The 58921-nt window shown below is 41.9% G+C and overlaps 3 protein-coding genes and 1 long non-coding RNA gene across 4 annotated transcripts; 1 reads left to right on the forward strand and 3 right to left on the reverse strand.

Annotated features, from left to right (window-relative positions):
- Positions 1–17332: 17332 nt before the first annotated feature.
- LOC112197709 (leucine aminopeptidase 2, chloroplastic) lies at positions 17333–20394 on the reverse strand. Its single transcript, XM_040518731.1, is given in 9 exon segments — positions 17333–17464; positions 18044–18136; positions 18251–18370; positions 18755–18826; positions 18962–19057; positions 19185–19311; positions 19543–19560; positions 19562–19833; positions 20197–20394. Coding segments are annotated over 9 exon segments (1128 nt in total).
- A 2370-nt stretch (positions 20395–22764) lies between these two features.
- LOC121052671 lies at positions 22765–26532 on the forward strand. Its single transcript, XR_005809762.1, has 2 exons — positions 22765–23149; positions 25888–26532. It is a non-coding gene; the product is annotated as an uncharacterized LOC121052671 (long non-coding RNA).
- A 250-nt stretch (positions 26533–26782) lies between these two features.
- On the reverse strand, positions 26783–29078 carry LOC112197708 (pentatricopeptide repeat-containing protein At1g60770). Its single transcript, XM_024338505.2, has 2 exons — positions 28700–29078; positions 26783–28239 (listed from the first exon to the last, which is right to left on the reverse strand). The coding sequence occupies exons 1-2, from the start codon at positions 28925–28927 to the stop codon at positions 26995–26997; spliced, it is 1473 nt and encodes a 490-aa protein (XP_024194273.1). The 5' UTR covers positions 28928–29078; the 3' UTR covers positions 26783–26994.
- Positions 29079–43989: 14911 nt separating this feature from the next.
- Positions 43990–45793, reverse strand: LOC112199166 (protein FAR1-RELATED SEQUENCE 5-like). The gene is made up of 2 exons (XM_024340222.1): positions 44116–45793; positions 43990–44045 (listed from the first exon to the last, which is right to left on the reverse strand). Exons 1-2 carry the CDS (start codon positions 45791–45793, stop codon positions 43990–43992), a joined length of 1734 nt encoding a protein of 577 aa, XP_024195990.1.
- Positions 45794–58921: the final 13128 nt, after the last annotated feature.

Here is a 58921-nt window from a genome sequence, read left to right on the forward strand (position 1 = left end):
GCCGACTCTCAAAACGGTAGAGAAAGTGAACTGAGAGAGAGAGAGACCACCCCCAACTCTCAAGCCGACGATCTAGATCCAAAGGGATCAAGATCTAGGCAAGAGAGAAGGGGGAGGGGTGATGGTGTTTTCAGATCTGTTTTCTCTCTCTAGATTTTAGAGAGAGAGGCTCTCGTTTTGAAAGAAATAGAATGAACCTTAACAAAAGAGTTGGATTAATATTTTATTTTAATGCTTTCACAACTTCACAGTAAAATATATAAAAAAATTTAATCCATAAATATTTTGAAAAAAAAAAAAAATGCATTTCTAAGCAAAACATAACCACTATCAATCCTCCTAAAAAAAAAATAACCACTATCAATCAATATAACTCTAATTATATACAGAAAAAAAAGAAAAAAAAATTTTAGAAAAAGGAAGAAGAAGAGAATCGGCAATCAACAATCTCCAAAGCACATGCATGTAATTAACAATACATGTAAAATAGACTAGAAAGAGGGTGTTTTATTAATTTCTTTTATGTTTGTGGGCCAACAAACACATTTTTTTTTTACTAATACTACATGTAGAAGTCTTGTATTACTCTAGAGTAGGGACTTTAATTGCTCTTCAACGGGGGCAATGTTGCTGAAACGATTTCATTATGGTAAATACTATAAAGCAAATCAAACAAAACCAAGAAAATGAGTGGGTGCAGCTGCCCTCATTGGGCCTCAACTACGTCCGCCACTACGTGTGGTGCATGGTTGGGCGGCATGGCAGCTTGGTGTGGTTGCGCGTCGTCTTAAGGGGTGGAGGTTTGATTGACGACATGATTAGTGGAACCAGGATTTGAAAATGGGGTGGGCTAATTTTAAGTACATAAAAATTTTGCGAACTTTTATTTTTTATTATTTTTTTTTAGGTTTGAAACCCAGTGGGAGGCTCATCCCCACGCCTTTATTTTTATCATTCAAAACATACAAAGAAGGAGACATAAAACCAATACCCCGTAAATTAAAAATTACAATCACAAATCCAAAATTAACAGAATCGTACTCTCCGATGCCCACTCACTTCAAACTCAGCAATCACATAATCATTATTAATACTATCGGCAAACCCCTTTTCAATGTAGAGAACCATCAAATCATCAAGAAACTCAATTTCTATCTTATTTCGAAGTTTGTTTTTTATGATATATGTTCAAAATGAAAATGCTCTCTCTGTTGTTGCTGTAGAAACTGACAGAGTCAACACAAGACAAATCAACCTATAAATCATAGGAAAGATTGATGACTTTTTGGATTCAACTAACCGCCTACACAAATCAGACACAGAAGTTGTCTTGGCAAATCTTGGATCCCTTTGAATATCTGTTAGAAAATACCCCCATTCTATATCTAGAGCAAGCATATCATATGATGTAAAATCTTGAGGATAAAACTTCAAAGCAAGATTGCAAACATCTTCATATTTGAATGAGCAAAAATTATCACGTGGATCAAATGTAGCACTAAAAACAAGGAGTTCCAACAAATTATTTGTAAATCTACTATCTAGCACTGCCAACTGAAAGTCTATTACATCATTTAGTGTATTGTCCCGATAATAATGCTCATTTGTAATATTTTGTTCACAAGCCCTTGTACCTTTTTGTTAAGGAGCATATATATCCGGCATAATAATATTTTGCTCACAATAAAATGATTCAACCCTCATAATCAAATCATCCCAACCATATTCTCTCATATCTTGAAGTTTTGATTTTGTTATTAAAAGAAAATTTAGAGCATTCAAGATGTCTATGGCTTTTTTTTTTCCAATGCCTGACAAAGAAAGTCAGTAATCTTCATGATATCATACATCCAAAGCAAGCAAAACACAAACTCAAAACACTACATAGCCTTACCTACACTCTTTACTTCTCCATGTACTTTATTTAGTCCATTACCAACCAAATCTGCAAGAGTTGTTTTAGTAGCTCCAAATAATTTAATCAAACTTGAAATAAAGTGAAGATGTGAACTGCAAGGAGTAGCCCATGCCCATTGCAAAGTGCAAGTCTAATTAGCCCTTCTACTTGTTTGAAGTACACTAGTAGCCACTAAATCTCCAATTTCTTCTTCACTAATAGCTCTTAATGCTGAATGCCGTTTTGCAGAAGAATCAACAAAATTTACAGTCAAATTTAGAGTAGAAAATAATTCCCAAATATCATACATCCCTTTAACTGCGGCATTTAAAGTCAATTGTAAGTGATGAGCAAAGCAATGCACATTGTTTTAGTGGTGTCGAGAGCAGTCTGGTCCAACTGAACACGGGGCATAATGATCTGCTACTATTGCTATCGGTCTTGCCTATCTGCAAAACAGACGAAGGTCAGAGGGAAGACCGGGTGTGCTGGCCTTCAATGCTCCGATGCCTAAGTCAGTATCGAATAAGATAGTGATAATGGAAAGTGATAGTAAACAGTTACCTCTTTAGGTTGTTGGAGATGACCTTAATGTAGGAGATTTGTGGGAGCTTGGTTCCGTTTCTTTAGGTGTGGGATACTCGGGATCCCGATATCGCCCGATGGGTATCAGAACCCTCAGCTACGGAGCTTGCCTCGCTGGTATATTAGCGATACGAGTCTTGTGCTCCCGATACTTGTGCCTAAGAGATATGTATATACCAACAAGTCCCCCGAGTCCCTGGTCAAGAGTTCTCTTGGGTGGAGAGTTTGTCGTTAGTGAAAGTATCGGAAGTACAAGCCTAGTTTATGTCACGTGGCTTCCGTACAACCATTACCCCCCCCCCCCCCCCAGTCCCCCAAGTCCCCACGGAAGAGGAGTCTTGGCTAGGGTGATTGAGTTGTGTTGGCATTCGGTGTGGTGTCTTTATCGCGAATCGACGGTAGGGTGGCATGCTTCTTTTAGCGCATAGGCTATGCCCTGGTGACACGTGTGGTGAGCTTATTTGTTTTTGTGTGCGGGAAGACTGGTGTACTGGGATCCGTAAAGTGTAATAATGGCGGAGTTGTGAGTAGCAGAGGCGATGGCACACAACTTCAGTAACGCCCAGGGATGTTGCACACGTGGTGAGATCTAGGGTTGTTGTCCTTGCACGTCCAAATGTCTCGATGTTCTCGAGGTCCTTATATAAGGACAGATGAGAGATGTGGAGATGGTTACTGTGCTTGCGTTCGTGTTGGAGCTTGAGAGAAGGACTGGGTGAGGTTGGGGTCGTAGTGGTGTAGAGAGCTTTTAACTGGGCGTGGAGTGGTTGTCTTCGTCTCTGTATTTTGATCGGAGGAGTGAACAGGTACGCCGTCTCTTGACTTTTCTGGGTTTATCGGAGGGTACTAGTGTGTGTGGGTCTTGTGAGGGGTCATATTCCTGGAGAGGATTTACCGGCGGGTTCTGGGTTGCGTTAGGTTTTGGGTCGAGTGGAGTCTCATTTTGTTGCTCTGGGTAGGGCTTGAAGATTTGAAATTTTGTGGGAGTACGGAGGAAGGCAATACAAAAAGGAAACGACCGGTCGGCTATCTATATCGCTTGGAGTATGGCCCGTGAGAACCGCAGTCGCGCTAGGCGAGATGGTTCCTCTCTTGGAGGGGAAGGAACCTCCCGTGGTAGTGTGGGTGCTTCTCGTGACGGGGGAGAAGGTGCTGCTCGCAATAGTGGTGGGGGTGGTTCCCACGGGGGCGCCGCTGGTGATCCTCGGGGAGTTGGCAAGGGCGATGCTAGAGGAGGTGGTGGGGGAGCTCCGTGAGAGAGTATCGGGGGGAGTGCCCGAGGAAGTGGCGAGGGTTCGTCTCTCAGAGTTCCAGGTAGGGTTGAGCGACCAGTGGTGCCGGATGTACCCGATGTAGAAGATGTCAAGGTGTTGGAGATCCCGCATATGCCCCGTGGGCGATTGCACATTGGCGATACGCCGATTGATCTGCCAGGTCCGAGTATGACGAAGGAGCAGATTGCAGAAATGAGGACCACTTGGGCAATTCCGGACAACGTCCTGTTGCGCCCGTTGAGGGATGTTGAAACTTTTAGTCATCCCGATTGGGGGTGGTCTAGCTTTTATGAGTATCAACTCAAGTGTGGGTTGACGTTCCCGTTACTGGAGGAATTACAATATCTGCTGTCTTGCTTGAATATATCGGTAGGGTAGCTATCGCCCAATCCGTTGAGGCAGATAATGGGAGTATTGCTACTCTGGAAACTGAGCAAGTTGTTGTGTCCCATTATCGGTGAGTTCAATTCCATGTTCAAAATGCACTAGTGATAGTGGGTGAGTGAATTTCAGGGCGCGCGGCCGCTCCATTATCGAAGACTTGCCATCGAACATTTATACACATTGGCGGGGGAGGCTGTGCTTAGTGGGCGGCCGGTGGCAGAATCCGGATATGGTGCACCGGGCCCTGAGCAGGTTCCAACCCATCTGTGAGTATCGTGATTGTCTTTTTGGTGTATTTTCTTGTGTTTGGTGTACACTAATAGCGTTTCTGTGTATCGTAGTGAGGCAGGAGGTGAATCTGACCAAGCTGGAGTGGAAGCATGTGGCGAGGGTGATGGGTGCGTTTTCGAAGGGGTCAAGGGAGTTCTATTATTTGTGTAAGCTTCCGATATACGAGAGATTCAAGTTGGGGAGGTTTCCGGGTGAGGGGTTCTCCTTCTGCTTGGTGTCTATCGTATGTTGTGTGGTATCCCTATTGATTGTTTGTTTATTTCACAGTGGATATGCCTAGTGAAGCATTGAGCAAGAGCGACTACCCATATGCTGATGTTGACCCTGATACCATTATTCAGGGATTGCTACGAGAATTGCAGACGGCGAGGCGAGTGGATGTTGACCTGCCGGATAAAGTCTGTGTGACCGATCATCGGGTGAGTATGTCACTGCCTGATGAGATATATCTGAGGTTTCCCGATGTCGTTCTAGAGTATCTCAATTAGCGGGCCAAGAAGGAGGCTGGAGCCGAGGGGCATGAGGTTCGCGGTGCTTAGGAGCCTACTCGAGATTCCCAGGAGCAGCCTATGTAGGCGTGCGAGGTAGGCGAGCTGCCCCAAGTGTGCTTTGGCGAGCGTCAGTCCCCCGAGACTCGGGAAGTGATGAGGCAGTCCCCTCGGGTCTCGGTAGGGGGGGGAGGATCCTGGTGACTTGACTCGGGCCTTGGAGCACACGGTGGAGGTGGAGATCTCTGTCGAGGAGCTGCTAGAGGAGGTGGAGCAGCGCTAAAGCGATACCAGTGCTCGTGCTCGTCTGGTGTAGGATATTGTTTTGGGGCAGCTGGAAACAGTTTTTGGTGATGAAATTGGCGATCCTATCTCGCGGGAAGTCATCACTGTGGATAGTGGAGAGGAGGAGGTGACCAGCTAAGCCGTAGGAGAGACAGGTCTGACCGTCGAGGTACCTGAGGTGCAACCAGAGTCTGGAGAGGGTATAACTTAGGTTGGTCAGGTTATCGAGACGGGGACCCAAGATGGCGAGGGGGATGAAGTCCAAGAGTCGGAGACCTGTGCTCGTACAGATGGGTTCGGGTTGAGGAAGAGGACGGCCTTGCAGCTTCGTCTCGGGAGTCCCCCGGTTGGTGTTGCTATCGACACTCGTGGTGGTAAGAGATCTCGGGTTGATAATATATCGCGCTCGAGATCTACGAGTGGGGGTTCACGGGGTTCTCGCAATGAGGTACATTGGGCGAGATCGGAATTACTGATGGTGCCATCCTTCATATGGTTGCCGACCTACGGAACTGTCATCGCGACCGCAGCCTCGTGAGTAGGCAAGATCCACGCTTAGGGTACCGGGAGGCTCAGGAGAGGCTGATGAGGGTATGTATCATTGTTGGTTTGCCTCTACTCCTTATTGCTATTACGCGAGTGTATTGACATTGGTGTGATGCAGGCTGTGAACATGAATTATCATGCCTCGGGCCAGTTGGTGGCTCATTTTGATCGAGAGATAGCCCGGCTACATGGGGAGCTGAATGCATAGAGGGAGCAGGCCCGTGGGCTACAAAGTGCGTTGGACCAACGTCAAGTGGAACGCGAGGATATGAGGCGAACGATCGACGATGGGATCACGAGAAGGATGGGGTTGGAGCGAGCACTAGTGGTGGAGGAGGCCCGCTGCCAAGAGGCTGAGGATGCTATCACTACATTGAGGGAGTCAAACCTAGATCTTACCGGGAAGCTGCAACGGGTGGAAGATGGGCTGAGGTTGGTGGAGCAAGTTAGGGCCCTGGTGGCTGATGCTGAAGAGCATCTGCAAGACTTAGAAAGGCAGGTTCGAGAACGTGATGTTGAGTTGGAGCTTCGGGCGGCTGCCTTTGAGAGTTTGGCTCCTTATCCCCATCATGTGGTGGATTTGGAGGGGCAGGTTGGAAATCTGCAAATGGAGGTTAATCGTCTACGGGATGTTGAGCTTGAAGCAGGTGAGAGGGAGGCAGAGATGGAGCGGCTCAAGAAGGAGTTAGCCGAGCAACAGTCTCGGTCGAGTAGCTTTGCCGAAGAATGCATTTGTCTGCTCGCTGCTGCAGTGACACATCGAGACAAGCTCCGCAAGGCTAGTCAGGATGGGGCAGACAAGGCGATGGACCTCTATCTCTGGTCAAGCCATTTCCAAGAGAAGATGAATAAGGCCTTCTCGGATGGGGTCTTGCACTCGATTAAAGATGGTATCGCTGTGGGGTAGATTGACCAAGAGAAGATGGTGCGTGACATGCAGGTCAAGAAAGCAGCGAGATCGCAGGCTAGTCCAGCTAGTGGTGGTCGGAGTTCTGGGATCGTGATTCGGGAGCAGGCTGTGCCGGAGCGTGCATCGGGACAAGCGGGCGCTCGCGAGGCAGAGGTTACTATTAGAGGACAGGAGGTTCGTGGCCAAGAGGGCGAGGTGGAAGACGAGAATGTTGGGGAGCGAGACATGGTGGAGGAGCGAGATCGAAGAGAAGAGCAGGCAAGTAGTGCCGAGGGCGAGACCTAGTTGCCCCCCGTTTTGTTTTTGTTAGCGATAAGTGGTTATTTCCTTGTAAATGCATTGAATTTTGCTATGATATTTTCACCGAGTGGTCTGACTTTTGGAATGCCAGATTAGTATTGGGACACGCAAAGTTTATGGGGAATTGATAGTGTTGGGCGATAGTCCCCGTGCGTTGAATATATTTATTTCTTTGTCGATTGGTTGCCTTGTCATTAATGCAGGTCATTAAGGTGACGCGACGATTGGTCGTCCAGAGTCAGTTCGTTGCTGTTGCATCCCCCTATAAATAGGCAGATAAGGAAATGGGTTGATCATATTTTCAACATGGCATTTTCTCTGTTTATCATTGTGCTCCTGCTTCTGAAATCTTTCGTTCCCTTTAGGCACTATGTGCTTCCAGATTTCTGGGCTTTATAGCCAAATCTCATCTTGGGTTATGGCTTTATAGCCTAATCTCACAAGGACTAGGCTTCATCACCCGCTTGGGGATTACTCAATCTCTGCCCCTGCGAAACTGAAAAGACGTCCAAGTGAGAAACCCAAGGACTAAGATCACTGGAGGGGCGGCGACTGCAACGATGGAGATCGGGAGGCGATATGGCGGAGAGTGGTGTGGTCCAACTGCCCCTCAGTCTTTCGCATGAAATCCAGCCAGCCTATCAATCCTCCAATTCAGTGATCTTCTTTTGAAGCTCCTCCAATTCCAGAGAATCAGACTTGATTGGAGCCATCCTGTAATGGACTCGGGAGGACAAGCGAGGATAGTTGCATGTATATCGCATTTGTTTGAATATGTAATACGTTGTCGTGTATCACATTTGTATGGAGTATCGATTGCTGTATTGCTATTGGCCGTAAAGCCTTTTCTAATAAACTCTTTTTGGAGCATCTATCGCCTTTCATTATTGTGGCGCCTTTATTTCTTAGCTTTTTTATTGTGTATCACTTATCGCGGTGGAGTGCAAGTGTAGGCGCCATACCTCAAGGCAACACAATATTGGTTCTGGAGGCGAGAGCGAATGGCGAGGCGTTGTCATTAAGTAATTTCGTTTGGCGCGGTATCGCATTGGCTTTGGCCGTGGCCGCCTTACATCACTTATCGTTGTAGTGTTTAAGGGGATCATGAATCACGATGTGTCGTATGGTAACAACTGTGTTCGTGGCGATGCATCGCCCATCATTCATTCGGTTTCATGGAGAAGTATAGCGCAACATTTATGCATTCATTTGTGGAGGTGTATCGTGTATCATTCATTCATTGGATCGCTACTGGCAGTGTAAGGGTTCGCGAGGGACAACATTTTGCTCTGTCTGCGGGACCGGATGTGAGCAATATCGCATTAACATTCATTGATTGGCATATCGCATAACATTCATTCATTCATTCATTGGCGTATCGCGTATAATTCATTCATTGGATCGCTACTGGCAGCGCAAGGGTTCGCGAGGGACAACATTTTGTTGTGTCAGCGGGACCGGCCGTGAGCGATATCGTATTAACATTCATTGATTGGTGTATTCATTCATTCATTGGCGTATCGCGTATCATTCTTTCATTGGATCGCTATTGGCAGTGTAAGGGTTCGCGAGGGACAACATTTTGCTGTGTCAGTGGGACCAGCCGTGAGCGATATCGCATTAACATTCATTGATTGACGTATCGCGTAACATTTATTCATTCATTCATTGGCGTATCACGTAACATTCATTCATTGGATTGCTACTGGTAGCACAAGGGTTCGCGAGGGATAGCATTTTGCTGTGTTAGCGGGACGGCCGTGAGCGATATCACGTTAACATTCCTTGATCAACGTATCACTTAGGCAGTAAATTGGGATTGCTGTATAGCGTGCCCTTGCCTGCTGTGTTGTGGTGGCCATCGTAAGGCCTATGGCTAGAATAACGGGAGAGACGTGATCGACCATAGGTCGAAAGGCGATAGACATTAATATTCTACTAATACGTTCGGTAGGTGTGGCGATGAGGAGCGTTGTATTCATTACGAGAGCAGTCAAGAGATGTAATATCATAGCATATAATACTGCGCAAAGGTAGCTGCAAAATACGTTTGATTAAGAAAGGTAAAATGAGATAATATTGACGCTTACAAGCATGGAGGGGTGTGATAGTGCTACGGAGGCAAGCTTGGAACCCTATTTGGGGTAGTATCGGAGATGCTGGGCGTTCCACCGATGTGGGAGGGTGATATAATCTGCTCCCCTCAAGTAGAAGGTAGCCGGTCCGACGGCCTTGGTGATTTCGTACGGTCCTTCCCAGGTGGCTTTGACCCCTGTTGGGGTTGGCATCTTTTCCTTCATCACCCAGTCCCCCATAGAGAGGAGGCGGGGTAGGACCCTGGCGTTATAATAGCGGGCAATGCGCTGCTTGTTGTTGATGTTTCACAAATGGGCTCTCTCGCGTCGTTCCTCTAAGAGGTCCGAGTCAAGGTTCAACCCCTCCGAGTTGGTGAGCGGGTCAAAGCATGCGACTCTCTCACTACGCACCTCCTGCTCGACAAGGATCACAGCCTTGGTGCAAATTGATAAGCAGAAAGGGGATTCTCCATTGGCCTTTGTTAGGGTTGTTCTTTTCGCCCATAGCACCTCGAGGAGTTTTTCGGCCCATAAGCCCTTGGCATCGTCGATCCTCTTTTTCAAGTTTTGCTTGATTATCTTATTGATAGCTTCGACTTGGCTATTTTTCTGTGGGCGAGCGGGGGAGGCGTATCGGATCTGCGTGCCATACTGACCAATGAAGTCCCTGAGAGTATCGTTATCGAACTGGGCACCGTTATAGGTGATGATGGTCTCGAGGATTCCGAATCGGCATTATATGTTCCTCTATAGGAAGTTGATGACTTTGGCATCCATGATCGTGGCTAAAGCCTCGACCTCGACCCACTTGGTGTTGTAATCCACTGCGACGATGGAAAACTTGAGCTGTCCTGGTGCTGTGAAGTCCAGACCCTACTGGTAGTATGCCCAAAGGGCGATGATGATCGAGAGCGGTACCGATGGTGCAAGAGAGGAGTTGGCGAACTAGTGGCATTTAAGGCAGGCGCTAGCGATGCATTTCGCGTCTTGTTCAATGGTGGGCCAATAGTACCCTGTAAGCAGTGCCTTAAATGCCAAGTTCCTCATGCCTGCGTGATTGCCGCAAATTCTTCTATGCAGCGATAGTAAGACTTGTTGTCCCTCCTCGAGGGAGATGCATATTAGCAGGGGAAAAGATCTGCCCTTTCTATATAGTTTACCTTCTCGTACTATGTACAGCGTTGCTCTTCTGCGGAGCCTGGTGGCAATAACCTTGTCCTGGGGCTCGATACCCCTGGAGAGGTAGTCGATAAATGGGTCCATCCATTAAGGTGGACGCTCGCTCTCGGTCAGGAATATCTCCGAAAATGGCTTATCGAAGCTTGGTTTGTCTAGAATTTCTAACTTGAGGTTTCCCATATCGGTGTCTGGGGGCGATGTCGCCAACCTCGCGACAGGGTTTGCCTTGCTGTTCTGTGCCCGAGGGATCAGGGCGATTGTTTGGTAGGTGAGGCATGTCGAACTAGCCGAGTTCAATGGACCATTTTACCAGTCGTCCTGAAGATTATGGTTTATGGAGAACTTGTTTCAGGGGTTGGTTGGTCAAGACATGTATCGTGTGTGCTTGGGAAATATTGCCTTAGTCGCCTGGCTGCCGTGAGGAGCGCGAGGGTGAACTTCTCGATATCAGAGTACCTGGACTCAGCATCGTTGAACCCTTTTCAGGTGTAATAGACTGGTAGCTCACTGCTATCTTCTCGCTTGACCATGGCGGCGCTGATCCCTATGATTGACATGACGAGGTAGATATACAGGACTTCTCCTGGGATAGGTTTCGAAAGGGTGGGTACTGACGCCAAATAGTCTTGGACACCCTAGAAAGCCTTGTCGCGTTCTGGTCCCCAATTGATTGTTTCGGTATGATGAGTTTTGAGGATCTTGAAGAATGGGGCGCACTTATCGGTTAAGCGCGATATGAACCGGGCGAGAGTGACAACCTTCCCTGGGAGGGACTGGACCTCATTCCTAGTTTTTGGTGGTGGCATATCGAGGATTTCCTGTACCTTCTCGGGGTGGGCTTCGATACCCTTCTCGCTGACTACCAAACCCAGGAACTTGCCTCCCAGTACGCCAAACACACACTTGTCCAGGTTGAGTCGCATGCCATATTGGAGTAAGATGTCGAAGACAATACCTAGGTTTTTAATGTGATCTTCAATGGTGACGCTTTTGACTAGCATGTCATCCACATATACCTCCATGATCTTACTGATATGATCTGCGAACATGGCGTTAACTAGTCACTGGTATGTGGCCCCGGCGTTCTTTAGACCAAATGGCATTACCTTGTAACAATATAAGCCCTTATTTGTGGTGAAAGATGTGTGTTCCTGATTAGAGGGATCCATGGCGATCTGATTGTAGCCCGAGAAGGCGTCCATACAACTGAGGAGCTTGTGGCCTGCAGTGGAGTCGACTAGCTGATCGATTCGTGGGAGGGGGAAACTGTCCTTGGGGCAAGCCTTGTTCAAGTTGGTGTAATCGACACACATGCGCCATTTTCCGTTGGGCTTCTTTACCATTACAACATTGGAGAGCCATGATTGGTAGGAGAATTCCCGGACAAACCCGATGTCCTGGAGTTTCCTGATCTCGGCCTGGATAGCCTTGTATTTTTCTTCCGTGAAGGCCCTTCGTTTTTGGCGGATTGGGGAAACGTCTAGGGAGATGGTGAGTTTGTGGGTCAATAGCTCTAGCGACATTCCTGGCATGTCGGCGTACGACCATGTAAACACCTCCTGGCGGGACTTGAGGAAGGCGATGAGCTCTGCTTGGAATTGTGGGTCCGTTTTAGATCCAATCTTAACTTTTCTTTTTTGGTGTGCATCGAAAATGGAGACCGATATCAAGTCTTCCAAAGCATCCGGTCTCTGATATTTGAGTTTGCGCTTATCGTCCTTCTTTTTGCTGCGTGTATAGCGATCATCTGGGGTTTCAGGATGTTCCCTTGGATCATCGGGCTTGTCGGATGGGGAGGGTAGGTATGAAGTTAGAAGTACCTCTCGCCTGGCGTGTCCCCTTCCGACAGTCAAGGAGTTGAGTTGTCTCGCAAGCTCTTGATCGCCTCTGATGGTGAGGATGCCACCCGAGGTAGGTACCTTCATCATTAGCATGTGCCCTGCCACAAAGCATTGGAGGCCCCATATGGCGTCGCATCCCAGTATGGCGTTGTAGGAGGTGGGGCAGTCGACAATGATGAAGTGTGCCGTCATGGTGGCGATGGTACTGCGGCCGCCCAGTGTGATCCGCAAGTTATCTGATCCCAAGGGCTGTGTAATTTGTCCTGCGAAGCTGATTAGGGGTTCATAGTCTGGGGTGAGTTCCTTCCGATCTCGGTTGAGGCCTTCGTAGCAGCTTTCAAACATGACGCTCACTGCTGCGCTGCTATCGACCAAAACCCTGTGGTATCGATAGTGGTCGATGACCATGGTGATTAGAAGTGGGTCGTTGTGGTGCTTTTGGATGGTATCCTCGCTGCGATTGAAGGCTATCGAGTTCCATTCGACCTGGGGGCTGTGGCAGCCATGGCTGAGTCTTAATATCTCCTGGCCCCTAGGGCACTCGCTCTTTTGCGCATGGTGGGTCTCGGGTGTTCGTGGGGCGCCCCCGTGTATCGTTAGGATCTGGCAGTAGACCTCAATGGCATTAGCGCCAGTGGCGGGAGTGCGATATTGCGAGAGTTGGCCACTCTCAATAAGGTGCTCAATGGCATTTTTCAGTGCCCAACAGATATTGGTGGGGTGGCCAGATTCCTCATGATACGTGCAGTATTTGCCGTTATCTCACGGTTTTGCTTAGCCAGGTTTGCACCGTGGTGGGCGTGGCATGATGTCCTTGTGATTGTTCCAGATGTCCTCATAGGAGGCAGTGAGGGTGGTATAAATCTCGTATCGGGGTGCCACAGATCGCAGGTCATTCCCGTGTTTGGTGCCTCCGTATGGTGCGTCGCGATGTCGATTCCTGGAGTTGTACTTTGGCTTCTCGGGGCTCTTGCAGTATTGCTTGTCCCTCATATTGCTATTGCCTTGTCCTTCCCGTGGGGCCCTATCGCTTGACTAGGCAGGTTTGTCTCGGTTGGTGTCTTTGTTCCTAGTATCAGGATTGCTCTCTTGGGGTATGGTGACCGGGTGAGCATTGGCGTTGGTGTCGCGGCCGAAGGTATCATACTCTGCCTGAGCAAAAGCAGTAGCGGCATCGAGGAGGTCATCATATGTTGCAAGGGGATTGGTGTTGATTTGCAGCAAGAAGCCAAGAAGTATCCAGGCTAGAATGCTTGGTTGAATGCCGATGCCGCTAAGGTTGGGTCGAGGGAACGACACTGAGTGGCTTGCTTCTTCCAGCGGCGAACAAAGTCTAGCAATAGCTCGTTTGGTCGTTGCTTGAGCTGAAATAGGTCAGGTGTAGTGCGATACCCGCCGCTGCATAAGATGAATCTTCGTAGGAACTTGTCCCCCAATTCTTGGAAACTATCAATGGAGTTGGCGGGTAGGTTGAGGAACCAGCGCAAGGCTTCGTCCGACAAAGTTTCCTCAAACGCATGGCAGGCCATGGCGTCTGTGTATCGGGTTCCTTGTAGTACGTATAGATTGGAAGACCTCTAAATGGTGGTATGGGTCCTGGGTCCTATTATACTTTTCGATCTTGAAGGGCTTAGCCTTTGGTGGGGGCTCCTCAGCTTGTATGCCTGCGGTGAAGGGTCCTGTCTTTCCCTGAAAACCAGCCGTGATCGGTTGCCAGCCGGCTCTGCTTTCGGCGCTTTCCACTCGTGCCTGTAAGGAGGCGATGGCTTCGCTCATTTAGAGCAACAGCCGAGTATTGGGATTGGGTAGAGGTATGTTGGTAGTCGTTGTAGTGATGGCATCTGAGGTCCTCGCTGCGCCGGCGGCTGCCTGGAAAGAGAGGGGAGTTCAGGTAGACCACCTGAGGGTCTGTGTTGGTGTTGCCATGTGTGGGGCCAGCGGGACTTCCCGATGTGGGGTTTCGGGGCATGGAGGTGCCAGCGAGGTCGGTGGCGGGGTCTGCAGTGAGCACCTGTCCTGGTGTGGGGACACCACCAATGGTCGGTATCGGGGTTTCCTGCGTGTGGGCCCTGTCCAGGGTGTCGTCATGCGCGACCCCCAGCTGGAGTGCCTCTCGTAGGGTCCGATTTTTGTTGGTTATATTTTTGACTTCCTGGGGGGCTGCCAAGGCCACTGCACGCTCGGCCTCTACTTGTGCACGCGTCTCCATGAGGTCGCGCATCACTATCTATAGCGCAGTAGTTGGATCAGTAGTCATGACCAATCGAGTCTCGGTGTTCGGGCTCTAAAACTCAAGAGTACGTTGGACCTCAAGGGTCATTGTCTCGCTATGCGGATCGTCGCTGCTGGTATCGTGATTACTAGTAGCCATCGATGTGTTGTCCTGCCAACAAGGGCGGGGGGAGTCCTTCTAGCGCCAAATGTTTCAGTGGTCTCGAGAGCAGTCTAGTCCAAATAAACACGGGGTATAATGATCTGCTACTATCGCTATCGATCTCGCCTATCTTCAAAACAGACGAAGGTCAGAGGGAAGACCGGGTGTGCCAGCCTTCAACGCTCCAATGCCTAAGTCAGTATCGAATAAGATAGTGATAATGGAAAGTGATAGTAAACAGTTACCTCTTTAGGTTGTTGGAGATGACCTTAATGTAGGAGGTTTGTGGGAGCTTGGTTCGGTTTCTTTCGGTGTGGGACGCTCGGGATCTCGATCTCGCCCGATGGGTATCGGAACCCTCGGTTACGGTGCTTGCCTCGTTGGTATATTAGCGATACGAGTCTAATGCTTCCTATACTTGTGCCTAGGAGGTATGTATATACCAACATACATAATATGCATATGGACATTCTTCACGACACAAAACTTGTAAACCATTAAATTCACCCAGCTGCATGTTGTTAGCACCATCTTATCCTTGGCCACACATATTTTCTACTTGAAGATCATATTGAGCAAGTACTTTGGAAATCTCATCTTTTAGAGTTTGTGAACAAGTGTCTACAACACTAATAACTTTTGAAAAACTGTTCTCTAATAAACTCATCACAATCAACAAATCGAAGAATGATAGCCATTTGTTTTCTATTAAATACATCAACCTCTTCATCAACAAGGATACAAAACTTGGCATCTCCCACTTCCTCCCGAATCTTCATTCTAACTTTATTACCAAAAATATTTGCAATTTGCTTTTGAATAAATGGAGAAATATACTTAGCATTCCCAGGTGCATTTTGTAAGACTTTGTGCACTTCTATATTTGGAATGGAAGACCTTCAAAAGATTGGTACAAGTGTCTACACTAGAAGACAAAAACTGAACAACCGAACCTGTAAGGATTCTGGCAGCATTTTTAGCCAAACCACGGTGAACTAAGCTCTAAAAACTAGATCCAAAGTTTATGATTACACCTTGGTCCAAAGTTTATGGGTTTTTTAGTCATTTTATGTGAAAATTAAAAAATAGATCCACATTTTATGCTTACACGTACCTTTGTCCATTACATCTCACCATTGATTCTTTTTTTATCTCCACCCTTCATTTAAATTGTCTTGGGCTATAAATAACCCATTCTCTCTTTCAAAACCATGCATACCCTTGCCTCTCTCATTGAGTAACATCAAAAGCTCTATTTTCTCTAGTTTTTAGGTTAGTTTTTCATAGCCTGTACATAGTTTTTTGAGTTAATTTGTGTGAGAAATAGGTGTGTAGGCACTTGAGTTTCACCAAAACCAAAGTTACTACACACAATCTAGATCAATCATAGCACTTGCTTTCACGGGAAATGTTAAGTTGCTTGAATTTCTTACTCTAAACTTAATGCATGAGACGTGAGTTTAATTCCTCTAAGGGGGTGTTATGCTTGCGGTTCATAGCCCACTTTGTGTTTTAATTAATGAAATATAAATGGACTAAGGTTGTGTAATTTAACTTAGCTTTACCAAAGTTTGTTGAATTGCATAATTAGTTGGTTTCTTGGTAGCTTTACCAAAGCACAAGGGAGAAATTTGTCAAAGCATGCATTAAATTTGGGTTAGATTTTGTGCATGAGTAAGGTTAGGTTGATGCCTAAGTCTCTACCCTGCTCATTGATTTAGTCTCTACACTTGTATTAGTTTAGTTTAATTTTTGTGGAACCACTACTAGAATTATGGCCTCAGACATCGGCCAAAAATCGATGAGAAAAAGAATTCCAACCGATGTCTTAGTGGGTGATGAGAAAGGTCCGGAAAATCCAGACATCGGTTATCATTATAAACATCGGTTCTTCATTATAAATCGATGTAAATACGTTTAAATGATGATAATTTTATATGTTTATATATTGTTAAACCCTCATCTTTTTGCCTTTAATGCTTATAGAAATATAGATCCTACAGCCCAACTATGCATTTTGACATCATTATTTATTTAAAAACGATGACTGATATTGTTTCACACATCAGTTCCCATGAACGTTTCTTGTTGTTCATGATTTAGACGCGTAATTTGCCTCATATCCCACGATTTCATATTCAATATACACAGTTTAATATTGTATGAACCGATCTATTTACTTACATTAACATCAGATTCTAGAGAAAAAACGATGTTAATTATCTTATACTACATCGATTCTGGTAAAACAACGATGTCTAATGCCTTATAATATATCGAATCTCTAAAAAAAACGATGTCTGTAGATTTTCGTAACATCTCTTCATCGATGGCAATACTTATATTGGACATCGATCTCTATCTAAAGCACGATATGCACTAGCTTGTGGCACATCGATTTTAGCAAAATAATTCAATTTCCTGTGGTTAATGGGATATCGATTTTGATTTTGAAACTGATGTATTTCTCTTAGTGGACATCAGTTTTTATAGTTATAACTGATTTAAACTTTATACATAGACATCACTTTGGAATGAGAGGATTGATGTCCACAAAATATGCAGCTGCTGCTATAAAATGCAATATGCACAGTTGACAAAAGTGATTTGAATATTGAGGTATTTTGTCCAAAATCATCATCCTTGACAGTTCACAAAATAGGCCAAATAAAACCCCAATTAACCTACTAATTACATGGAATTTGTTCAAAGTGGTCACTTATTGCAATGTGACCTTCAAACATTTGTTATAGTAATACCGGCAGATTTCCATCAACTTTTGCAGAGCCATCTTTCTAATAATAGGTATCTGTAAATGAAACAACTAATATTACCAACTTTTTCCAATATGATTGCAAACATAAATTATACAGATGGAAAATCTGTCAGTTTAGTTATCAAACCTAAACAGGGGATGTAACGCCATTGATAGGGTCAGAAAACTCTTCTACAAGTTCATCTGCAACCAGCCCATAAATGTTGTTGACATTTTGGCCTCTGGCTACAGCCCCCTCAAAAACAGATACCGTCTTATTCTGCAACAATCAAACAATTCAAAGTTTGATGGATGAAGTCATTCATTACTAACAAAGTAATATGTATAACATTAACTCCATCCTATCATAAATGGATAAATATCATAAGGATAGTAAACTAGTCATACATACATATATATTTAGAATCTATAATAACAATGAGATCGATCATGAGGGAAACAATTCAACGACAGATATTCACAATAACAATCTAGATAATTTCGCATGTAACAAGTCAACAACAATTGTCATCTTCAAAATCATGTAAAATTACTTTTACAGGTCTTGAGAACTAGCCTTTTGGTATAACCTTGATTTGAAGTAGTTAAATCATTATACTGAACGCAACGCTCTCAACTAAACTAATGAGATATCTTCCAGAAAACAAGAAATTAGGTCTATATCCAAATACTAATAAAATAAATAAACAAATAAATAAAATTAAAAAAGTTTAATGCGATTCATGCATATAACCCAAAACACAACATCAAAATCTTACATTTAAAAAAGCAATTCAGAAACCATGGAGAGAGAGAGAGAGATACAAGGAGTGATAAGAAAGACAAATACTATACTCACTATTTTAAACTGAAGGTTTTTACCAATCCATTCAACAGAGGCAGCAAAGCTTTCCCGATCACCAAGTAAAGCTAGTGTCTCTAAAGCATCAATCTGTGACAACAAAATGACAGACGCATTGCACAACAGTTTAAGAATACAAACATTAAAAAGAAGATCGCAGTAGTACAAAAAGAAATAATTTAAAATAAGAATTTGTTGTATTACCAAAGTTAGGGCATATCCACCGAGGCTATCTTCACCCCCACAAGAATGAGGCCTTAATTCATCAAGTGGGAAAGCATGGTCCATGTACCCATTAAATGCATGATAAAACATTTCCCTGACCTACAATGAAAAGTACACATTGCCAAGTTATTTAAGAACGATGTTGTAATAAGAAAACAACAACTTTACAAGAAATACAAAACTATATAGATACGTAAGTAAATATAGATTAAAGCTACTTTGCTTAATGTACTTGCAGCCTACACTCCAAACTTCTTCATTCTCCAAAAGAGAGTTTCAAGAAGAAAAGTCTCCTAAAATCTCTATGTTTGACATTAAACACCAACACAACATGAACTCTGAGACAATACCATCTTGTTTCCATAACACCTAAAACTCTTTCCTTGGTGATAAAGCTTAATCTATAGAGGCTATAACCAACCAATAGTAAAATCTAAACTGTATAGAAAATCAGAAGTCTGATTTTGACATAAGATCCAGAACATGCGGAATCCCATATGCATATACTAATGCATCTGCCAAAGTCAGTCTGCCTTCAACATCTGTGTTATTGACCTGCAAGCAGGAATAGAAGCAAACAAAAATTTTTAGCTAGTTTACAAAAACATGGCTCCTCTACTTGTAGTACTACTACTGTCAACCTATCATCAATAATATGATGTGCATTTCTGACCACCACATAAACTGTACCTCAATGGTCTTTCCATTAGAAGCTGTGACAATGTCCCCAGGCCTCATACCTGTTCCACTTATCATATTCTCACAAGCTGCGACAATGAAATGAACCTGCACAACGAGACCCATTATTATCACTAATTTAATCTTGAAAATTGGAAAGTGAGTAAAAACATGTTGCAAGTAGGTCAGGTATGCACTTCTACCACGACAAAACACAAGAAAATTGATGATTCACCTCTACACCAGAAGGTTTGATTTGACCAATGGCTTTTGCTGCACCTAATACAGCTGTTGAACCTCCCATATCAACCTTCATAAGCTCAATTGAACAGCCAGGTCCTGTCTTGATGTTGTAGCCACCACTGATAACATAAAAGATAGGAAAATAAAGACCAAGTGCCAGAAAAATAATAGACAAATAAGAGAAGCATTGAACTTTTATTTAAAAAAATACCAACCACTTATAGGACTTCACAACATTTACAGGCATCTACTGTATACTAACAATGCTATTCTTCTATTCCAAGAGTTATGACTTATAAGGACTAGGGTCTAGGGTAAAAAATACATTGTTGTAAGTAATCTGTAATCACCTGTCAAAAGTCAGACCTGTCAAAAGCAGATTGTCCAAGCCCAAACAAGCCAACCCTCTTCGAGCCAAGACCAGGAAGCCTAATAACCGTAGACTGGCCAGACTTTCCTGTGAAGTCCTCCTTAGTCGAGACCTCAACCAACACCCCACCCAAACAAGAATCTAGCTTCTTCAACATCGGATTTTCGAATTTCGAGTTCTGATCTTTCCTCAAGTCCTTCTTTGTAACACCAATCGCAAGCAGGTCCCCTTTCCATTCCGTTACATCAATCTCTTTCGTCGCGAAAGTGAGCTTCATAAATCATAATCAAATCAATACATCACACAACGAAATCCAGTTATAATCAAATCAAATCTCTCACATATTATGTATAGCTTCAATTCCACAAAAGTCAATCACATAAACACTAAAATCGAATCACCGCATCAAAATAGATCGATCCTTTACATAGATAAAGCTCAAGATCAATCAAACAACTAATAAGAACAATCATGAACAGCTACAAAATAGTTCTAGATCAAAAAAGTTGAGTTAGCTACATATGCTGATTCAAGTTCACGTTTTTCACTAAACTACTCAAGAACATAAACTTAAATTTCCAGTCTTTTCTAGTTTTCATCAGTTAAAAAGAGTTGAGTTAGTAATACCACTGACCTGAACAGACCTGTCACCAAAAACAAGGCCATGAATTGAGCTCCAAACAAGAGCCACCACTAGGGTCATCACGTCGCCGCCGATACCGGACCCCAATCGTCGTTGACCACACATCACCCACCACCACAAACACAAAGCTCGCATGCCCAATTCCATGAAGAAGATCAACACCCGAGCCTGTATTCCCACCGTCTCCATCCCCAAACCTAGAGGGTCAACAACCCTACTGCCAGATCCGAATCCCCGACCGCCGCCACACACCCAGTCACCACCATCTTCCGCTCACCCAGTCTCCGTGCAGCCACCGTCATCAAATAAAAACTAAACAGATCCAAATCCCAACGCCCCAGTCTCCGATCTCCATCCCAATCACCTTCGACAGCAACCTGTCCGGTCACACTAGACGCACACCGGCAAGGCCAGAGGCCTGCGCTAATCTACCAGTAAAAACAAGAAGCCCAAACAGAAACGAAGCAAAAAGAGGTTGAGAACTGACCCAAGACGCGAACTCTCCGTCAGCAGAGAAGAGAAAGCATCTGAGTTGAATCGAAATTGCGCTCGGACAGAACGAAACTCGCACGAATGACCTCGCCATTGAATTGAAAGCATCTGAGTTGAATGACCTCACACGAGAGAGGAAGATGAACGATTGGAAAGAGCCAAATTGAAATACCCAAAAAGAATAAGCCCATAAGCCCTGGATCTAGATCAACACAGTGGCCACCAAGTGCTCAATTTGTTGAGTTAGATCGAGAACGGAGAGAAAGAGAAAAAGGATTGCGGTGGAGATCGAACAGAGTTTAAGGGAAAAGACCAAATTCCGGAGCTTGTTCATCATAGAGAGAGAGTGAGAGTTCAGGGGGGCGGGGGAGTGGGAGGTGGAAGAGTAGGGTTTGGAAGGAGTGAGAGTTAGTCATTACGGTTCGAAAGTTTCAGAGAGTGAAAAAAATTCAAGTGTTGGAGGAATGGAGGGAATGAAAATTTAGTCCCCCCGCGTTTCTAAAATTTTTAACTTAGTCCCTCCGCAAATTTTTCAAAATTTTTGAACGAGACTTTACACATCGGTTAATTTAACGACCGATGTTTATAATCACAATAGAAATCAATATTTCATAAACCGATGTTAGGATGTATTTTTTACATCGTGTGCAATTCCGACCGATTTAATAGTGGTGATGTCTGATGGCATAATTCTAGTAGTGAACTTGGTTTATTTTCAAACTAAAATTAACCAAGCCGTTCACTACCATAATTGTTAATATCATCTTTGCAATCTTTATCTTCCAAAGGGCTAAGGTTGTGAAGTTGTAAAAAGGTAGACTTACATGTGTTCTCTAGGCTTATTTTCACGGTGATCTAGCTAGGGTAGAGTTACTCAATCTCTTGGCATGGGTACGATACTCTCACTTTCCCTTTACTAAAACTTGACCTTCTATACTGAAGAGCAGGGCACATCATCCATAAGTTTGCATACATATTCACATTCAACAATGCAACCCTCATAAGTTGTGCCCTTGAATTTCTCTTTGTAGGGCTCATACTAATATGAGTCTTCATCCTTATCCAAACATGATTCATTGAATATAATATGAGATCGGAACAAATTCCTACACGTATGGAACTCCTCTAAAGTTGCCATAGGCATAAGAGGGTACTCTAGAGGTAATATGGTCCTTCAAGTCTCATTAGCTGCCACCCAAGAATTCTCCTCAATCGTGGAAACCTCTTGACTTAGTTCGAGCTTCTCTGACTTTTTATTTAAAACTACTAGAATGTGCTCCATATGTAACTTGATATTCTCAACAGATTTTTCGATGTTTTGATTTTTGAACATGAGCATCTGCTTCTTCTGCTTAAATTCATTTTTTGCTTATAAATATCCATTTTTTGTTCAACATAGAAGTTTTTAATTCTTGCACATAAGATTGAACGATTAGAGTAAAAGATGTAATTACAGCTTCAAGAAAGTTACGAGGAGGTGTATGTTTGGGGTTGATAAGCTTGGTATGAATAAGCTTAAACACATTGAAATGTTCTTTTTGCACGTTAAGAAAGTGGTTCCACTCAAGAAAGGATTGTTATCCCATGTCGGATTATATGGAGGTGCATAATAATAATAATTCCAAATTCCTTGGCTATCTTGAAATCATCCAAACATGTTATTTTGATCAAAATATCCATAATATCGCATGGTTGGACATGTCTCCTATATTTTTTGGCAAAAGCTGGAAAGTACGTACTCCTACTAGTCATGCGTTTTCTTGGGCCTAAGCTTGGGTTATTTAGACCTGCTCTCTGGCCGTCAAGGAGACTCTCACTTATCATTTTTTGGGGTGCGCTTGGCTGGCCTAAGACTTGGACATTCTTTTGCGTTTGGGTTGATCTATGGTCTTCATTTACCAATCTATTCGGATCATGACTTCTACATGAGTTGATAACTATCTGGAATGTGATTGATGTATTTTCAAACGGCTTATGGATGAGGAATATGCTCCTACTTGTTTGCTAGGAAGTGGCTTTCTGTTGGTACCACAATTGTGTGATTGGCTAATGAGATGAACCCCATTCTAAGCAAAAGCAACTCATTACAAACCTATTGTGAGCTTGCTAATTAATGATTTTTCCCTAGAACACACGAAGTTCTTTGTTCTTAAGTAGTGTTCTAAAAATCGACCGCCCAGACCGCCTAAGCGGCGCCTAGGCCCTAGGCAGCTGATCTCCGCCGTGATTAATGCCCAATCAGTGGAGGTGGGCAGTTGGGGTTTGGGTCGCTGTTTAGGTGGCCTAGGCGGTCAACTAGGCGGCTGGGAGATAGGGGTTTGGGCGATCTTTTAGGCGGTCGACTGGGCAGCTAGGTGGTCTAAGCGGACTGGCCTCGGCTGTTGGTTTTGCTTTGGATTCATTTCGGCACAGACGGTGGTCCGATCTATCCCTGACTCTCTCTTGAATGGAGGTCCGATCTAGCTATCCCTGCTTCTCTATCCTTGACTCTCTCCTCGACGGACTCTCTCTCTCTCTCTCTCTGTTCTGATAGAGACAATGACGACAGTCTGTTCAATATTCTCTAATTGCATTCTGCATTTCGTTTCTTGTTGGGTTTGCCAGAAATTGAAATTCATTAAAAAAGATCAAAAATTTCTTGTTCTTAATCATCTGTTTCAATTGAATTGTGTTTTGAATTGCTTAAATGTCATATAATGTGCGTCAGTTTTTTGGGTGTTCCAACATTTCACAGAAGCCCAACAGTTAGTTTTCTTTTCTGGGGGTTTCCGAGCAGGTCTGGGTTTATTGTTTATGGTGCTAAAACAAACCTATCACTAATGCTTGTTTCTTAATTGTACTGATGATTGTTTTGCTATTATATCATATAAATCAATAATATTGTAGTAGCGATGGTTGTTGCAATTCCAGACTTAGAATATTGTTGAATTATATGTGAATTTGGATCATTTATGTTTTTTGTTAACTTAATTTCAGTTGGGTTTTGCTTGATATAATATTGTTTATGGAGCTCTTTTGCTATTTTATACTTCTATTGTTGATATGAGACTATGGATTGGCCCTGTGTTGCTGTTGTATCAATCTAAAATAGGTAAGTAATATAGAGAAAAATACATGTTATATAATTAATTATATGCCATAAAAATAAATTAAAAATTAACAATTAAAAAATTCAAAATCGCCTAGGCACCCCCATAGCCGCTTAGGTGCTAGTCCTTGGCCACCACCCAACTAGCGCCTAGTGATTTTTCGAACCTTATTTCTAAGTTCACTTATTTTAGCAAGCCCACAATAGACTTATAATGAGTTGCTTTCGCTTAGAGTAAAGTTCCAGATTTTCTTGCTAGCTATCTTGTTGTAAGTAAATGCAGACTCTAGCCGTCGACTATTGATTCATAATGATATTGATTTCTATTTCGAAAAACATGATAACCTGCCGTAGGTAGATGGCTAAGACGCTAACTTTGATATCCATTATTAGAAGTTTAGAACTACAATTACCCACTTTTTTCAACTTGGTATTAGAACAATAGCTATCAACTACTCATGGAATTAATCTCCATTTGAATATGCTACCTCAAATGCAGAAGAAATGTACTTAAATATCAATTGTTGCCTAATGGTATGTTCTAGTCCGGGATTTATTTATTTGATTTAGCTGTGATCAACTATATAAAATAACATAAACTTTCGACCAAGTATAATGAAATAGAGACTCGACTTCGACACTTTATTAGCTCCTCTAGTGGTGAAAGGAACGCGCCTCACGCGCGGCGAAAAAAACAGAGGGAGTACGAGTGGTGCCTCTCCCGGCCGAACGCCGCCGGCGCTCCTGCCGTAGCGTTCCGGTCCGGGAGAGGATGATCGGTGCAGTTTTATGCCGGAGGCTTGGCCTAGGGAGGGATGGCGGCTGGATCTCGGACAGAGAAGACCGATCGGTTTTCTTTCTTCTTGGTTCGGGGGTCAAGGTGGCTCGGCGTGGTGCGATTTACCGGCTGATTCTGGTGTCACGGCAGAGGATGGTGGCTTGGAGTTGCTTGGCGATGGCGGGGCTGAGGTTGGAGGCTTGGCGAAGGCTGGGGTGTCGATCTCATGGCAGAGGCGGGCCTGGAGGGGATCTGATCTCTCTGGGGTTTCTGCTTCTGTTGGCGTCCAGGTACTGGGGTGGCCCGCTTTGTGGTGCGACGACGTTGTGGTGGTGGGATTCACTGCGGCGGCGGGGCAGTGCAGAGGGGCGGGACGGCGGAGCGCGCGGGCACTGGACTCGACCTTGGTGGATTGCGGCGTCGGATCCTTGTGGGGAGTGGCTTTTGGGCCGAGCCTTTGGGCTAGGGTTTTTGTTTAGTCTGTTTAGTTCACTGGTTTTGCTGTTAGTCTTTAGTTTGTTAGTTGTTGGATCTGCTCGTCAGATCTCAAATAAGTCCATGCTTTTTAGAGTTATGGTAGTCGTCGTGGTTTCCGGCAATCGGATCGATTTGGGTTGCTGGCTCGTCGTCAGGATCCAGTCCTACCTGGTCTTTGTGCTAGGTTTTCATTATCAGCCTGTGTTGAGGAGAAAGGGTGATCCTGGGATAGCCCGCCCAATAGTGTTCTATTGGTTAGTACCTATTCTAGTTAGTGCTACTTATTTTGGTCCGATTGGCGTGAGCAGCGGCTCAATTCGATTGTGGTTGTTGGATCCATTGACGCGTCCTTTTCTCTTTGTCGGAGTGAGGATATGTGATGTTAGTCTGAGTGTTAGTCATTTGGTGTAAACCCTGATGGGTGCTGTGTTTTGCAGTAGTCTTTAATGAATGAAGTTAATTTCCGATAAAAAAAAAAAAAGTATAATGAAATAGCAAGTTGATTTGGGCTAATGTTTCGTATAAATTATCGGAACACTTAGCAAATTTAACATACTAGCGTCGTACCCGTGCTAATGCCTGGAGTAATATAGTAGAAATATTATGTTTTTTGTTCTCAAATTTTAACAACTAAAAAGAATAAAAGTCGGAACGAAATGAAATACAATTTCAGACCCTTTTTCTTTTTCTTTTCTGATTTCCATTTATTTGATTTGGTAATTTACCATAATGACCTTTTAGATGTTTTTTATGTGAATAAAATTTATTTTATTCAAAGGGGATATATATGACAATTCAAAATTCGGTGAAACCTTTGAACCAAAATTTTGGCTTCTCTTTATAATAGGTGGAGGAGATGTACCAAAAAACCTCATACTCCAAGGTGTACGAATCTCCATAATGTCATCTAGAAAGGCTTCAGTCACTAGAGCAGGAGGGTCATTCAGGATACAGAGACCTTGAGAGTCTTGGATACTGTTTTTTGCCAACAGATCTGCGACCAGATTTCATCATCGATGCACATGCTACATATGGATGGTGGTAAAAACGACTGAAAAGACATCTTCCTGTTGCCGCAGGTTAACCAAGACTTCAGAATGTGACTCCACCTGAAGATTAAAAATGTTTCGGAAACTACCCCAAGGCTTCAGCATGTAAAACATCCCCTAGCACCACTATTAAGCATAAAACCACTATGCCAAGATCCAGCACTATCTCTAATGGCACCACTTGCACCAGTTAGTCTAGTACTAGATCTTGATCCATCAAACATTCAATTTAAAATGACCAGAAGGTGGCTCATGCCAAGAGAGATGCTCAGTTTGCACACATTTCTAAGCACAGAATTAGCATTAGCACGATTCCATTCATTAGCAAAACTGAAGATGATGTCAGTTATATTGTAAGGATAGGTAAAGGAGACGTCAAATACAAAAGACATTACAATTCAACTGCTTCATAAAGTAAGCTTTTTGCTGCAAGTTTGTTAGAATCCGGCTATTTCAAGGCATACTTAAAGTATTTAGAAAGCTTGAGCTGAGAGCAAGAGCTTGCCATACCTGCTTAGCTTTAACACAGTCACAAAACAAATGGAGCATAGACTTATTGATACATAACAGAATTTACAGAAGGGGTCACCAGCAGTATTTCTTCTAAAATGTTGCTCATTAGTCAGGAGCTTACCATGCACAAAAAGACCACAAGAAAACCTTGAGCTTAGGGGAGATAGGAAAAAACCCATGTTTTTAATCGTAAATGAAATCTTACTTGTAATTTAGAAAGATAATTATGCATTTTTCTTTGGCTAATAATGCAGAAAAGAGAAGCTAACCTTAGTACTTGAAAGGTACATTTTATTATCAGAACAAATAAAAACCCCAAGTACAGACAGCATTGAAATGGGCTTTTCCAGAAACTCAAAATTCTGAAACAAAAATTGGGAGACAAACAAAACTCATTCCACACAAATGGCCTCGAGCAACTTCTTGCTGGCTTCACTAACCTCCACATTCTCCATTTTCAATCGATGACGCATGGCTGGAGTCGACTTTCCAGCAGCGGCATAAGTTCTAATTAATGATTCGAACACCTCAGCCCCTAAGGACTCCATAGCCTTCTTCAAAATCTCCAGAAAACCTTCTGCACCTTCAACATCCTTAGTTTGTTCAAAGTGCTCCATCAAGGTTTTGATGGTCTCATGTGATGGTATCCACTTCCGACCATCCCCTTTACCAATCGATATTGCATTGGCAACAGACTCAACTGCCAAGTCATATTCTGCATTCTTTAAATAATAGTCCACAAAGATCTCCCAGGTTTTTGCATTAGGCTTGGCTCCTCTCCTACGAGCCTGTTCCTTGAGCTCCTTAGCCTTCTCTAGCATACCCTCCTTAGCATAAGCTCCAATCAGAACATTTGCTACCCGAATATCATAGGTTGAACACCGAGATTCCCATTCCCTGAAACATTTCTCTGCACCTGGTAGATCTCTCAAGTTAACCAACACCTGGATCATATTCAGATAACTTATGTTTGCAGTTTTAGGGAAAGCAAGCCTCAAGGAACGCCATACCCTATGTACTTCAAGCAGGTTCCCGGTTCGACCATACAATGTAATAAGGAATTGGAAAGCTGAAAGATCTCGGTGGGAATTCTTTTTCTCCAATTCACTAAGTGCATTTTCTGCCTTCTCAGGCATGCCGGCATCAACATAGATGGAAGCTAAGTTGCTATACGTTGTCCAATCGCTGGCAACTCGTCCATCCCTCTTCATCTCATCAATAACCCTTTCCACCCCAGAAATATCATCGACAGCAGCTAGCGCCCGCATCCAGACATTGTAAGAATATGAATCGAGCATGACATTGCAACCCTTCATTTCTTGTATAATGGCTGGGATCTTTTCTGGCTTCGCAGTCTTTGAGTAAAGCGTCATAAGGCTGTTATAAGGCATAGAAGTCAAAGGAAGGTTAAGTTCCTTCATCTTCTCCAGTAGAGCTTCAGCCTCTTCAGTCATCAATTCCTTACAGTAACAGTTGAGCAGGGCCCCGTAACTGAGATGATTTTTGGACGATTCAGGAAGATTCTTGAAATAATCTTCTGCAGCAGGAATTCCTCGAGCTTTGGCAACAAGATCGAGATGTATAGCCTGATCACTAACGGTCTTGTTCATTCCCCTTTTAGCCATAGTTTCAGAGAGCTGTAGTAGGAAACAACTTAGCATCTATGTCTTGCAGTTCATATTGAAGCACATAAAACAAATACACATAACAACAAGTAAATACAAATATGCAACACGATCAGCTTCATCCTATCCAATATCCACTCCTTCCGCCATATCCTATCCACTTACATTTCTAATATGGAGCTGTGAATCAAATTCAAAACGGCATCCACAGAATCAAATAATTTCACATCCAGAGTAACTTTCCATTCATACATTCCGACACACCAAACCGTTTAGTTCAACAGAATGTCACATTTCTTGAAGACTGCATTCACATTTACAACAGAAACTTCCGAAATTTCTATCAGGTTTTAATATCATTAGACATTTAATGCTTCTGGGCTGAGCTATAAATTCTACCTCAAAACCAGATCAATTAGCTAGAAATAATGCTGTTTGAGGTGAAAAGTTGAGGAACAAAATTAGGGAGTACCTTAAGAGCAGGGTAGTAGAGCTTGCGTTGGCGAAGCTTCTTGAGAGTGTCGCCGACCTCCCATTTGAAGACTCGCTTGCGGCTCTTGATGAATTCATTGAGCTTCTGACAAACGCTTAACTCGGAGCCGCCGTCTTTGAAGAGCCAGACGTAGAGAGCTTCCTCCACGTATTTCGACGAACGCTTCGTCACGCTCTTTGTGCGCCCAAACTGCTGCATCATCGCCATTTTCTGACTAGGGTTTTGAGAGAGACACACAGAGAGGGGTTTTGCTCAGAGTGAAAGTGAGAATGCGGGTTCTTGGGTTCCGACTGTTATTTGGGTCGGGTTTCTTTTGCAAATAAATTTACAACGGAAATGAGGGAAAGTTGGGGCCTACTTGTTATTATTATTTTTTTCAATAAATTACAATACTAGGAATATTCACAGAATATCAAAAAACAAAATTTCACCCAAAGGGGTTAGGTCTAACAAAAATCTGGCTAAGCTTGCAAGCTGGGTGAATGTGAGCTGGATACTTAAAAGAGATCCAGCGTTCGATCATCTGCTTGTGAAAAACATCTTTTGGGGAGAGCTTCATTTAAATTAGGTCCCGATTCAGAGTGGAAGCATACTTTGCCATCATTTAAAAACAAAAAATTGTACCAAAAAATAACAAAATTTCAAAGATATAGAAATGAAAATAATCCATGTACTATTTTGAAGTAGTCGATGACCACAATTTGCCAACTTGCATTGTCCACCATCATATATGCTCTTTAGAAAACATGATTGAAGGTGATGTCTGTAGAAATTGAGGCAGGATGTTTGATATCTTGAAATATAATTCGTCAAGGAACTTGATATGAACCCTTCAATATCTTGATTAGAAGTTTGAGAATCACTTTCAACTTGAATATGAGTAAGACCAAGATGTTGAGCCCAAATTAAATGAAAGCGCAGACCATATATGCTTCTGCCTATAGAACTGATGCAAACCCAATGGGCATAGAACCTGAACACAAAATACATCCTCCAACATCTCTGATTACAAAACCAGCAAGCGCCTTTTCTGAATAAGTCACGAATCCATCAAAATTTAATTTATAAAAGTTGTGATTAGGAGGATGTTTCTCCTAAATTTAGTCAAGGTACTCTTTTATCCATTATCCTATGAGTTAAAAACCATCTTTATTATTGGGGGGGGGGAAGAGCTAACTAGTTTGATCGAATATGTTATCTTCGTTATAATATTTTATTTAAGGGCAAACTATTGTTTAGCACCTAAAGTATGCCTACGTCCCCGTTTCAATCTCTGCCTTTCTAATTTAATCCCAAAAGTCTCTAAACTCACAATTTCAGTCCAAACTAGTCCTTTCCCTCCATTTCTTCTGGTAGCTAGATGATGTGTCGGTTTTTCTCCTCTCTTTTTTTTTTTTTTCTTCTGTTTATCTCTCCTCCATCAAATGCCATGTCTGTGAGAAGCACGCAAGCAATTCAGTTGCACCACCAAGTTGAGAAAAAGAGAGTTAAGGGAGGTAACTTCATAATCTAGGTTTTGTTTCCAACGGCCTCCTCCCACATTCCTCCGCCAAGAAACTCCCCGACGAAGAACCCATTTTCTCTTTGCCTTCGTCGGTTCCCCAACTGGTCGGTTCATTCACCTTAATCACAACCTCATTTCGGGGTGTCGGAATAGGATCATCTGCCCATCGTGGAGGGGCTTGGAGGTGTATTTCAGCTCTATGATTCGGTTCATCAGCTTCTCCGTGTTACCCATTGCATGTGGTGCTCGAATTTGGGGGATTTTAAGGAATCAGAATATGAGCTCTCTCTCTCTCTCCTTCTCCCATCTCGACAGCTTCTCCTTGAGCCACCACATCATCTCCCTCACCTCCCCCACCTATGGCCTCCTCACCCTTGACCCTCCACCGCCGCCCATCTTGATCAAACCTGACAATAGCACCCGGACCCTGACATCATCACCACCGTTTTTTATCGACCCACTAAACCAGGACGGGGAGGGTGGCTATAAAAAGTCAAGAAATCCAAGAGAGGAGATAATCGATTAGTACCTGAAATGGGCTCTGTTTTTTTTTTTTTTTTTTTTTTCTGGGTGTAGAGGACTAGATCGAGACTGTAGAGGACGATCTGGTGACGTGGGTGGCAGTGATGGACAACGGAGATGAAGTTCGTACAATCGGAAAAAGGCGTGATTGGGTCTGTCGCATGTGGAGACTAGAGAGTTTGAGAGGAAAGTGGGAGAGATTGAGATAACAAGATGAGTGCGAAGTGAGGAAGATTGAGGAGATAAAGGAGAGATGAACAGAATGAAGAGAGAGAGAGAGAGGAGGAGAAAAACTGACACGTCATCCAGCTACAGGAAGAAATTGGGGGGGGTGGTTAAGAGCTAACTAGTTCGATCGAAAATGTTCTCTTCATTATAATATTTTATTTAAGGGCAAACTACTGTTTAGTACCTAAAGTATGCATTCATCCTCGTTTCAATCCTTGTCTTTCTAATTTAATCCCAAAAGTCCCTAAACTCACAATTTTAGTCCAAACAAGTCCTTTCCCTCCATTTCTTCCGGTAGCTAGATGACTTGTCGGTTTTTCTCCTCTCTTTTTTTTTGTTCTATTTATCTCTCCTCCATCAAATGCCATGTCTGTGAGAAGCACACATGCAGTTCAGTTGCACCACCAAGTTGAGAAAAAGAGAGTTAAGGGAGGTGACTTCATAATCTAGGTTTTGTTTCCAACGGCCTCCTCCCACATTCCTCCGCCAAGAAACTCCCCGGCGACGAACCCATTTTCTCTTTGCCTTCGTCAGTTCCCGAACTGGTCGGTTCATTCACCTTAATCACAACCTCGTTTCGGGGTGTCGGAATAGGAACATCCGCCCATCGCGGAGGGGCTTGGAGGTGTATTTCATCTCTATGATTTGGTTTATCAGCTTCTTCGTGTTGCCCATTGCATGTGGTGCTCGAATATGGGGAATTTTAAGGAATTAGAATATGAGCTCTCTCTCTCTCTCTCTCTCTCTCTCTCTCTCTCTCTCTCTCTCTCTCTCTCTCTCTCTCTCTCTCTCTCTCTCTCTCTCTCTCCTTCTCCCATCTCAGCAGCTTCTCCTTGAGCAACCACATCATCTCCCTCACCTCCCCACTTATGGCCTCCTCACCCTCGACCCTCCACCGCTGCCCATCTTGATCAAACCTGACAATAGCACCCGGACCCTGACATCACCACCACCGTTGTTTATCGACCCACTAAACCAGGACGGGGAGGGTGGCTATAAAAAGTCAAGAAATCCAAGATAATCGATTAGTACCCGAAATGGGCTCTGTTTTTTTTTTTTTTTTTCCTGGGTGTGGAGGACTAGTTCGAGACTGTAGAGGACGATCTGGTGACGTGGGTGGCAGTGATGGACAATGGAGATGAAGTTCGTACAATCGGAAAAAGGCGTGATTGGGTCTGTCGCATGTGGAGACTAGAGAGTTTGAGAGGAAAGTGGGAGAGATTGAGATAACAAGATGAGTGCGAAGTGAGGAAGATTGAGGAGATAAAGGAGAGATGAACAGAATGAAGAGAGAGAGAGAGAGAGAGGAGAAAAACTGACACGTCATCCAGCTACAGGAAGAAATTGGGGGGGGGGGGGGGGGGGTTAAGAGCTAACTAGTTCGATCGAAATGTTCTCTTCATTATAATATTTTATTTAAGGGCAAACTACTGTTTAGTACCTAAAGTATGCCTTCATCCTCGTTTCAATCCCTGTCTTTCTAATTTAATCCCAAAAGTCCCTAAACTCACAATTTTAGTCCAAACAAGTCCTTTCCCTCCATTTCTTCCGGTAGCTAGATGACTTGTCGGTTTTTCTCCTCTTTTTTTTTTGTTCTATTTATCTCTCCTCCATCAAATGCCATGTCTGTGAGAAGCACACATGCAGTTCAGTTGCACCACCAAGTTGAGAAAAAGAGAGTTAAGGGAGGTGACTTCATAATCTAGGTTTTGTTTCCAACGGCCTCCTCCCACATTCCTCCGCCAAGAAACTCCCCGACGACGAACCCATTTTCTCTTTGCCTTCGTCAGTTCCCGAACTGGTCGGTTCATTCACCTTAATCACAACCTCGTTTCGGGGTGTCGGAATAGGAACATCCGCCCATCGCGGAGGGGCTTGGAGGTGTATTTCATCTCTATGATTTGGTTTATCAGCTTCTTCATGTTGCCCATTGCATGTGGTGCTCGAATATGGGGGATTTTAAGGAATTAAAATATGAGCTCTCTCTCTCTCTCTCTCTCTCTCTCTCTCTCTCTCTCTCTCTCTCTCTCTCTCTCTCTCCTTCTCCCATCTCAGCAGCTTCTCCTTGAGCAACCACATCATCTCCCTCACCTCCCCCACCTATGGCCTCCTCACCCTCGACCCTCCACCGCTGCCCATCTTGATCAAACCTGACAATAGCACCCGGACCCTGACATCACCACCACCGTTGTTTATCGACCCACTAAACCAGGACGGGGAGGGTGGCTATAAAAAGTCAAGAAATCCAAGATAATCGATTAGTACCCGAAATGGGCTCTGTTTTTTTTTTTTTTTTTTCCTGGGTGTGGAGGACTAGTTCGAGACTGTAGAGGACGATCTGGTGACGTGGGTGGCAGTGATGGACAATGGAGATGAAGTTCGTACAATCGGAAAAAGGCGTGATTGGGTCTGTCGCATGTGGAGACTAGAGAGTTTGAGAGGAAAGTGGGAGAGATTGAGATAACAAGATGAGTGCGAAGTGAGGAAGATTGAGGAGATAAAGGAGAGATGAACAGAATGAAGAGAGAGAGAGAGAGGAGGAGAAAAACTGACACGTCATCCAGCTACAGGAAGAAATTTGGGGGGGGGGGGGGGGGGGGGGGGGGGGGGGGGAACTATTTAAGGGCAAACTACTGTTTAGTACCTAAAGTATGCCTTCATCCTCGTTTCAATCCCTGCCTTTCTAATTTAATCCCAAAAGTCCCTATACTCACAATTTTAGTCCAAACAAGTCCTTTCCCTCCATTTCTTCCGGTAGCTAGATGACTTGTCGGTTTTTCTCCTTTTTTTTTTTTGTTCTGTTTATCTCTCCTCCATCAAATGCCATGTCTGTGAGAAGCGCACATGCAGTTCAGTTGCACCAGCAAGTTGAGAAAAAGAGAGTTAAGGTAGGTGACTTCATAATCTAGGTTTTGTTTGCAATGGCCTCCTCTCACATTCCTCCGCCAAGAAACTCCCCGACGACGAACCCATTTTCTCTTTGCCTTCGTCGGTTCCCGAACTGGTCGGTTCATTCACCTTAATCACAACCTTGTTTCGGGGTGTCAGAATAGGAACATCCGCCCATCATGGAGGGGATTGGAGGTGTATTTCATCTCTATGATTTGGTTCATCAGCTTCTCCGTGTTGCCCATTGCATGTGGTGCTCGAATTTGGGGGATTTTAAGGAATTAGAATATGAGCTCTCTCTCTCTCTCTCTCTCTCTCTCTCTCTCTCTCTCTCTCTCTCTCTCTCTCTCTCTCTCTCTCTCTCTCTCTCTCTCTCTCTCTCTCTCTCTCTCTCTCTCCTTCTCCCATCTCAGCAGCTTCTCCTTGAGCCACCACATCATTTCCCTCACCTCCCCCACCTATGGCCTCCTCACCCTCGACCCTCCACCGCCGCCCATCTTGATCAAACCTGACAATAGCACCCGGACCCTGACATCATCACCACCGTTGTTTATCAACCCACTAAACCAGGACGGGGAGGGTGGCTATAAAAAGTCAAGAAATCCAAGAGAGGAGATATTCGATTAGTACCCGAAATGGGCTCTGTTTTTTTTTTTTTTTTTTTTTTTTTTTTTCTGGGTGTGGAGGACTAGATCGAGACTATAGAGGACGATCTGGTGACGTGGGTGGCAGTGATGGACAACGGAGATGAAGTTCGTACAATCGGAAAAAGGCGTGATTGGGCAGGGATTAGGTCTGTCGCATGTGGAGACTAGAGAGTTTGAGAGGAAATTGGGAGAGATTGAGATAACAAGATGAGTGCGAAGTGAGGAAGATTGAGGAGATAAAGGAGAGATGAACAGAAGGAAGAGAGGAGGAGAAAAACTGACACGTCATCCAGCTACAGGAAGAAAATTGGGGGGGGGGGGGGGGGGAAGAGCTAACTAGTTCGATCGAAAATGTTCTCTTCGTTATAATATTTTATTTAAGGGCAAACTACTGTTTAGTACCTAAAGTATGCCTTCGTCCTCGTTTCAATCCATGCTTTTCTAATTTAATCCCAAAAGTCCCTAAACTCACAATTTTAGTCCAAACAAGTCCTTTCCCTCCATTTCTTCCGGTAGCTAGATGACTTGTCGGTTTTTCTCCTATTTTTTTTTTCTTCTGTTTATCTCTCCTCCATCAAATGCCATGTCTGTGAGAAGCACGGATGCAGTTCAGTTGCACCACCAAGTTGAGAAAAAGAGAGTTAAGGGAGGTAACTTCATAATCTAGGTTTTGTTTCCAACGGCCTCCTCCCACTTTCCTCCGCCAAGAAACTCCCCGACGACGAACCCATTTTCTCTTTGCCTTCGTCGGTTCCCGAACTGGTCGGTTCAATCACCTTAATCACAACCTCGTTTTGGGGTGTCGAAATAGGAACATCCGCCCATCGTGGAAGGGCTTGGAGGTGTATTTCAGCTCTATGATTTGGTTCATCAGCTTCTCCATGTTGCCCATTGCTTGTGGTGCTCGAATTTGGGGGATTATGAGCTCTCTCCCTCTCTCTCTCCTTCTCCCATCTCAGCAGCTTCTCCTTGAGCCACCATATCATCTCCCTCACCTCCCCCACCTATGGCCTCCTCACCCTCGACCCTCCACCGCCGCCCATCTTGATCAAACCTGACAATAGCACCCGGACCCTGACATCATCACCACCGTTGTTTATCGACCCACTAAACCAGGACGGGGAGGGTGGCTATAAAAAGTCAAGAAATCCAAGAGAGGAGATAATTGATTAGTACCTGAAATGGGCTATGTTTTTTTTTTTTTTTTTGGGTGTGGAGGACTAGATCGAGACTGTAGAGGATGATCTAGTGACGTGGGTGGCAGTGATGGACAGCGGAGATGAAGTTCGTACAATCGGAAAAAGGCGTGATTGGGTTTGTCGCATGTGGAGACTAGAGAGTTTGAGAGGAAAGTGGAAGAGATTGAGATAACAAGATGAGTGCGAAGTGAGGAAGATTGAGGAGATAAAGGAGAGATGAACAGAAGGAAGAGAGAGAGAGGAGGAGGAGAAAAAATGACACGTCATCCAGCTACAGGAAGAAATGGAGAGGGGGGGGGGGGGGGGGGGGGGGGGGGAAGAGCTAACTAGTTCGATCGAAAATGTTCTCTTCGTTATAATATTTTATTTAAGGGCAAACTACTATTTAGTACCTAAAGTATGCCTTTGTCCTCGTTTCAATCCCTGCCTTTCTAATTTAATCCAAAAAGTCCCTAAACTCACAATTTTAGTCCAAACTAGTCCTTTCCCTCCATTTCTTCCGGTAGCTAGATGACTTGTCGGTTTTTCTCCTCTTTTTTTTTTTTTTTCTTCTGTTTATCACTCCTCCATCAAATGCCATGTCTGTGAGAAGCACAGATGCAGTTCAGTTGCACCACCAAGTTGAGAAAAAGAGAGTTAAGGGAGGTAACTTCATAATCTAGGTTTTGTTTCCAATGGCCTCCTCCCACATTCCTCCGCCAAGAAACTTCCCGATGACGAACCCATTTTCTCTTTGCCTTCGTCGGTTCCCAAACTGGTCGGTTCATTCACCTTAATCACAACCTTGTTTCGGGGTGTCAGAATAGGAACATCCGCCCATCGTGGAGGGGCTTGGAGGTGTATTTCAGCTCTATGATTTGGTTCATCATCTTCTCCGTGTTGCCCATTGCATGTGGTGCTCGAATTTGGGGGATTTTAAGGAATCAGAATATGAGCTCTCTCTCTCTCTCTCCTTCTCCCATCTCGGCAGCTTCTTGATTATATGCATTTATATACGTGTAATTATATCTAAAACACTATAAATAAGCAAATCCCCATGTCAATTAATATGTAATTAATCCATTTTTATTTACTTTGTAGAAAATAAGCGGAATTGCAGAACCAAGAGAAAATGGTGGGAAATTGAGCAAAACGGAGTTTCCGACAAAAAGAATGTAGTCAACCATAGTTAAAGCTAAGGAAGAATCAGAATGCAATTCATGAGTGTGTGCGCAGGTCCTTGACATTATAAGAAGCAGAAACCAAAAAAAAAAAAAAAAAAAACAAATGAATGAAAAAAAGAAAAGAAAAAGGAACCATCGAGAATTTAATAACCAATTAAACATTGGTTAATTGGTGCCATCACGTGGCCATGCGCCCATTGTCCTTTCTAGTTTCTTTGTTTTTTTTTTATTTTCTTTTGTTCCACGTGCAGCATCAGCCCATTAATTAGAACATGATTGCTCTTCTTTTCTCTCTCACGCGCGCAGCACACCAGACCATTTTCTCTTTCTTTTGAACCAATTACCCGCTGACACATGTCCCTCTCTCCTCCTTCTTTCTCTCACGACCAGCCACACGGAATGAAGACCCATTTCTTCCTCTTTCATATATATATATACCAGACCCTAATTATCCAGACTCCCTCTCACAGCAGCCGCACACCACCATAATTTCATCTTTCCCATTCTCTCGTCCATCACCCATATCATCTCACACTCTCACCTTTTCCCTTCTTCATTTTTAATTTCAATCTTTTGGGATTAGACACTCAAGGCTTCAAGGGAATCATCATCAAGAGTACCACACCTTAATTTAGGTAGTTGGGTGAAGAAATTACTTGATTCATACTAGCTCATAGCTAGAAGTGACCAAGCTAACTCTCTCCTCTCTTCCTTATTATCTATTTCATAATTTTTATATACTTTTGTTGATGGATTCTTGTATGGGTTGTGAGTAGTTCAATTTTTGGAGTTAGGGTTGTGAAGCCCTAACTCATCTTGTATAAATATTGATGCTTTAAATGAAATAAATGCAATTTTCATTGTGTATGCTTTAAATCCTAATTTATTGGTCCTTAGAAGCATGTTTCTAGGCTTTGTCACCCTTTGAAATTATGTTGTAGGCAATTGTGATGAATAGATTGATAAATTGACAACTTATTGGTCTTGTTGCATCTAGGATTTAAGCGTGGTAACCATTAGCTAGCTTAATTGTAGCTAAGCTTGCTTGGGTCTCTATTATCTTGCTCTCTAGGCCTCTAATTTTGGATATTGCGGCCTTAACCGGCGTAATGCCCAAATTAGAGAGTTGATTGTGGCCTTAACCGGCATAATCGATACAGCGAAAGGATAATTGGTTTAGTAGCCTTGACCAGTACTAGATACGGGACTTAACACATATAGGAAATGCATGCATTTGTGAAATTGGTATCGATATTTGCAAGAGAGTTAGTGTGAATCACCCGACACTCCCATGTTCCCATTAATTTGAAATCCGAATTTTAATTTCTTGCTTGATAATTAGCTATTTACTTTTATTTTCATTTGCATTTAATTTAGTTAATTCCTAATTCAAAACTCCCAAACAAAATTCTACCTTCCATTGTGCATAACTCATTTGAGCTACAAGTTAGTGGCTTTGATTAGACTTAGTGTGAGATAAGCCGAGCATTGCCGAGGATTGGTACCTTGTGAATATTATTTTACTTTATTTTATTTTATTTTTATTTTTCATTGTATGCTTTTGAGTCACTCTAGCGCCAATTACCTCGGTTAGGTCCAACACCTAATCCCCGAGGTACGATAATCAAGGTTTTAATACTTCCCTTACTTGACAACGATTCGTACGCTTGCGAGAGCATATGCATCAAGTCAATGGCGCCGTTGCCAGAGATTAGGGTCTTTGGGTCTTAATCCCTTGGTAATTGGCATTTAGGGTCACTTTTAGCATACTTTTATTTTTATTTTTATTTTTATTTTTATCTTTATCTCTTGTTTCTTTGTTTAGTTGTTATTTATTTTATTTTATTTTATTTTATTTCTTCGGTTAGTTTAGTCAAATTTAGTACTACTTGTGTTTAATTTCTCTTCACCCCTCTAATTACTTGTCAATTTTTCGTGAGTTGAATTGGTGCTTATCTTGCTTATATTCTGGTTATTGAGATACTCGATTTCTTATTGGTTCTTCGTAGGTATATGAGCGACACTCTACTACCTATCAATTTGAGAAGTGGTCGTGCTTTGCAAAAACTACCTAGAGGAAGACCAACAAGGAGAGTTAGGAGACCAAGACATCTCTCACAAGCACCTTCTAGGTCTCCTATTCGAGTAGTAGATATGGGTGACGAGCGTCAAAGACCACAAGATGAGGAGGAGATTCCATTGAGCCATTATTCATGTCCTAGCATTGTGAATGCTCCATCTTGCATTGTGCTTCCTCCGACAAATGCCAACTTTGAGATCAAGCCTAACATGTTGTCTATTCTACCTACTTTCCATGGCATGGCTAGTGAGAGGCCATATGATCATATAATTGAGTTTGATGCCATATGTTCCACTATGCACTTGGGAGGATTAACCTTAGAGGGTTTGAAGCTTCGATTATTCCCATTTTCTTTGAAAGATCAAGCACGCACATGGTTTCATAAGCTCAAGCCAAGAAATCCAAGAGAGGAGATAATCGAGTAGTACCTGAAATGGGCTCTGTTTTTTTTTTTTTTTTTGGGTGTGGAGGACTAGATCGAGACTGTAGAGGACGATCTGGTGACATGGGTGGCAGTGATGGACAGCGGAGATGAAGTTCGTACAATCGGAAAAAGGCGTGATTGGGCAGGGATTGGGTTTGTCGCATGTGGAGACTAGAGAGTTTGAAAGGAAAGTGGGAGAGATTGAGATAACAAGATGAGAGCGAAGTGAGGAAGATTGAGGAGATAAAGGAGAGATGAACAGAAGGAAGAGAGAGAGAGAGAGAGGAGGAGGAGGAGAAAAACTGACACGTCATCCAGCTACCGGAAGAAATGGAGGAAATTGACTAATTTGGACTGAAATTGTGAGTTCAGGGACTTTTGGGATTAAATTTGAAAGGTAGGGACTAAAACTAGGACGAATGCATACTTCAAGGACTAAATAGAGTTTTTCCCTTTATTTAATTAAAAATTATTTTTTAAAACTCGTTGTACGACCCTGTGGCTGCCAGGTGTCCCCGTCGCGAGGAGGAGGTAATCTAGTGCGGCAAGGTGTATAGAATCGGCGCCACTCATTTGGGTGACGTGGGCCCGAAAGGAAAGTTAGGCTGCGGCTTTTAATTAAGAGTCCACCATATTAAATTACTATGAGAATTTTTAGGATCTTGACATAATTATCCACGACATATTGTTGCAATAGGTGGTCCTTTCAGAATAAAACTCAATAATCATATTGACGGATCTGAAACAATAAATTTTATAGTTAACTTGATGTTCTTAATCATTCCCAAAAATAGAATACATGAGGTCCTTTAAAGTTAGTTATTCTTAATTCATAGTAAAAAGATGAAAGAAAATTTGTTCACCTGTAAGATATATGCATAATAGTCACGATACGTAAGTTTTTTACCATTATTGTTCCGACTATTCACATCCCATCCATATGGTAACAACAATGGATACTGGAAGGGATCATAATACCCAACACAATCTTGAATATTATAAGTTGGCCCTGCTTTGTTTGTACAGTAATATCATGACCAGTCAGATTTTCCACATCATCTGTACCCACTATTATTGCAGCAACTTGGGATGTTGAAGGCAAACTATACTAATGTTGGTTAGCAACTTGCTTTCTAATTATGAGTCTACAATTTTGCAGATCTTGACGTTGAGCTAGGTGATGAAATGTTTGTACAAATGGGTTACGTTGATTCAAGATTCTTTGTATTTTTTCAAACAGGGGAGGTTGGTTAATAAGATCGATCATTACGTCACATTAACTGCTGAACATAAAATCTCAATTTGTCCTTAGCTATATATATAACATGCGGATTGTGTGATCATTCCGGTCTCTAGCTACCTCTTCCTTCTTGCTCAAAATAGTATTCAACGTTTGCATATATATATATATATATATATATATATATATATATATATATATATATATATATAAGCTGTAGTTTATAACCAGATGCAATTAGTTTGTATAGCTCGAATATCTTGGGAATCTTTAATTATGCAAGCATTTCACTGATATGATCCAGCTTCTTCAGCAACAAAGAATGTATGAACTTGTCATAATCTTTATTCCATGCCTCAACAAAAATAGATGATAGATATTGTGGTCCTTCATATGTTGTTGGAAACTTAATTATTTAATGTAATCTTGAATATACTAGACCATCCATATACTAGACCATCCATATACTTATAAAATGGTTGATCATCACCTTAAAAACCATTCTGGGATTAACAACAAACACCAAGATCATGTATTTGGAAATTGAGCAGCTGTGTTGCTGGTGGGCAGTCACACTAAAATGAAATTAAAAGAAAAAGAAAAACTGAAGCTTCATCACATATTGGAAACAACAACTTGACATTGTCTTTTTATTTGCAGATTTCAGTGTATTATGAGTTATGGTGTCCATCTTGAAATTAAAAGAAAAGGAAAAAGTGCAAAAAAAAAATCGGGAATGAAGGCGAAATGAATCGTACAGAAAAAAGAGTTATGGATGCGCGTTTCCCGAACTGTGTGCAAGTATTTTATACTTCCCACTTTGTGTAATTATGTTATACCACCCATGGTGTTTAAATATATTGAATGTTATTTCAAATGAGAGATTATTCAGAGCACCGCCGTGCACTTGCACCAACATAAATGAATGGTTAGATTGCATTAAATACACTTTTTGTTTATTAAAAATAAAGTTGATAATAAATATCAAGGGTTAAGATTATTTTATAAGTGTTGGGTCACTTACACCGTCGGTGCATAAAATAATTTCCAATTTCAAACATGTATTGTGAGGTGTTAGTTAATAAACTGTAATAACTATGCTATTTTCATTTATAATTTAGTTCATTACTTTGGCACAGCAAGACAGTGACAAAGGAGGGGAAGCGCAAACGTCGAACTGTGAAGACTAGTGTCCAAGACACGATATGCACTGATTGAATGAAATATCAGTTTTGAATGACATTTGATGTTGATATTGATAAAGTAATCTGGGGTTCACATCCAAAACCAATTGGCAATGGATGGAGTGGCCCAAACCCTTATAAACCCATAGGCAAGGTCCCATTTTTCCCATGTGGGATGTATATATTCTCAACAGGCCCCCGCACGTGTGGCGAATTTTCAAGCCATACACGTGGACAACTTGGGTGACGTGGAGCCCGTGTGGCCGTTAGGCACGCACACGTGGGTAACCCGCTCTGATACCATGATAAAGTAATCTGGGGTTCACATCCAAAACCAATTGGCAATGGATGGAGTGGCCCAAACCCTTATAAACTCATAGGCAAGGTCCCATTTTTCCCATGTGGGATGTATATATTCTCAACACGCCCCCGCACGTGTGGCGAATTTTCAAGCCATTCACGTGGATAACTTTTGGGTGACGTGGAGCCCGTGTGGCCATTAGGCATACACATGTGGGTAACCTCGCTCTGATACCATGATAAAGTAATCTGGGGTTCACATCCAAAACCAATTGGCAATGGATGGAGTGGCCCAAACCCTTATAAACCCATAGGCAAGGTCCCATTTTTCTCATATGGGATGTATATATTCTCAACAGATATATGAATTATAAAATGAAATTATATTGCATATATAATTATATATATATAATGTTTATGTGAATTTATTGCAGGAATTGAATTCTACGGTAGAAGTTGGTTATGGTACTGGGGCTTTAGTTCTTGGCAAAGAAGAAAAAGTGGGTGCAGTTGGAGGTGGACGTGCACTGATTATAAAAACAACTTGCACACCTGAGGATTTCAAGCTAACTATATGTGGTTTAAGTTTGGAAAAGAAAAATGCAATTAAGGAGTTAGGATTCAGGCCCTTGCAGAAGCTAGGATGCTACAAATTGAACCGGGCTCTCTACCAAATGTGGGTAGATAACTTTGATGTTCAAAGTGGTTATATAAAGACAGGCCCGCTCACCTGCGGGACGAAAATAAAGGGACAAAACGGGACAAAACCATCCCAGCCGTTGGATCTTAATTCAGTTGATCAAACGGACAAAACGGCAAACCATTAAAACAAATTTTTTTTTAACCTATTATCCAATCCCGTTTAGTCTCATGGTCAGTTATTTGGTCAGTTACTTGGTCAGTGACATGGTCAGTTACATGGTCAGTTACGTGACCAGTTACTTGGTCAGTGACATGGGCAGTTACTTGGTTAGTGACATGGGCAGGTGACCAGTTACTTGGTCAGTGACATGGGCAGTGACATGGTCAGTGACATGGGCAGTTACTTGGTCAGTGACATGGTCAGTTACGTGACTAGTTACATGGCCAGTTACAGTTACTTGGTCAGTGACATGGTCAGTTACTTGGTCAGTGACATGGTCAGTTACGTGACCAGTTACAGTTACTTGGTCAGTGACATGTAACAGACATCCCAATTCACAATCACAAGTTATAATCATAATGCAAAAGAATATACACAAGTTCTGGGCAGTGGATGAATGAAAAAACATTCATTGAATGACAACCCAACTTATGCATATTACAATCCATTACATATAAAAAAACTTGTGATTATGCTGAAACAAAACAGAAGAAAGATCAACTTCATCCTTTACATGCTAAGTGGTGCTTCATTTGATTGCTCAGTGGGGTTAATTTGTATGCTTGACCTGCTCATATACAATATCAATGATACATTAATAAGCATGAAATAGATCACATCAAGAAATAAAAGCAAGTGTTAGTAGTAAATAAAGTTATTACCCATTAGCATTGTGCTTCTCACATGTTTTTATGTTGTGCCCAGTTTTACCACATTTTCCACAGTTTCTCTGCCTATTCATTGCAATTTCTTTGGATGACTTCAATCTCTTCCCACTTCCTTTTGCCTTTGATTGAGATGGTTCTTCAATGAGTATTTCCTGAGGTATTCTTTTTTTTTTTTGTGGATGGAAGTTCCTCAACACCCAGATTTGAGAGAAGTTCTTTAATACCAAGGCGAAGGGAATGGAGTCCGTCTGTGAAATATTTTGTTGTTTCTTGTGAAAGAGACGCCTCATCAATTACACCTTGTGAAAGTTGAGATAATTGAATATATCTCATCATCAATGACTTATCACCCACATCTTTCACTTCGACACCATCATCATCCCAAACTCTTCCAACTTTTGCATTTTTTGTCCACCTATCCAAGATGTATTCAATTGGCAAATGTACCATATTCATACTTGGAAAAAAGAAAATGATATGCCTACATGCAATTCCTTCAACCTCAAAGCCTCCACAACTACACTTGGCAAAACCAGAAACTTTGTCATGAACTATTTGTCGCAATTTCCAGCTTTGTTCATCATCTGCAGCCCTTAAAACATTATACACGCATTCATTTTCATCTTCCTTCAAAGTTTCACATTTCAAGTAAGCAGTACTCTTGACAACCTCATCTTGGAACCTCAAAAATATTTCTTTTGTGTACACCTCACGCATTTGCTTTTCTATGGGATAGTAAGTCCTTGTCTTTGGAATTTCATTACTATCAACATGATCACGAATCAGTTCTTCATGCCTTTGTTGTCTAAGTCCCCTTTTAATCCTTGTAGCAAAATCCAATAAAGAATTATTCACCGAAACAAATGATTTGAAGAATGAATGGTTACTCTCAACTCTTTGACTACTTTGCATACCTGCATGAAAGATGTGATTGCAAAATGCAGGGACCCATTTACTTCGTAGTTCATACATTGTGTTCAACCACGCATGATTTTCTTGACTACTTTGTTGCACATCATTCTTCCAACTAGCTTCAAATTCTTCTTTAGTCTTGGAGTTATATACACTGGCTTTGAAGAGTCCATAATAACTTTGAGCAATTACAGGACCAAGCTTATCTCGAAATTTAAACATGATATGCCAAAGACAAAAACGGTGGAGTGTAAGTGGAAGAACTTGAGCAATGGCTTTTGCAATTGCTGGATCTTGATCAGTAATTATAACTTTCGGTGGACCACTAGGCATAGCTTTCAACCATTGTTCCAGTAACCAAATAAAAGACTCAGTTTTCTCATCACTTAGAAGTCCACAACCAAATACAATTGTTTGGCCATGATGGTTGACGCCAGTGATTGGAGCAAAGATCATGCGATATTTGTTTGTGTTGTACGTGGTATCAAACACAACAACATCGTTAAAGAAATAATATGCTTTTTTTGAGGTAGGATCAGCCCAAAAGCAACGATTCATCCTATTTTCTTCATCTCGGTCAACTTCAAAATAAAAAGACGGCTTCTTTTCCTTTTCTGACTCTAAGAACTCAAGTAGCATAGTTGCATCATGTCCCTTCACTTCTTCCCTTGAATCTCTTTCAAAGTTTCTCAAATCTCTGGGAATACATCCAACATTCTGTATACCACCTGCCACAGTCTCCATTATTTTGAATTGCTGACTTGTTCGAACATTAACACTACTTAGCTTTTCCATAAGACACTTTTTTGCCTTTGTAAGCTTGCGGTGTGATGGTAATAAATGTACTCTTTTGGGGGTTGTAAGTTCATGTGTATGAGCCTCCTCGAAGTCACTTACACACCAATTTTTGCTTGCCTTATTAAAGACGATGTTCAACCTTGCCTTACAACCCATACGCTTTATTCCGCACCTCCTTTCTTCCATGGTCGATGAATGTTGCCGTCTTGAGTTCTCATAAGTCTCATCTGTTTTTCCTTCCTTGGAACATAAAAATTGTTTCCAAGTAATCTCTCCAGTCACCTTACTTCTCTTAGTTGAACCCATTCTCACACTAAAACCAATAGTCTTTGCATATATCTCATTGTAAAAGTAATAGGCCTCCTCTATTGATTCGAATTCTTGACCATGCTGAAGTTTTGGTTCATCTACAACAGCATTCTCATTTGTCTCTTGTAACGATGGTTCACCCATCATAAAGCTATAGCATTATATTACAAACACCCTGTACAAACACAGCTATAATTAGAATTTCACCATAACAGAGTCAAAGACATAACAGTAATAAAAAAGAAGTTAAAAACTAAACACAATTTCAATTCAAGCAGTTACTTGGTCAGTGACATGGGTAGGTGACCAATTACTTGGTCAGTGACATGGGCAGTTACTTGGTCAGTGACATGGTCAGTGACATGGGCAGTTACTTGGTCAGTGACATGGTCAGTTACGTGACTAGTTACATGGCCAGTTACAGTTACTTGGTCAGTGACATGGTCAGTTACTTGGTCAGTGACATGGTCAGTTACGTGACCAGTTACAGTTACTTGGTCAGTGACATGTAACAGACATCCCAATTCACAATCACAAGTTATAATCATAATGCAAAAGAATATACACAAGTTCTAAACACAATTTCAATTCAAGCATTTTACTTATATTATAATTGAGCTCTTCATGTATGCAATTGCATTTTGACGACAAAATTGTGTGAAGCCATGAGCTCCTCATTAAACAAATCTATGTTGACCGTTTGAGATTTTAGTGCTCTGAATTAACATATTGCCCTACTTGAAAAAGATTTTTAAAAAAAAGAAAAAAAAAAGCAGAAACTTTGACCGTGAGATAGAGAATGAAATCAAAATTAAGACAATGAAACCAAGACAAAAAGTATTGACCTTTTTGGGTCAATGAGGCTTCCTATTCAATGATTCAATCCATTCCATGGACAAAAAGTATTGACCTTTTTTCAATTTCTTTTGACCAACTCTATATCCCAGCAAAATCAATACTTGCAAAAGAATACCAAAATTTCGACAATCAAATCAGAACACCAGAAATGAAATCATCAAACAAAATACGATGGCTCCATGATTCACCCAAACTGAAGAGAAAAAATTAAAAAAAAAAAAAAAAACCCTAAAATCGAGAGAGAGTAAAATCTAAGAAAAATACCTTCAAGATAGGCCAATCTTATGATGATGAGGATGAGGATGAATCAAGAATGGTATATGGGAGGCGAGGGAGGAGGAAGAACTCAAGACTGAACGTGGAGACAAGGGAGGAGGAAGAACCCAAGACTGAACGTAGAGTCCTGGTTGAGACTAAACGGGATTGGATAATAGGTTAAAAAAAAAAATTGTTTTAATGGTTTGCCGTTTTGTCCGTTTGATCAACTGAATTAAGATCCAAAGGCTGGGATGGTTTTGTCCCGTTTTGTCCCTTTATTTTCGTCCCTCAGGTGAGCGGGCCTGTATATAAAGATACACAGTCACTGTATATGTGTTAGCGAAACTGATTCTGTACATATAATGGGGGTCACATATGGAGGACAGCCGGTTGACCTGTTACGAAATACTGAAGACCAAAATATTATGCAGCTTAAGGGAATGTTGTGTGGAGATGCTGCTGACCTGACCTCAGAGTTACTTGAGAGATTTGTGAAAGAAGCTCATGAGGTGGATAATTATTTTAAGAATTAATTTCAGTTTATCCCCTGAGGTTTAGGGGTGTCATCATTTCACTCATTCTATTTTCAATTTTGAATTTGTACCCCCTAAACTTTCCAATTTCAACAAACCATGTCCAATTTCTACTATTCCATCCAAATTGGACGTTAAGTTTGACCCTTGAGGGCTAAAATGGTCATTTCAACATAAATATATATATATATATATATATATATATTTTTTTTTTGTCTTCAACCTATACACCACAAGTTATAATCAAGGTTCTAAAAATCGCTAGGCGCTAGTCGGGCTGTAGCTAAGCGACTAGCGCCCAAGTGCCTAAGCGGATTTATATTTTTTAATTTTAATTTTAATTTAATAGCATTTATTTACATAATAAAGACTATATCAAGACTTAATGCCTTAAATATATATATATATATATATTAATATATATATATATATATATTTATATACGTAGGGAGTGTGTTATTGTCCCCTTCTATGCACAAAAAAAAAAAAAAAAGGTGCGTACACATGCCCTAGACTCAACGTCCAAAAGCTGACCATTGTTCCCACTTCCTACGTGCCCCTTCTATCCACATTCTTATCTCATAAGAAACTTTGACTTTCCCTTGCGATTTATCTCCCTCCACCCACTCAAAGCTTTGCTTTGATTTTTCCTTCTTATCTGCAACTAGCCAACAACAATGGTGAGTCTGTCCAGAACTCACCCCACAACGACGCCATCCACATCTGCAAATTTCTCAAAAGGGCTTCGACTGCAACACCTTAGCCGTTATCAAGTACTCACCAAGCGCCTCTCCTCCGAGCTGAGTAGAAATACTAAGAAAGCCCTCCCCCTCTGGATCCTGACTCGGCTACTAGCGACGCGACGCACCATCTTCCGTCAAGCCCTCACCGCCGCCGATCTCCACGGAGCCACCGTAGTCATCTTCTCCCAAACTCCCTCCCAGATCGCCCAACCAATTCAAACTACTCGACCGTCTAGCACCTAATCATATACTCGCCCAAGCGCCTAGTCGGCAGCCCAGGCCGCCTAGGAGACCGCCCAAATCTGTCCCGCCCAATCCCACTGATTTACCATTAATCGAGTCGGAGAGCTGCCTCCCAGCGCCTAGGTGGCGCCTGGGCGGCCTGGGCGACCGAGTTTTAGAACATTGGTTATAATAGGTTTATAAAAACAAAAAAATACTCTAGGTGGTTGAAAGCTGCTCGGTGGTTTACGATATTTGTGATATATCTCCGATAAAGTGAAGAATTTTAGGATATATCCCCAATAAAGTGAAGAAATATTTGTAAAAAATAATTTTACACTTTATCTGTAAATAACCATCATCTCATTTGATGTAAAATCTAGTTGATTGAAAGTAATTAAGCATGAAATTAGCTATAACTTAAGGAGTAAATTTAGATATCACCATCATCCAGTATTCTAGTTCACCATATAATAAGCCCATGTCTGTTGTGTGTCTATGATTAATGAGATTAAAGCTTAAATTCAGGAAATTTTATTAAACAGCAACCAATTAGGTTTCACGTGAGGTTTTTGCTATTGTTGGTCAAAAAAACTTTTCAGAAAATAATTTTTTTTAAAATTATTTTTCACCATGTAATAATGCCATACGTACCAACGCAGTCGAGAAGTTGCCAAATATGGGGATTACGGATTGACACGAATGGAATTTCAATGTTTTTCACCTGGAATCCCCCTATCGAGCAAGGTATTTCACTAATTTTCTACTGAGTGACAAGTATTACGTCTACGCTTTATGGTTTTCACCGAAATTCTTTTCAACACTAGTATAACATAGGTCATAAACATATCTGCTGCGTATTTGAACGATGCTGACCTTGACATATGGTTTCTTCCAACTTATTTTGTTGTATGTAATTTCACGGTCTACTGTAGCGCATGTGTGTGTATTTGCAAATGTTGAAAACATGCATTTTAATGTATGGAGGGGCTTAGGTCACTCTCTTACATTTATCCTCCCTCTCTCTCTAGGTTTTAGAGAGAGAAAACAAATCTGAGAACTACTTCCCCCTCCCCCTTCTCTCTTGCCCAGATCTTGATCCACCCGGATCTAGATCGACGGCTTCAGAGTTGGGGGCGGGTCTATTGTTAAGGCGTTATCACAAGTTCCTTCCACCTCCATTTTTCAAGCTTTTTTAGATCCTTTCTCACCCTTGTGGTCTTGTGGTGATATTTTGTACCATTTGTGGTGATTTCCTGGCTATGTCTAGATCAGGAGGACCTTGTTCCTCGAATTTTCTTTTCCTTTTTTCACATTGTCAACTGTTCTCATATGCTTCCAGATCTAAGATCACTCGACCTCCTAACATGGCATCTCTCTCTACCTCAAACCTCCAAGAGGATTTGTATGGTTGCAATTACAAAGTGCAGGTCACTTACCTCGGCGAGTATGGGTGCTCACGCATGGGTTTTCCACCCCCCATTCTCCATCGTCCTTGTTCTTGTTCTTGTTCTACATGTTGGTTCTCGGTTCCATCCCTGCAGCCATGGTTCTTTCTTGAGATGTGTTTTTGTGGTGGAGGGAATGATTTTGTTTTGAGGGATCTTCTCCCCTTGGATGTTGGGTGTCACATGGTCTGTGTTTTGGGTTTCAATTGGCATCGGACAATCAATATAGTACTCGAAGCTTTTCTGCTTCCGGCGGCATTTCAACGGTGACTTGCAGTTGACGGCGCAAGGATTACAATAGCTAGGGTTTCTGTATTGTATTGGGCCTCTTATTGGGCCTTTGTTCTAGTTTTTAGTTTTTTAAGGTTTAATTTCCTTATACTAGCTCTTTATTTGAGCATAGGTGGAAATTAAGTTTCCTTTTATTATTAGTTCCATTGGGCTTGTCCATCGGATTTTATGTTGTGGTTCTATTTTCAGCCCTTTGGGCTTGCTTTGGGGCAGCTTAAATGATTCCCCATTACCAAAAAAAAAAAAAAATGTATGGAGGGGCTTTATTGCCTTGTATGACAGGAACATGAGTACAAGATTATGTTGGCTTGCTTTATTCAACCATTTCTATGTCTGGTTTTAAGCGGTTTCACCGAACCGGAGGTTTCAACGCGTGCAACTCTCAAGAAATAATCGATTTATATAATTTGTTCAATCATTATTCGTTTTACATTGGTTTCACGGCTAACTATTATTATGCTGTAGATATTCATCCCATTACATGATGACATTGACGATCATTAGTTTCTATTGGTAATTAACCTTGGCGAAAATACATCGGAGGTTTGGGACTACCTACCCGATGCAAGGGCAGCCAGGAGGCGTTTGGATTATGCCAAGACAACGGTTAGTTATAATATTATTTTTGAAGCACATTGGTGAGGCATAAGAATATGACTTGCTAGCAATAAAAAAAAAATTTAACACACTGGGGAATATATTTAACAGATGACTCTACTGCAAACAATTTTTCAAAATGAAATGACAAGGGCAAGAGATGTATATTATGATTTTACATCATTCACAACGACCTTTTCCCCTATGCATTTAAGTAATTTTCACAAACACGACAGTGGGATATTTGTGATTAGACAGATGCAGCAGTATGGAAGCAAGTGGTTTTTAGGAGTATGTTATATATATATATATATATATATATATATATATAACTTTGCTCAGATGCGGATATCCGCACCTAAGAAAAAATGTACGGATTTCTAGTTTTGACCCACTTTTTTATCATATTTTCGTATCTTAACAGTTCAGTTTTTAGGTCATAATGTATAGATCACCTCAGCAAAATTTCAGCCAAATTGGTGATCGTTAAGGCATCCAAAACTGCAATTTACACGAACGAACCGAATCTGCCGAACCGGAACCATTCGTGTACATTGTTGTAAATTGTAGTTTTGGATCCCTTAACGATCACCAATTTGGCTAAAATTTTACAGAAATGATCTATACATTAGGACCTAAAACTGAACGGTTAAGATGTGAAAATATGATCGAAAAGTGGGTCAAAACCTAAAATCCGTACCTAAGAAAAATTGTGGACGTCCGCAGTGGAGAAGTGCTCTATGTGTGTGTGTATAAAAGTCCCTTCTAATGAGGGATTCCCTTTTTTTGGTATTTTCTAAGGGTAGGGCATTAGACCAACTTTTCGATCATATTTTGGCATCTCAACCATTCAATTTTTAGGTCCTAATGTGTAGATCATTTCTGAAAATTTTTAACCAAATTGTTATCATTAAGACATTCAAAACGGCAATTCAAGATTATACGTATGAACGGTTCAAGTTTTACATATTTGGTTCGTCCATTGAGTTAATCTAGTTTGATACCTTAACGATCACCGATTTAACCTATTTATATGTAGTCTTTTGTTCATTCGTCCCACAAATTCCTACCTAGCCTATACACTTTTACCCTACCATTCCATAGTAGTTGGTGAAGCGATTCGAAAGAATGACTTTATGTTTGATTGCTTCAAAAGAAAAGAAAAGTCAAAAGTGTGAGGTTACAAAAGAATAAGTGTGGGGATGAGTGATTTGTATAGAAAAGAAAGTTCTAAAAAAATAAATAAATAAATAAAGGAGAAGTTGAAAATAAAAAGAAAGTTCAAGGAAAAGAAAAGTAGATCAAAGGAGGAAAAAAAAGTTGTGTTGAAAAAAAAAAAGAAAAAAAAAAAGGGTATTACATAGTTTAGTTAGCGGGTTGTACATTGAGATTAGAGTGAGTGATTTAGCATTTGAAAGTAAAAGTCATATATCTCTACAAGAGAGAGTTGCTTAACTGATTTTCATGGACTTTATCTTTCCTATCCTTTATTTCTATTAGCCACTTGCCTTTAGCCCCATTACAACCAAATAAAAGATCTCTTGATCTTGAATGTTATGGGCTACCTAGCGCCGGGAAATGATCATTTACCCAATTTTAGCTTAAAAATTGTCCACTTGCCCAAACACTTTAAGAGATTGCCCACTTATCCAAACATTGTAAGAGATTATTTTCCTAATACCCAATTAAGTATTATTTTATTTTATTTTATTTATTTATTTTTGGGACAATTTTGCCCTCTCTTTCTTTGTCACTTGGAGAGAGAAGGATCGGAGACCTTGCCGGACTTCGGTGACCAGTGGCCGGCTGCGGACTCCTGTGACCGGATTCCGACGACCGGTGATCGGAATCCAGAATCCGGCTACCGGACCGGTGACCGGATTCTGGCGTCTGATTTTATTACCCCCCCCAATAATACCCAGTAATCATATTATTGCCCCCCAATAAACATATTATTGCTGCCCAATAAACTTGTTATTGGGAATCAATAATTAGTGAAAAATGAAGATGTTTTGAATTTTGAAAGCTTTCGGAGGTTTATCCAAATAAATAATTTTATTATTGCCCCCCAATAATCTTATTATTGCCCCAATAAACATTTTATTGCCCCTTTGTAATCTTATTATTGTCCTCCAATAATCATATTATTGCCCTAAAGTGAATTGCATAAACTCCCAAAACCAAAATGAATACTAAACAGTATTGCCCAATCGGAGACTTTATGGATGTGTTGGTCCCCAAAAAAAAAAAAAAAGGTGCCCTGGGCACCCATCGGAGTGTAAGGCTGGCTGGTTTTTTCTTCGGTGCTTCCCCGGCGGCAGTTTGGAGGTCGTGACTAGATTGGGAGGCAGAAGATGCACCGGGTTGGGTTGGAGAACTAGCCGGTGATTGGCTTATCTCAGGCCAGGAGACTGGAGTCGGGTCTTGTTCGTCTTTCTCGGTTGGAAGGAGTGGTCGGGGCGTGGTTGTATAATGGGAGGGAGTCGAATCGGGCTGGGATCGGAATCGGATCCCCGTTGGGGCTGAGTTGTGGAAATGGGTGTTGGATCGGTGGTTTGGATGACGGTGGCGCTCGGAGGTTCAATTCGGATCCGGATGCAGTGCTCCGATCTTTGGGCTGGCTTGGGGTGGGAACCATGACGGTTGAGATAGTCTCTGATGGCGGTGGAGACTTGATGGATGTGTTAGCCCGAAGCCGGTGGTGGGGTGCCGGAGCTACCATGGCAGAGAGAGAGAGAGAGGACCGTGCAGATCGGAGGGATGAGAGAGAGATATATATATAAGTGTAATATTTAAATTAAAATGAGGGCAATACTATCAAACACCGTTATATTGGGTAAATGGGTTAAAAAACTCTTGGTGGAGTAAGTGGGCAGTTTTTAGGCTAAAATTGGGTAAGTGGTCACGACCCCTATTTCATTTCTTTCTTTCATGCTCCCACGCACGATATGACTAATTCTTCTTTTTCCTTTGCTGGCAGCCACACATATACCATCGTACATATATTCCAGCCAACCCTATTCACGAGGGAATTATCACCTTATCATAAGAGTGCCGCATCACCAAAATAGGGCATCCTCTCCTCCTCCTCCATTTTCCATATTTGTTAGCTTTATTTTAGAGAATTGAAGGATTACTCACCTAAAGCTTCAAAGATTCATCAAAGGCTTCTCCTCTACAAGATTCAAGACTTACGTAATTGTGGGAGTTGTAATTCAAGACTAATTATGCTAGCTTTTTAGCTATTTGTGACTATTCTTATTTTCTCCTACACTTCTATACTATTTTCTATTTGAATTTTGTAATTTTGATGTCTATGATTATGGGTTGTGAGTAATTTCCTTGTTGGGGGTTAGGGTTGTGTGCCCTATCCCAAATTTTGTGTAAAAAATGTTTAATTTAATGTAATGATGGATACTTATATCAATTATTGTTGGGTTGAAATGCATGCCTAGGAGCCTAGTCAACTCTAGGGTATGAATTTTAAGCATATCTAAGACGGAGTTAAAAGCTTGACCACCTCTAATTTCTAAGCTAGAAACCCTCAATTTCGTATTTGAGGGGTTATAAGCATGGTGATTTGCACCCGTTGCGTGATTGCGCGGGCGGGTCACTTAGTAGTCTAATTCCTCGATCTCTAGGCCTCTTGATGTGAATTAGTGACCCTTGAACCGACTCTAATCACCTTGATGGACGCCATCCATGGCATCATGGATATGGACTGCGCCAGTCCTATGAGCTCATGAAACCCTGTGATCCGTCCTGCAGTAACATAGATTAGTTCGTAGCAACCATCAAAGTAGAGATGGGGAAGGCAGAGAGAGTCCTCTCAATCATCATCGCATCTATGATCGTTTTACCACAGAATTCCATTAAGGATTTAATGCGGAGTGCTTCCGAATTACAGTCGAGAACAGTCTTGAAGTCATAGAAGTGGAGATTGTGCCATCTCACTTCTAAGTCAGGAAGCAGGGAGTCACGGACGTTGCCAAAGCATTCTTCGAGTAAGACTCACAGCCTTTTGGGGTCTTCTTCGTTCAGATACTCATACTGGAGTGAATCATCTATATGACGAGTCATTAGGATGACGACTTTGCCTTATTTGCATCCAAGGCTGCTCTATTTGCTTCCAAAGCTTGAGCTTGCTCAATAGTTAGCACGTCCTGGCTAGGCTCAAGAATCCTATCCAGGATTCCTTGGGCCTTGAGATGCTGGCGGACATCACGAGATATCCAGAGCCAGTTGTTCTCAAAGGAGCAAAGTCCAGTTTGTTCAAGTTACTCATCCTGAAAAGGAATAAGAAAAAGGGTTAGTTTCGGAGTGGAATAAGCTACCATGAAAACAATAGAAACTTCTGAGCTTAATCACTCCTAAGAAATTCAGAATTTCTTAGCGTAATTGCTCCCAAGAAATTTGATTCCAAGAGGTATTGGATTAGATCGAAACAATGATGTGTATGTGGTCGATCGTATATTCTCTACAAACTCTAAGTTTGGAGATCTCAACAAACTCTAAGCTTGGAGATAGCACGAAGCCCCACAATTCGGCTTAGGTCTCCCCACAAAAGAAGAAGTGGAGGGTAGAAGAAGGGAGGTTGAAAGTCTCTGAGAAAAGAAAAGAAATTAAAAGTACTGAAAGTGGGAACTTTTAGTAAAAATTACCTGAAAATATGTCACCAGAAAAGTTGGCTAGAATCTGGCCGAAAAAATTAGCCGGAGGTTGCCTATGGCAGGTAGTGGTTGGTTGCTGGCCTGAATTAACTTGGTTGAAGGTTGTTGCAGGCAAAGCTAACCACGTTCATGGGTTGTGCGTGAGTTGTGTGTGGCTAGGCATGCTTGTACACTGGCGAGGCTAACTAGAGGCGCTGGGCAGCAGGCGGGTGTGTCCAGGATGCTAGGGTAGGCTACACGGGGCTTTAAACGAGGGCGTGCGCGGGGGCTGCAGGCAAAGGTGTGTTAAAGCGAGGCTAATGCTAGGGCAGGCGAGGCTAACCATTGGGGCGAGCGAGCATAACATGCAGTGCGGAGCAGCGCAAGGGCACTTAAGGAGGTAAGCAGGGATGCGCAAGCGAGGCTAGCAAGACCGGTTCAGGTTTTCCGATGGCCAGTTTGGGGATTTTTTGGCATGTTTTGGTGATTCCGCCGCCGGTTCTAGACTCTTGGGATCGAGGGCTTCAAGGTGTGTGGTAGAGGTAGCTAGGATTTGAGGTAGGCCTCATCAAAAAGCCAGCGGATCAAGTGGGCCGATAGAGTTCCACCGGCCAGGAGGCCCAATAGCCCGGCCCAGCCTGCCATAGGTCCGGCCTAGTAGGTAGAAGGCCGGGCTTGGTTTAGGGGTTTGAAACCCGGCCCGGCCCATAAAAGCCCTCAAATAAAACATATTATATAAATAACACAGAAACTGTTGTGCAGAACACCTAACTTCGCTGAATTACTGGGAATTGCTTGGATGGAATTAGGACCTGTACCCTGTATGCATGGAAAGCCCCATGTATTATCTAGTTTCTGAATAATTTTACAGTTTGTGATTACGACTTTTTTAAAAGGAGTTATGGCAATTTAAGTGAAGGCAGTTCTGCTTAAACTAGAATCTGCAACACATAAACTGTTATGCAGAATACCTAATTTCGCTGAATTACTGAGAACAGCTGGGATGGAATTAAGAGATGTACCCTATATGCACAGAAATCCCTATGTGTCTAGTTTCTGAAGAATTTTACGGTTTGTGATTCCAACTTTTCTCGAAGGAGTTATAGCAATTTAAGTGAAGGAAGTTCTGCTTGAACGAGAATCTGCAACACAGAAACTGTTCTGCAGAACACCTAAATTTGCTGAATTAGTGGGAACACCTCGGATGGAAATAAGAGTATATGTATGGAAAGCCCCATGTGTCTAGTTTCTGAGGAATTTTACGGTTTGCGATTCCGACTTTTGTAGAAAGAGTTATAGCAATTTAAGTGAAGGCAGTTCTGCTTGGACGGGAATCTACAACATCTTTTACAAGTTCATGTCTAGAACCAAACTTCGCTGAATTACTGAGAACTGCTTGGATAGACCTATATTCACGGAAAGCCCCATGTGTCTAGTTTCTGAAGAATTTTACGGTTTGTGATTCTGACTTTTCTAGAAGAATTTATGGCAATTTAAGTGAACGCAGTTCAGCTTTGACGGGAATCTGCAACATATTTTACAAGTTTATGTCTAGAATGCGATTCTGACTTTTCTAGAAGAAGTTATGACAATTTAAGTGAAGGCAGTTCAGTTTTGACGGGAATCTGCAACATCTTTTACAAGTTTATGTCTAGAAGGCCCAGCACATATATTTGGAAATCTTTAGTGTATCACATCATCATTATATGTGTGTGTCTAAAATTCAGCCTATCGACTTTCAGCTCAGCTGAGCCGTACCGTTTGGCTCCATTCGGCTCTGCTACGGTATGAGATATTGCATACCGTCAGTATACCGTACCGACCGTATATAATACCTCATACCGAATTATACAAAATGTATAATAAAGCCTTGAAAGGGGTGAGGTTTGAACTCCCAACCTCTTTCATAAGAGCTCAACTCCCCACCACTGGAGCACGAGCTGCCAATAATATAACTCCTACAAACTTTATATTTATACTTTTCTTAGGTGATATTTAAACACAAAACAGAATCTTCTCTCTCTACGTCTTCGACCTTTCTCCTTTTTCTTCTGCGTTTAGTTCTACAGTTCTGCAATTCTACTTCATCTGTTCTTCTTCTCATCTTTTTTTCTTTTTTCTTCCTCCCCAATCCCCATGAAATCAACACAGATCAACATTAGATCTTCTAATTACAACATATTCTATCATCAAATCAACATCATCAGATCATCCTCATCTCTAATAATCCAAGATCAGTGAATCTCCGCCGGCAAATCAAAACCGAACGATACCAACTGAAAATTCGGCTTGCCAATAGTCAGTATACCGACTATGTCGGATTGGTGGAGGTTTGAAAATCCTCATACCGATGGAGGTCGGTTCGGCAGTGGCTTGAGGAAAAATGGATCGGTTTAGTACCGAATCCATCCCTAAGAATATGTGCATATATATTCTACATGTCATGACTACGGTTGACCGATTCGATCGGATTCAAAAATATGGTGAAATTAGCTAAATTTTTTACCACACTTATAATTTATTTTAATAATCATATCCAATGGTTGGTTTTTCCATTTTCTTTGAATTGATAGAGGTTGCTCTTTAGAGTGTATGATATATAAATATAGGTTTATAAGAGTAACTAAGTTTGACCTAGTTGATTGAATTCGAAACAAGAACCAAATTGGCTGGATTTTCTATAACCACCATAAAACATTACAATCTCTCCATCGAGCGGTTGGTTTCTCCGAATTCATTTTCCACTTCATGTTTGCTTTAGAATAAACCTCAACAATTTAAATGCAATGTATAAGTTATACAACTTTAGGAGGCAAATTGGTATAGACCAACGTATTTGTAATTAAAATTGAAATTTTTATCTTATGTCCATGCACATCCATCGATGAAATATTTACAAAAGTGATGTAAAAAAATAAGCACGTTTCGCGGTCGTCACGCTATCAGTCAACCAAGAAAACGTACATATGACTACAGTTGACCAATCCGATCGGGTTCGAAACTATGGTGAAATTGACTAAATTTTTAACCACACGCATAATTTATTGTAATAATCACATCCAATGGTCGGTTTTCCCATTTTCTTTGAATTGATAGAGGCTGCTCTTTGAAATGTATGATATATAAATATAGATTTAGAAAAAAAATTAGTGTCTTTAAATATTTATTATAAATAAAGCCCACAAGGCCGGTCCCGAAAAAGCCCGCAAGGCCCGCTTTAGATGGACGGGCTTGGATTCTTTGATTTACAATAAAGCCCGTCCCACCACGGCCTGCCATTATTTAAAAATATAGTAAGGCCCGGCCCGACCCTTTGAAGAGGCCTAGTTTGAGGGTTACGATTTTAGTGTTTCAGAGTTAGGGCTTTTTGCTGATAACGTGTTTTAGGAAATTAGAAATTGGGAGAGAATGATCTATGCTTTCTTTGATAATAGGAGCCTCTTAATATAGAGAATTACAAGCAGAGAATATAAGTCTTACAAGGTGTTGTTACATTTTAATATTTTATTTATTATTGAAATTAAATTTGGGTGAATTTATTTTGTGTTTAAATATAGAATTTATTTGTGTGTTTAAATTCAGAATTTATTTTTGAATTTTGTTTGTAGCTCATGGTGATTTATTTTGGGTTTTTAATTTTTGTAACCTATGACATTTGGTTACTACCCTATTA

The sequence above is a fragment of the Rosa chinensis genome, chromosome 4, assembly GCF_002994745.2.
Source record: "Rosa chinensis cultivar Old Blush chromosome 4, RchiOBHm-V2, whole genome shotgun sequence".
Classification (NCBI taxonomy): domain Eukaryota; kingdom Viridiplantae; phylum Streptophyta; class Magnoliopsida; order Rosales; family Rosaceae; genus Rosa; species Rosa chinensis.

Bases quoted from the DNA above. Each gene is read 5' to 3' on its own strand.
- LOC112199166 (XM_024340222.1), bottom strand. From the start codon at position 45,793: ATGGGTGAACCATCGTTACAAGAGACAAATGAGAATGCTGTTGTAGAT. The intron at 44,046-44,115 runs GTAGGCATATCA...CATCTTGGATAG, and splicing joins TGAGGTTGAAGGAATTGCAT to GTGGACAAAAAATGCAAAAG.
- LOC112197708 (XM_024338505.2), bottom strand. From the start codon at position 28,927: ATGGCGATGATGCAGCAGTTTGGGCGCACAAAGAGCGTGACGAAGCGT. The intron at 28,240-28,699 runs GTACTCCCTAAT...TTCCTACTACAG, and splicing joins TCTACTACCCTGCTCTTAAG to CTCTCTGAAACTATGGCTAA.